This window comes from Carya illinoinensis, chromosome 4 (assembly GCF_018687715.1).
Source record: "Carya illinoinensis cultivar Pawnee chromosome 4, C.illinoinensisPawnee_v1, whole genome shotgun sequence".
NCBI classification, from domain to species: Eukaryota; Viridiplantae; Streptophyta; class Magnoliopsida; order Fagales; family Juglandaceae; genus Carya; species Carya illinoinensis.
Window position 1 is genome coordinate 940,465 of NC_056755.1, and position 58,163 is coordinate 998,627.

The window sequence follows — 58,163 nt, forward strand, 5'->3', positions numbered from 1 at the left end:
CCGTGATAAAGATGTTTTGAGGGGCTAATTGGCGGGTTAGGTAGTTTGCCTCACTACCGATACTTGGATTTCTATCCAAAATATGAATTACATGTCGTTGACTGTGCATTTTGTTGATGCTGATTGGGTTTTGCATAAAAAGATTATTAAATTTTGTCAAATAACTGATCATAAGGGTGAGATGATTGGGAAGGCTTTGGAGGCGGCAATAAAGGAATGGGGGTTGGAAAAGGTTTTGTCTGTGTCAGTTGATAATGCGTCTTCTAATGATGTCGGATTGGGATATCTAAAGAATTATCTTAAAGATGCACATATTTTGAATTTAATTGTGACTGAGGAGTTGAAAGACCAAATTATTTGTGCCTTCCTCTTTTGAGATGCTCTATCTTTTGTATCAATAAGTCTCACATTCTTTTAGACATGTCTTTAGACTGCTGAATTTCTTAATTGTCCTACAGGGACTTCAATCCTCGCTGGAATTTTAGTAGCTAGAATATGAGACATTTTTATCTTATTGCATCCAAAATTTAATTATCATCTGAACTTCTGGTTCACATATGATAATCAAGATAACGTCGAATAATTTCATCTTATTTGCTTCAAGCAAATTTTTCTTTCCACTTCTGGTGGTAAGACTTTATAGTAAAAGAATCTTCTGGTTCTTTTATGGACGTCCATATGAAAATTATTCGACTTATCATAATTGATTTTGGATGATCAAGATAACCATAAATGATACAAATATTTTGAATCATATCACCTTTTTGATGCATCATAATTTTTTATTCAATAATTGTATAATATCATCTCAAAGAGAAAGTTTATAACTTTTCCAATACGAGCTTCTGGCCCGAAATCATATCACGTCTAATCTCTTAGTTTCTTTGAATAAAACGCATCATTCTTTTTACTTCAGAGAATAGAATGATATAAATTCATTATCATTCACTTCAGGGAATGATGTAGATCTAGTAAGACGTGAATAATGATTCTTATCAAAAGCTCATTATTTTTCTCGGTCACTGAAAGACCAAATATAAATTTAGAATATATTGTGAACATTTGTATTTCATATTGCTACTTCAGGAGCATACTCGATATTGCTACTTCAGGAGCACATTCGAGACGTTCATTCAAATATATATTCTTTCCACAATTTCAATTATGCAACTTCAGGTGCATAAATCATAATGAGCTTTTGGTACAAGTATCAATCATTTAAACTATGAGATACTCAAAAACTATTATTGATTTAGGGCGATCTTTCAGGGATGCTCCATTTCCATTCTCAGATAAATCATATCATCAATAATTTTTAACAAGTATAAATAAAACTTGTATCTAAATTGAAATTGAAGAGTACTAACTTTAAAATCATCAGAAATTTGAGGTAGAAGATCATTTAATCTTATCGTGATACCTGTGATCTCGGTCTTCAAATCTCGTCTCGCATAGCTGTTGACTTTAATCCTCCCACCTGCTTTCTATTCCTCGCAAGTTGTTTGAATAAAAACAAAAAACAAAAATAGTAAGGGTCCCATGTGTTTCTAAAAGTAAATTCGTCCAAAATGAAAAAGGGGAAGAAAACTTTACTTTTTGATTTGGAAAAAGCTCCAAACATTTTTCCCAAGAGTCATGTGAATGTGTCTCCATTTCATTTTGAAAAGAAGCCAAAAACCTGCTGCCCCACTTTTGTTTCAACCCGTATTTTCTTGACATATGTGGTCATGTTGTGAATTTTGTCAATTACTGAGACTTTGTTGTCAGGACATAATAATCACTGAGACTTCCAATCGCGACTACTATGCCAACTTGCATAGTTGGACCCACAAAACTAGCCGTCACCCCACTTGCAGCCCATTAAAGCTGACCACTAGGGAGCACTCAATTTTATTCTCTAGGAAGACCGGCTGTCCACTGCCCGTTCTCTGCACCGTCTCATCCACCGAAGATGAGAAGATCCCTGGTGTCGGCGTTTCACGATCTGCATGGTCTGCAACACTTAGTTTGCAGATCTAAGCCGTGGTTGATGATCTAGTCCAAGACCCGGAGTGGGTGAAACGGCATGGGAGGTCAGAACTGTGGAGATCAGCGATGCACAAATCGAACGGACGGTGTGGACCCAGTTTCTTATTCCGTCGCCTCACCAGTTCGGCTCGTAGCTCCTGAGAGAACTGTCATAACTTTCTCTAAGATCTCCTTCTGATCGAGACAGACCTCGAGGCCGGAGCGGAAGCCGACATCGCTGCACCTGCAGGAGTTCGAACTCCATCATCAATATTAATAACGGTGGTGGGTTCAACGCTCCGAAGCACAATCGTATTATCATCTAGAAAATCGGAGCTCATGTCTTGGTCTGCCAAGGCTTCACCGATGTCGCCGATTTTCGCGTCGGTTTCCAAAAAGTCCTTGGATCCAAACTCGCCAAGGACTCGTCTTGCTCTCTCAACGCCGTTGGGCCTTCGATACCGTTCCCAACATAACTGCTGTGAGCTCTGAATCCTCTTCGGCTGGAACCGATTACAGTTCCTGCTCTGATCGTCGAAACTGGAACAACCTGGTCCGCCGTTAAGCCATAGAACCACCCAGTTGGATCTAGTGAACGGATTAATCCATGATAACGAGGACAAGTGTCAGATAAATGGAGAGATTTAGAGTCATGAACGAGACAGATCTGGTTCACACTCGCACGTGATTGGCAAAGCAGATATGGGAGACGAGTATTGGGCAAGCTCAACGGAGGGCAAGGTCACGCCAGCCGAGCTTAGCCGCACGAATTGCTCCATGGTTGCATCTTCCTTTCTCTCAGGCGGCAGATGCATCTGGGAAAACGAGAGCAAAGAGGAGAGATATCTCCGGCTTCTTCGTTGCCAGAACTGGTTGTTGAATTGACTACTGATTCCGGCGAGTCCCAACCAGAACAGCGACGCCGTGCTCTGGGCCATGCGGCTAAGCGCCAACTCGTCTCCCATATCTGCTGGGAGGAGATTCTCTTATTGATTTGTATATCATATAACATCAATATACCCATATATATAGGGTTACAAAAGAGACTATACTTTTAACGACTAGCACTATGCGTTTGACGACTAACTAAATGTGGTCATACAATTCAATATAGTTTATAACATATAGGAAATTGTTGAAATATGACCAAGTAATTTTTTTTGTATGGTAGTATAGATGGTGTGTACTCCTTGTGTTTTAATTGGAGTCTCGCTTTCTTATATTCGAAATAGGTTCCTGCATGATAAGGTTAAGCCACATGTTGTGCATCGAGATATCCGTGCCAGTAATGTACTACTTGATGAAGAGTTTGGAGCACATTTAATGGGGGTTGGCCTTTCAAAGTTTGTTCCATATGAAGTGATGCAGGAGCGGACTGTGATGGCTGGTGGCACATATGGATACCTAGCACCAGAATTTGTGTACAGAAATGAGCTTACAACAAAGAGTGATGTTTATAGCTTTGGTGTGCTGCTGCTTGAAATTGTGAGTGGCCGTAGGCCTACACAGGCCGTTGATTCAGTTGGTTGGCAAAGCATATTTGAATGGGCCACACCACTGGTTCAGGCTCATCGCTACCCTGATCTCTTGGATCCTCACATATCTTCTTCCTTTGATATTCCGGAGGCTGGTGTCATTCAGAAGGTGGTGGATCTTGTCTATGCTTGCACACTACATGTCCCATCTATGCTCCCCAGAATGTCTCATGTTGTTCATAAGCTCCAACAGTTGGCCCTGCCAGCTATTATAAAGTAAGTTCAACGTATCTTTTGCATTCCATGGGAAACCATGAATTAGGGATTATTTTTCCCCCAATTTTTGTGTTCCCAAGTAATTTTTGTAGAACTATATTAGCACCAGTGTAGTTATGAAAGACATCCTTGCTGCAGTGTCTTCGGTAACGTAATTGTGACCGTTACGTATTTCATCTAATTAACGGGTATGTCTGTTCCAGTGAAATTGCATTTAATTAGAAAGAATCCGGGTGGATAGCTGAGTACTGAAACAAACTGCCCAAATGTTAGTCCCTCTTTGCCCCCACGGTGCCGGTGTTCCTATAATTCTGAATCACTGCTACGATAGACAGAGGAGTTCTTACTTTATTTATGCTAGCCAGTTGGACTTGAGGGTCTGAGGCCGAGTACGGAATTTAATATTTCAATAGAGTTAAATAAGCTTAAGTATTCGGATATATAGATGTGCTTAACAATACAGCGTAGGTCTCGGCTCCTGGCTGCGGAGCTTGCTCTCTCTCTCTAAACTTCCCAACCCCGTTCTCTCTCAAAACTCCCCAACCCCCTAAGCGATCGACGGGGGTGGGAGCTTCGGCTCTCTCCCCCCCCCCCTCCTTTTCTTCTTTCTGTGTTTCCATTTTTTTTTCGTGTGTTTTTGTGTTCCCAGGCAAATAAAGGGCATCTCCGATGGGGTCGAATCCAGTCGCCGTTCTTCAACAAGCGCTCCACCAAGACGTTGGCCAGCCGCCGATCTTCAGGACCACCGAACGCGGTGCCAAACGGAGGGGCGCGCAGCCCGAATGCGCGGGATGGTGTCTCGGCCTGCTTCAGCGCGTGGATGTCACGAGCCACTGTGGAGCCACCTGCCGGTTCAAACATGGCTTTTCTGGGTCCTTCGTCTCCGGGTGTTCATCGACTGCCCGTCGGACCTCCACTTAGTGTGGTTTGCTCTGCCCGTGGTGTTTTTTGATCGTCTGTTTTCTGTCTTGTTTGTGGTCTTGTTCTGTTATCCTTGTTTAAACCGAGCGGAGTGTTGAGTTTTTGATTGGACACAACCGGGGGTTTGTGCGAGTGGGGTATGGCGGACGATGCTACGGCTGGTGTACGTACGGCCGACCTCTGCGGTGGAGGTTTTGTGGTCCGTACGCGAGCTGGGTGCTCGTACTGTTCTTGGACTCCGGATGCCGTCGCCTGGGGTGGTGTTTCCGTCAAGCTCTTGCTGGTGCTTGGTTTGCTGTCTGTTTGTGGGTTGTATAGTTCGTTGTTGTTTTTATTGTGGTTTTTTGGTTTTGTGTCGTTTTTGCTTTGGTCTGTCTGTTAGTGGATGTTGTCTCCCGTAATCCACCTTCCTGGAGGTTGGAGGGGTCATTCTAGCTCTGGTATTTGTGAGCATTTTAGAAGTTTAGACGATGTCTGTCATGTGCGGGGAAGCTCCTGAGCATATGCATTAGTTGACTTATATAGTCTAATTTTCTGTACTGATAAATTACAACTGTAATTTCGTTATTGAATAAATGAATGCATGAAGCATATTTTCATCCAAAAAAAAAAAAGTATTCGGATATATATAGAAATAACTCCACTGAATATCTGATTAAGAGGAGACAAAATAAAGAGGGCTATTAAATGCCTGCCCAACGCTACATTCAACCATTTGCATGCTTTTTAATTTTTAATTTTTTTAAATGATCTTGAGGTTGGAAATTAGAAAGTGTAACGATACCTTACACCTCATTTATTATTATTTTATCATCTTAGTTTTTTTTTTCTTTTACTATTTGAATTTGGATCAAAAAATTTCAGAATATGCCCTTCTTGCATAATTTAAAAAAAAAAAAAATTAATCAATCAACATAATCACATAAATTAATTAAAAATAAATTCATTTTTTTTAAAAAGGGACTCAAAATTAATAAAATTTATTTTCTTCTAGATTATGGAAGAATGTTATATTCTGAAATTTTTAATCCAGATTGAAAGAAAGGAAAAAAAATAATTAGATGGTAAAATAATAGCAGAAGAAGTGGAAGTGTGTCATTACCCAATTAAGAACTCTACCCACTCGTGTGAGTATGTATGTGTGCGCGCTATTTGGTTTTATGCGACCAACGTTCTGACCCAGGTGGCAGATGAAAGAACTCTTCCAATGCAGCTAAACACCCATGTGGCAACCTTCTCCCGACTTTAATTTTATTCTCATCCTGCTTGATTCATTTTATCCTTTTCTCTACCAGATAAAACATAACTGGAAGTTACGTATAAGACAGGATCCTTTCTGCCTAAACAAAGGAATCGACAAAGATAGAAAACTTGTGAGGGCCTTTTTTTTTTTTTTTTTTTTCCTTTATTGTATTGTAAGTCTCATTCGAGATAAATGACAATATTCTGAGTTAGATATTGGCATATAACTCTAAACAAGCCACTGACAACATCTTACAAAAGATTTGGATGAAAATTTGAGTATCATGAAAAAGGGTAACGAAACATACGTGCACCAAAGAAGTAATAGTAGCTTGCACTTGTACTCGAATTGATGCAGGAATGTCTAAATAACTTCAGGGATATTACATAAAAGGAAGGTGGATTCACATTGTTTCATACATACCAATATATAAATCTTATATATCATCATGGTCGATGTTGGGTTCTTTTCCTGTCTATTTTACAAGAGTTCATCTCAAACTCATCACAGGCCAAGGAGTCACGCCACCGGCTGGCAGCGACGGTCGTATAATGGGGACCCGCCTCACCACTGAAAAGGCTTCATTAAGACGTGACGCACGGCTCATGAACTGCGACACTTTCTGCAAAGATTATTACAGTAAAATATGCAAGTTTGACTATCTACATTCCATCAAATCTCATAAAATTATCTTGAACAGAAGTTCATTGTTGAAAAAAAATAATCACATTTGCTATATAAGCAGATGCAGCAACATCCACTCAATACAACTAATTCACTAAAGCAAATTAAAATGCACTTATCTTGCCAACTGGCTTTGCTTCAAGTCCCCAATTCAAGATATATTATATATCTCCCTTCAGTGATGTTTATTTTAAGGGAAATACTCTAACCACAAAGGAATTATACAAAAGTAATCTCACAAACTGACGTGACTTGATGTGGTTGGTCAGATTATCAAATTTTATTGTAAAGTAGATCTAACACATCAGATGAAGCTATGTTAATTGGTGAGATTGTTTTAGTGTAATTATTTTGTAAATGTAGCAGTACTCTTATTTTAATATAGTTATCAATATATCACAAGATAACCACAAGGGACCTACTCTTTTGGATTTCCACCACTCAAAGCTTCCACTACTCATAATTTCTTATTTATAAATGTAAAGAGGAAGATGAGTCTTCGGAAACATAGAAAATAAGATTTAAGGCATACTTCAGGCATCAGGCATCAAATAGCCAAAATGAGTCAAGTCTGAAGTATTCTGGCTGAAAACTCATTCCGACACAACTATCTTTTTTTCCCAAACTAAGTTGGTATATTTTACCTTCCTATTCATGTTAACAAGTTCTCGTACCAAAAAAATAACAAAGTAATTTTGTGCACCTTCATCTATCAGCCTAGATTCCATGGACCTTGAATTCCAAAAATATTGTATTGTTCTTTATTATTGGTTGAAACTCGTATCATTCGGCATTATCGATCTGATAACCATCTTATAAAACTTCACTCTTGAATTGCTATAATTCGTTAAATATCCCAATCCCTTTATGCAAACAGTCATGTACCTGAAACCTGACCTACAACTCTGAGCAGGCTTCTCAACTAGCATGTCTCACCAACAGCACAATCAACTTCTCATGAGAAAATAACACATGGTGTTTTGCAACATGCTAGCATGCTATCTAGATTTCCTCAAGAGCAGAATGTGATATAGTAAACGACTAATATGCCACGAAATCATCCATATATTCCCTCAATCTTGTCAGCCAGGATGGTGCAAAAATTTCTGCCCAAAATACTTCAGTCTTGGCTTCACTACAGGATTTGCGAATGAATGCTGGGTTGGGCCACCTCGAATGGCATGAGCAGCATATGGGGAGACTGCATGCATAGTTTGTAGAGGGATCTGGACAAAAGACCAGCCAGTGTCCACCCAACTAGAGGGAATGAGAAATTAATAGGCTACGAAACTTATCTTTAAGGTTTTTACTTTATTCTGATCATTCAGAGGGTGATTCGGAGTCACTAAATGAAGTCGTCCATTTCTTTTGGAGGTGCTGACATACGTTACGCTCCAAACTATACAGTCCGAGTGCAAGTGAGCCCAATATATTTGTTCAAAAACTAAAGAGTTTTGCTACATACAAGTAAAATCGTGCACTAATCTGCGTACCAATACCGATTCCTTCATACTTAAAATTTAAATTAGCACTGTTTCAATAAAATCTACTTTTTGACCAATCACAATATATTGGTGCACATATTAGTGCACAATTGTGCTTGCAACTATATTTTTTTCAAAACTAAAACCATCCTTTTTTTTTTTTTTTTATGTTGGGGAACTTCTCCAAGGCAGGGCCCTTTGGACCTACCCCTGCAGAATAAACCCCGGTCCCGTGCACCGCACCCTCGGAAGTTTCCCTACACGGAATTGGTTAAACCGTCCTTTTTTTTCTTTCTACGCAAAAAGGGCAATGGAGGAGGTGAAAGGGTCCTAGAAAGTGGGAACCGCCCTTAAGTGGCCAAAGTCAAACCCAAACCCCATAAAGGACATAGTGGCACACAGTCAGCGAACAAGGATCGTGGATACAAGTCTCATCGTCTCAAGTGACCATATTTTGAAAACCTATCTCTACACATCTGAATAGGAACTAAATCCTATCCGTAAAACAACATCAAGAGCCCCGCTATATCTGTACACAAACTAAGCTTTAACATATCCTTAAAACAACACGAATGCTTGTTTGATCCACAACTTCAACTCAACTTTTTCCTATTTCTCACCCCAGACTACAAGTCGATCATGGCCAATAAATATTCTCCCAGAGCTCGACATTGAGAACCAGAGGTTTAAGATGTCTAACTACACGAGAACTCTCAGTGGCAAGAAAATTAACCAACCAAAAGATGCTTGAATAGTTTCCAATGATTTCGAAACGTTGGCACTTCAATTTCTTGTGCCGATAAAAAGTCACCACAATAACAATAAAAAAGAGTCAAATATATGCAAAAACTGACCTTATCATCAACAGTGACCTTCAGCTGCAAGGTCTGGCTCTTCCTCTTCATCTTATACAGTCTCCGTCCCAAGAACATGAACCCCATCACTGCTGCCGCCACGGAGAAGGACCAGAAGGGGCTAACTCTAAAAGCATAATACTTCATGATCTCAAGAGGAACCTTCCACCAAGCTATCGTCCTCCTCTCTCCCTCACCGCTCAATTTCGCGTCCGATTTTATTTCTGCAACCGCATCATCTTTGTTCTCGATCGAGCTATGTCCACCGCCCAGATCACCTGAAATCTCCGACTCGTCTCGTTTATTCTCACCATCATCCCCGAATTTTATCGACGCCAAAGCGTCTCCGGCAGAATCCGACCAGAAGTTGCTTGAATACTTATCCTGGGTTTGAATTTCTCCGAATTCTTCAAAACCCAGTTGGGGTTTGATGTTTTCCGCGGAACCCAATTCATGTTTCACATCAAAGTTAATAAATTTACTCTCATCGGAGCCCAACTTACCCAAGTTTTCATTATTGGCTTTCATTTCTTCAATTCCTTCAAAACCCACTTGGCTTTTCGCAGTTTCTGCGAAGCCCAGTTCATGTTTAGCTTCGAAATCACCAAGCTTACGTTCATCGGAACGATCGCTGCTCGAATCAGACCAGAACTCGCCAGAGTTTTTAATCGCGTATCGTGTCTCAGACCCGGGATCAATCCAACTCGGATTGTCCGACTCAACCTCGCTCGAATCAACCTCTGAAGCGTTCTTGGCATACCTCTCCTGATTCTCAAGGGAGAAGTAATCGGACCTGATCATGCCCTCCGAGTCACCCTCGATTCCCTCAAAATTCCTCAGAATCTCATCCGACTCCGTTGAATCAATCAGACCGGCCCCATCCGGGTTAACGAGTACAGTCCCCGAGTTGTGGAGCACCTCCCAGTCTTGAAACTCGCCAGCCTCGCCTTCCATCTTGTTTGTTCGTTTGTTTAAGAGGATCAACCTGGGGAAACCAAAAAAAAATCGCTAACCCTTAACCCTAACAATGGGAAGCCGACTCCACTTTCTCTCTAGATTTTACACCATAGGATCTGAACCTATAGCAAGGAGTAATAACAAGAGATCCGCAGCAGGATTTCCCAACTATAATACAGTTTAGAGAAAGTCGGACATAAATTCGCCGATGTAATTAGATGGAGCCCAATCAACTGGAGACATGCGATGTGGAAGAGTGAGGTCGGCAGTGGTTGAGATTTACCCGGGAAGGACTGGGATATCCCTTTCTTTGACGGAGAGTCGAGGAGGCATCGAAGGGCATGCGGAACAAAGGGATAAAGCACAAAGGTTTTGATAAGATTACAATGGTTATTCGGAAATTGCGGAGACTGCCCAATTGAAAATATTTTTGCACCTGACGTGGCCCACCACCGTTACACAAAGTACCAAACTCTTGAACCTTGTCGACCTTCTTCGCCTTTGTTCTTCACCCAACTCAACGGCAAGTGTCGGGTATATGCTTCTGTACAAAGAAGTTGGCGAAACTGGCCATTAAAGTAGTACACAAAACTTAAAAAGTTCGGTTTTTCTGCACCATTAAACCCAACAAAGCTTGTTTTATGGAATCAATTCTTCACAATTAATATGCCGTTTTGTTTGATGGCAGTTGTAATCAGTTCTTTACTATTAATATGCTGTTTTGTTAGAAATCAGTTTTCTCTTCGGTTTGGTTGGTTGCTACTTCCCTCAATCCGTTGTTAAAAATCAACAAAATCTACTAATATAATGACATGTTTTGAGGGATGTTAGAGAATGTCGAAACTCTCCTCATCCAACTTATTGCATACCTTCCCCTCTCCCACAAAAAAGTATCGAGGGCAGTTCAACTTTAGCAAGCCAATTAATTGAGGGCAGTTCCATCTTCCTTGGCAGGCATGGGACCTTCCACATGTGAGGGCTTTTAATATGATCGTACACATGTGAGGGCTTTTAATATGATCGTGCGCCGTGTGGTGGATACTGAAGCCTCCAATCTTCTTATTAAACAGTGTAATGCTATATATAAATTTTAAATAGACAATCGTGCAAATCTTTTACACAAAAAAGTAGTTTCTATTTATAAAAAATATTTTTTATAATTTGTTTTGGATAGAATATACTTTTTTTTATAAATATTTGTACTAGACTTGTCTATTTAAAACATATACAAATAATTTATCCATTAATTATTATTCTTCTTCCCCATGACATGAAATGACTAGAATAACTGCTACTTTCTAACCGGATGAAGACATTGAAGAGATCCAATTACCATAAGGTTATAAGAGAAACAATATTTCAAGGCAAGAAATCTAATTTACTTTAATTTATCTAATTTTTTTCTCATTTTAAATAAAGTTATGTTATATTATACGCTCTTATTTTATTTTTGATATATTGTATAAACGTAGTCTTCACTCCAAAACTTGACGTAGACTCGGATTCTTTTTTGTTTTTATTAATGACGTGTTTCACACCATCAATATTTGTTTAACTGGTGCTAATTGTCTTAAAAACACTCCGATACTAAAATTATAATAATACGAGAATAAATGTATGTAAAAAATAAAATAAATCAAGTCAAGAATTTGTTATCTCTTGTATTCTATTTATAGAGGTTATTTTCTTGAAGTAATAGAAATCTAATTAGCCTTATATAATATTTTCCTTTTAAGGGCTTGAGTCTCTCTAAGTATTTTTCCTTTTAAGAGTTTGGAACAACCTATTTTATTTTTTCTTAATTTGTTCTCTTAGCTAAATTATAAATTGTGGGTATAAATATCCCTCCAAGTTTGTATGAAGTTGTATAGAGTCAATTAAAAAAATTGGCCAAACGTATAGCAGCAGCAAATTGATTGGAGAGCATGCACTATAAATGCTGCTATTTAAGCTTTATTTGAACAGTGAAGTCTCTTAAATGATGTATGAATAGTAATAAAAAAAATAATAAAAATTATTTAATAATAATAAATAATAAAATATTAAATAATAATAGAGTCATTAGAGTAGTGGACGTAATTGATAACATTTAGTTCGAATGTGTACTTGTTCTTATTTCCAGTCAAATAATGTTAACTAATCCAACGACTTTTCTTAAAACTTAATAAATTGAAGTTTCGCGAGTTACGATATCTTAAACAAAATTGGAAAATTCAAATGGTTGTTAAAGCTTATTTAGGTTGAAAAATAGTTTCATTTCATTTTAATTTATTATATCTCAATATTTAAAGATCATAAAATTAAATATTTTTTAATTTTTTTTATCTAATTATTATAATTTTATCAAACTTTCAAATAAAATATAAAAAACAATTCAACTTTTCAAATCTTCAAACAAAAATAATATTAAAAATTTATATTCTAATAACATTTTAATTTTATAATAAAATTTTCTATCTATTTTTTAAAATTCTATAAAATATCTTAACTCAAATAATTTTATTAATTTATAAATTATTTTATTATTATTTTTCAATTTTTCAATTTATTTCAACATCCAAATATTACTTGTATACCCTCTTTAAAAAACAGCCTCGAGCATGGCTCTAGTATGATAATCAATATCACTCTTGAAAATTATGTTGAGAACGACAACACTCTCTCGACAAAGAGGCTTTTACAAGTACTCCTCGATTAATGTAATGGGAAATATTTTCAATACGATGGTTTAGGACGTGGATACTGAATTCCAAATCTAAAATATTTCGTTTAGATTATGGTTCATAAATAATGTGGGGGTGTACATGCCTTATGCCCATTGAATTCCATAGCCGCTACGCCACTCCGAACTAACCCACAAACTTAGGCCCATTAAGCAAAGGGTCGGGGTACAATGACGCCCAGGCCTTTTTTTTCATATTTTAAAAAATAAAAAATACATCAATACATTTAAAATTATTTTTTTAATTATAAAATACAAATAATAATAATTTATCCAACAGTACAAGTTGGGAGGCACAATAGCATTTTTCTTAAAGTAGTGCTATATCTTTCGAATGATGTAATCTAAATACCCATTGAAGAAGGCTTTTTTTTTCTTTTTTTTTTATATTCTTAAATATTTTTTTAAAAAATTCATAACATTATTAAAAAAATATTTTTTTAATTACTAAATAAAAAATAAATAAATAAATTCGGGACACACCGAAAGCATTTCTCTTTTCCTTAAGCAAAACCTTCGAATAGTTGCTCTGCCATCCACGTAACAAAAACGTGCAGCCTTTACCTCAATTGATTCCTGTTGGACCCATATTTGGAAGATTTTCGAAATCTATCCTAGGCAAGCTAGCCAAACCCTTTTTCAAGCACGGAATGCAAGGGCACGTGGTCGAATGCAAGGAAATGACGTGTCCTCATAAAAAACAATACCGAATAGGAAGAAAAATGGAAAAAGGTTTTGAACTCCTTTTAAAAAAAAAAAAAATTGAAAATTATTATCAAAATTTTAATTTTTTAATATAAATTTTATATTTATTTATCTTTTTAAAATAATGAATTATGTCTATGCATTCTATAATTATAAATATTATTTATTTTATAAAATAAAAGAGTGTAATCACAAATATATCTTATAAAAATAAATATATAAACTAATATAATTTTATATAATATATTAGATTTAATTTATAATAAAAATAATTTTACAACCTAACATACAATATCAAGCTGTGTGTCAGACTATAAATTCACTTTTATAAAAAAATTTCATGACTACATCATTTGTTATAAAAGAAAAATAAAGTGTATGTATATGATATTTTTATTTTATTATAGAATATCATGCCAAACAAAATTAATATTATATAAATAATTTTAATTAATAGCATATGTCATTTGATGATGGGATATAAGTATTGCTTCATTCATAATTCAAAAAATATTTAATAATTTTCTCCATTTCGTATGCATCCTAGAAAAAAAAAATACCTATTTTCATACTCAAGAGCACTGCGTCCATATGCTAACTTAGGTGACAAAGTGATTATTAATCCGACAAGTTTAGGGTGTTAAGCGTTATAATATATATATATATATATATATATATATATATATATATATATATATATTTTATGCAAGTGTTGAGTGTTACTTATTTACATCGAGTGACGTGATATTATTTTATGAGTAATAATACATACAGTCATTTTTGCACACTCTCTGCACACTCCACTGATATAATTGGCTGGATTAATTTTTTTTAATACACAACTAATCATATCACTGAAAAACACAAAAAAATTTATAAAAATAATTACACATAAAATTTTTGTTATTTTATACGACACTCAATCGTATGAATTCATAAAATGTATTTGTCTCTACTTAACACCTTAACCGAAAAATTTGTTAATCTCTCTCTGTTTTTTTTTAAGTCGGTGTTTTTTAAATTATTGATAAATGGAAGGAAAGTTTCGAATTTAATTTTTTATTTGAAAAATTGAAACATATGCATCACTCTTAATTTTTTTAAATCGATCTTAACTTGTTTTACTTATTAAAAAAATTATAAATCATATATATATTTAAAAAAAAAAAAGTGGGGTTCAATCATTCACTCACAAGTCAGTACTCACGAGTCACAACCATCAACATTGTCATAACCAAAGGCTGCCAGACACAGACTCAAGTTACTCACCAGCAGACAAAGCCCCTCCCTCTCTCTCTCTCACAACGCAGCCATGGCTTCGATCTCAGCTGCGAATTTTCACACTCCGAGAATTCTCTCTCCGAACTCATTGCCCCACGACGCGAATCAGAAGAAGATCTGTCAATCGCAATGCCGCACATTCCCCCTTCTTCGCCGCTCTGCTATTTGCCGGTATACTCACTTTTCTTTTACCTTCATTTATCATTTTCCAGCTTTATATTCTGTTTGTTTCGCGTGAAAGTGAAGGAACGAATGAACGGATAGTTCAAAATAGTCCCGTCTATCGTTTTTCTGTTCCTTATGGCAATTAGTTCTTTTTTGTTAGCCTCTGTAGTACTTGTGCTCGCATGCCGAGGAAATAAATGTTTTCAGAGAACTAGTTTTTTAAAACTCGTTTCCAAAAAGTTTCAGGAAATGAGAAAGAAAACTGAAAAATGTTGAAATGTCTATAAGATCTCGAGTTTCGGTATGGTTTCCTTCCCGGCATTTTCTCCGAGACCAAACGGTATTGAAGTTTTGTTGGTTATTTGATTCAACTTTGACTATAAGCATTGGCATTGGATGCATTGGCTGTGGTTCTTCATTGTGATTTTACTGTGCCTCATCCAATCACTTTATCAAAGTATGTAATCGGACCCTAGCTAGGGACGAACTAATGATGCCAGGGTGTGATTCTTTTTCTGTGAAGGGCAAGTCCACAAGGAGTGAAAAGAGAGACATCAAATACCCGCATCTTTGCTTCAGTTACAGGTTCAATATTTGCCTCCTGTTACACTATGTCTGAACACATGCCTATGATTTTGTAGAACGTAATCCTATTTTTTTTTTTCTATTTATCGGCAGATCTATTACTGGATGAAACAGAGGAAAAATTTCGGCTTCCCAAAGGTGACACATGGTCTGTTCATAAATTTGGTGGTACCTGTGTTGGAAGCTCAGAAAGAATTAAGAATGTTGCGGATATTATTGTTAAGGACAATTCAGAAAGGAAGTTGGTGGTTGTCTCTGCAATGTCAAAGGTCACAGATATGATGTATGACCTCATTGAAAAAGCTCAATCAAGAGATGATTCCTTTGTGTCTGCATTGGATGCTGTTTTAGAAAAGCATAGATCAACTGCTTTTGACCTACTAGATGGGGATGATCTTAGTAGTTTCTTGTCACGGTTGCATAATGACATCAGTAACCTGAAAGCGATGCTTCGTGCAATATATATAGGTATCAGAATATTCGCTATCTATCTCTCTCTTGCTATATAACTGCACACATGCGCTATGCCCACACATATCTGTGCTTGCGTTTCCATGTGTGGCTGAAAAAGTTTAATTGTGGTGCTGGGCCTGCCGGCCCATAATTGTTTTAGTAATTTACTATATTTGAAATCTATGCGGGATATTTTTTTTTCTTTGGCTTAAAGAAAATAACAACCATAGCCTGTTTCATGATCTCTAGTCTGGCTGTACATGGGATGTTTCTTGATATTCCTAAAGTGCTTTGTTTATTTTTTATTTCTTATCTATGGTCTGGAGGTATTGAAATTGGTGGCTTAAAGAACCACTTGATAACACTAGTTTGCTTGCGACCTTTTCTGCTTGTGATTCATTCCTTTTATATCCTTATCTGATTTCTTTTTTTGACCGTTGTGCATACTCATACTGAATTCACTGATTTTTCTGTTGATTTTGGGTAAATTAGTGTTTACTCAAATGAGATTTACTCACAAGCTTCATGCCTTACAGCCGGTCATGCAACCGAATCTTTTAAGGATTTTGTTGTTGGGCATGGAGAGCTATGGTCTGCTCAGATATTGTCGTCGGTTGTTAGAAAGGTCTGGAGATAGTTTGCTCACTATTTGAACAATCTGCTAAATGTCACTCGTTTAACTATCTTCTTTATACCTGTTGTATTTTGTGTTGGCTACTGCAGAAGGGAATGAACAGAAAATGGATGGATACCAGGGAAGTCCTTATTGTAAATCCCAGTGGTTCTGATCAAGTTGATCCTGATTATGTGGAATCTGAGAAAAGACTTGAGAAATGGTATTCCCAAAATCCATCTGAGATTATCATTGCGACTGGTTTCATTGCAAGCACACCGCAAAATATCCCTACTACCTTGAAGAGGGATGGAAGTGACTTCTCTGCAGCTATCATGGGTGCTCTATTTAGGGCTTGTCAAGTCACAATTTGGACAGATGTTGATGGTGTGTACACTGCAGATCCCAGAAAAGGTTTGTACTGGCCCTCATTTGATGCCTGCACACTATATTACCCATCACCTTTATATTTGAATATATGCTTGAAGACTTTATTTGTTGTAAAAACTAGTTCAAGGGATCTACCTCAATGTGCACTGGTTGGAAAACTATTCTAATAATGGGATCATGCCTTTTTGGGATGTTCTGAAGCAATATTAATGTGGGTTTGATTCAATGCCGATGATCATCTCTTTCTGCAGTTAGTGAGGCAGTGATTCTGCAGACGCTGTCTTATCAAGAGGCCTGGGAAATGGTGAGCTTGACCATGTGTCTCAAAAAGTTTTCCATGCACATTTTTAACGTAAACTTTAAAAAATGTGCAGTCATATTTTGGAGCGAATGTATTACACCCCCGTACCATAATTCCAGTGATGCAATATAGCATTCCAATTGTAATAAGGAATATTTTCAACCTCTCTGCTCCCGGAACAAGGATTTGCCACTCTTTAGTCAATGACAAAGAAGAGGGCCAAAGTTTGGAGCCTCTTGTCAGAGGATTTGCAACGATTGACAACTTGGCCCTTGTAAATGTTGAGGGGTGAGCCATGGATTCCAGTGATTGTAAATGTTGCTGCCCCTTTCTCTGTATATATGAATTTATTGTATTTACACTTAAGAAAAGTCTTGCATTTGTTTGTTACCTCGATCTGTAACATTCCTTCTATGTTTCTAACTCTTCATTTTTTCTTTTTCCAGAACTGGAATGGCCGGTGTTCCAGGTACAGCAGATGCTATTTTTGGTGCTGTAAAAGATGTGGGAGCTAATGTTATTATGATATCTCAGGTTCCTTAATCTTCACTTTTAATTTTATGTTTTTTATTTTTTATGGTACAACATTGATGATGCTCATCAATTTGGTTCCTAGGCTAGTAGTGAGCATTCTGTGTGTTTTGCTGTGCCCGAGAAGGAAGTAAAAGCAGTTGCTGAGGCATTGAAGTCTAGATTTCATCAAGCTTTGGATAGTGGGCGTCTTTCTCAGGTGCTTTTTTCATAACTAAAATAAGTTTTATTATTGATCAGGAAAAGAACAAAGGCATTATTGAGGTACGTAAGGAGTATGCCTCAAAAACAAGAGACTTATTGAACTTCTTGACTTAATTACAAGAGATTTAACTTAATAAACATGCTATTTCAATTTACTGGAAGCAACATCATTATCTTGATTATGATATCGTGATTGGCTCTCTCGTGCTTGTTGGACTCACTATCATAGGATAATTCTTTCTCAGATACAAGCTCCTTTTAGAATTGAGTCTGAAAGCCATGTTTTTTACGTTTTCTAAATTTCTTTGATATAATATGCATGCTTATATTTTTTTTTATTGTGTTTGTTTCTAATTTTTTGTGTTCCCATTTCTCTTCTTCATTTTCATTGCTCAGATTGCAGTTATTCCAAACTGTAGCATTTTGGCAGCTGTTGGCCAGAAAATGGCAAGTACTCCTGGTGTTAGCGCCAGCCTTTTCAATGCACTGGCAAAGGTTAGGATATTATCTATGTTTGCATTAGTCAATCATCTTGATCAACAACTTTTGTTTTAAAATTTTAATTTGATTATTTTTGTCATTTAACTTGAGCCTTATTTGATCTGTGCATGCCCAACAAACTGATTTCCAATAAATTATTGACGTAATGGACACTCCAATGTTCGGATTTTCTCTTTTTCATTTCTTGTTTACTTGCTCTCATCAGTGGCAAGGCATAGTCATTATTTCAATTTTATTATTCTTGCCATTTTCCATCTATTTCTATAATGTAAAAATGCAGGCATTTATTAATGTTCGTACTATAGCTGATTATTTCTATTCTCTTACTATTCTTGCCGCTATCCATTTATTTTCTTAATCCATTTACTTATACAAAAATGCATGTACTTTCTTAATGTAAAAAAAATGCAGGCAAATATTAATGTTCGTGCTATAGCTCAAGGTTGTTCTGAGTACAATATTACTGTAGTAATCAAGCAAGAAGATTGTATAAAGGCCCTAAGAGCTGTCCACTCTAGATTTTATCTTTCAAGAACCACCATAGCGATGGGAGTTATTGGAGCTGGATTGATTGGTCACACATTACTTGGGCAGCTAAGGGATCAGGTGCTTTTTTTGGGTGAAATTTCTTTCATTTTTCCTACTATATTTCACTTATATGTTAGCATGCCTCAATGTCTTATTTTGGACATCGAGTTACTTGATTCTTCAGAATTATTCCACCAGAAACATCTGACACCACTAATTAGGGGTCAATTACTGGCATAATAATGCTCTCTCTTTTCTCTATTGATCTCTTGGCTAGTAACTTAAGGTATATGTTGTTGACATGTCTTAACTGGTTTGGATTTTAAAGTTTTAAATATTTATTTATTCAGTTATTTATTTTATTCTTTTAATGCAGGCTGCCGTCCTCAAGGAAAAATTTAATATTGATCTGCGTGTCATGGGAATCACCAGCTCAAGCACAATGCTTTTGAGTGATGTGTAAGTTAAAAGCTTTCAATTAAATTAAATGTTCTTATCTTTAAAATCTTGGTATCATTTAAATTTGAAAATTGGAATGGTTGTTAGAACAGAGCATGGCCTTTTTGCTTTTCCAGTTCTTAAAAAATGTCATCCATTTTGAAAAGTTAATCCCAAGCAGCTTATAATATGAAAAATCACACCATGTATTTTCCTTGGCCTTGCTCTCTCTTGAAATCCCTATTCTTTTCACCTACAATCTGATGGCATTACCCTGATACAAAGACTGAAGGAAACAACTTTCAAGTTAAACTAATAATACATTAGTTGTTCAATCGGACATAGTATATCGTGTTGGATGGCCTATATTGGTCCAAAGCAATCATGACTTGGTAATCGACCAGATTCTTATACTTGTTCCATTAATCAGAGTGATTCAGCAATTTCTCATCCTAAGACGATTAATGTTGAATCTTCATCACTATGGTTGTAGGGGTATTGACTTGTCGAGATGGAGGGACCTTCAAATAGAGAATGGAGAAGTGGCTAATTTGGAAAATTTTGTTCAACATGTCCATGGAAATCACTTGCTTCCAAATACTGTTTTGGTAGACTGCACGGCTGACTCTGGTGTTGCAAGCCATTATTATGATTGGTTGCAGAAAGGAATTCACGTAATCACCCCCAACAAAAAGGCAAATTCAGGACCACTTGATCAGGTAATATTGGTACCTGATGTCAGACTTTCAAGATTAGCAGGCTCATAATTCCAAACTACTATTTGATTCCCCCTGGGATCAAACTGTGATTTAAGTGGGAGGCTATGGTGATAGGTTGCTGTGCTAGTCTCCCAAACCAAGGGTGATTCCTAAAGGCTCTGCCGTGGGGTGGTTCCCCCGTCATCAATAAAAAGAAAAATTGCAAACTATGAGTTGTATGCGTTAGGGAATCAACCATAAATGCTCAGCACATATCCTCATACATGGTAAAGAACCATTTCCAATTTATATGAAACCACAAGGCTAAAAGTGACTAATGGGGATTTTTAATACTACAAAAGAGAAGATGATAATTACTGGAATTACAATGTTATCTATTTACTTACAATTTTTCATGTTGGGTATTATTACATCTTTGCTTTCCCATTCCAGTACTTGAAGTTGAGATCTCTTCAACGCCAATCCTATACACATTACTTCTATGAAGCTACTGTTGGAGCAGGTCTTCCAATCATTAGCACTTTACGAGGTCTCCTCGAAACGGGTGACAAAATACTGAAAGTAGAAGGCATCTTCAGGTTTTGTTATGCAGAACCCATTTTTCTCCCCTCTATTTTTTTTTTTTTTTCGTTTTAGTATTTTAAGGGTGGTGATTCAATACAAACAAGATCGAGCATACCCCACCCTTTGGCCCAAGGAAAAGACAAGTGAAACCAAAATCTAATGCATTTTTAAGAGACAGTTTTCATCTTTACATGTGTACCATATACTTATCTTTTATTTTTATTGCAGTGGGACTTTGAGTTACATCTTCAACAACTTTATAGGTAAACGAGCTTTCAGTGAGGTGGTGGCTGAAGCAAAACAGGCCGGTTACACCGAACCAGATCCTAGAGATGATCTATCAGGAACAGATGTTGCTAGAAAGGTATTCACGTGCTGAATTTGTTGCCAGCTGCAATTGAGTGGAATGGAATGATATAATATTATGTCTGTCTGCCACTGCTCATTACTAAATTTAAAAAAGGGGCTTATCTCACTACAATCTCTTGAAGCCCATTTGAAAAGAGTGATTATTATGTGTTGAGATACCTAAGAAAATTGATTTTTTTTTGTTTTTAACTTAAATAAAAAAAAAAAATTGACTTTGTTCCTGGTGGAGCCACTTGGCTTACATAACAATTCAAAATTAACATGTTTCTTTTTTGTGACAAACGGTTTCACTTGTGTTTTCATCTGTATGCTGCTATTATTTCAATCTGTTTCCATGGGTAAGCTCTAGCCAGGTGGCTGGAATGTCACCATTGTAGTGAATTTGAAGTTATGGCTGTTGATTGGATAAGCTGGGTTGTTAACCAGTGACTACATTTTGGCTGCTTGATAATGTTCACTAAAAACCCACACAAAACCCTTAAATATCTCATTTCTTTTCATGTTGAAGGTGATAATCCTCGCTCGGGAGTCTGGTTTAAAGCTAGAACTATCGGATATTCCCATTGATAACCTTGTGCCTGAACCATTAAGAGTAAGAGCTCATTTTGCTGATCATAGAGTTGATTTACTGATAGCATAAATACACCTTCGATATCAATATATCTATGCTTGCTGCAGGATAGTGCTTCACCTGAGGAATTTATGCAACAACTGCCACAATTCGATCAGGATATGACTAACAACCGACAGGATGCTGAGGATGCAGGGGAAGTGAGTATATCTAAGACATTATGCTTGTTTGAACCTATTTGAAATTATAGTGTAACTTTGCTAATTTAACCAGCCATTTTAAATGATAAATTGACAGCACGATTTATAGCTGTAATTAGCCTCTCAAAATGGGTAATGGTGCCATATGTGATGTGGGGTTGGTGAGTATGTATTTGCGTTAGTGGGATGTGGGGAAGCATATGGAAGTATGCCAGGGATATTTAAATTTACCATGATTAGTTGTGCGAATTTTTCTTCAAGTTTCCAGAGTTCTTTGGGTAGGTTTTATTCCGCAATTTGCTATAGTGGCCATAGTCATTTATAGGACATGGGACTCTTTATTTTGATGTGTTTTTATTTTTTTTCACCAAATTGGCAAATTCTGGTTTGGTATTTTCTCTGTTTCTGAAAGGCTTGTGATGTATGAAGGTCTTGAGATATGTGGGGATTGTGGATGTGGCTAATAAGAAAGGTGTAGTGGAGCTACGAAGATACAAGAAAGATCATCCCTTTGCACAACTCTCTGGATCAGATAACATCATCGCTTTCACAACTACGAGATACAAAAACCAGCCATTGATAGTCCGAGGACCGGGTGCCGGGGCCCAAGTCACCGCTGGTGGAGTATTTAGTGATATATTGAGGCTTGCCTCTTACCTTGGTGCCCCATCATAGTACCATCATTTACAAGCCATGTTCCATCTGTAGCATCTCTGTCCTTCCGGTCTTAATTTGTGTTTTTGTCTGTTGGGTTTCTTGTGGTAGTTAGTCGTTATTTTGTATGGTTCTGCTATTATTGTAGGTTCATCTACCAAGCGGCTTTAAGACAAGAGAGGTTGTAACCGTATGATGCATTTTCCCAATTGGAAAGTGTAGTTTCTACTTTCTAAGAAAATAGTTTCAGCTGTTTTATCTTATTTTTTATGCCCTTATTATATATATATATATATATATATATTTTCTGCTGATATGTCATGTTAATCGGACGTTTTTCAATTTTTTAAATGTGAACTTGGTTTTTCTGGCACGTGACAAGTGAGTAATTTCCATTAATTAATTAACAAAAATTAGACAATGGATCACTTGATATATGATTACTCAAAATCCTTATGAAACTATCAATTTGAATATGTAAATCCCAATGACCGCTATTGTAATTTTTCTAATTCAACAAGACTTTGATTTGTATGAATCTGTTATGAAATTATACAAAAGGGAGAGTCATAACGTATTATAAAACTTTTAAAATGAGAGAGAAAGAGATAGAGCTCAGAAAGGTTATGAAACTTATGAATTTCTTAAAGAATTCAACGATATATATAGGCGTACAAAGGGGACGATGCTAGCTTACTATGCAGTACTATGTTGGCACTATGCACTGTGCATATATTGACTATTCACTATGCAAGTTACTATGCAATACTATGCTGGCACTATACACTGTGCATATGTCGACCATTCACTATGTCAGTTACTATGCTGGTACTATGTACTGTGCATATGTCGACCATTCACTATGCCAGTTACTATGTAGTACTATGCTGGCACTATACACTATGCATTTGACGACTAGATAAATGTGGTCATACAATTCAAGATAGTTTATAACACTTTCCATTTGGATGACCATATTTAAAGAATATGCCTCGTTAAAACCTTGTCAAGGAAAAACCCTGTGGAAAAAAACCAATGGCGAAGGAAAAAGAGTACAGTATTCATGTGTATCGCCGAGTGCTTTAGGATTGCCTCATTAAAACCTTGCAAAGGAAAACCCAATGGGATAAAACCTTAACGAAGGAAAAAGAGTACAATCAGCACAAGTCTTCAAGACATTACTTCTCCTGAAAATTACATGATAACAGGTCTTCAAACCTCCGCATTCCAATGTTCTGCATAATCTTCTTAAATGTTGCAGTTGGTAATGCTTAAGTGAATAAATCTGCCAAATTTTTACTTGACCGTACCTTCTTGATATCAATTTCAACTTTCTTCTCATGAATTGCAATGATCTTCTTGTGTGTATCTGAAAGATAACTCGCATCTGTACATCCAACTAACTGTGGATTTGATCCATGTTGATAAAATAATCACAACTGGATCTTTCAACTCATCACTACTCTTCTGGAGTTGTACTCTTCTGGAGTTCTTGTAAATAACACAGTTAGTGAAGAATTCATCAACATTAAACCGCTAACCTCATTTTTTAATAAAAACGGTGGCCAGCCTTTTAAGATCAGACAAGCACCGCGGATTTTCAACTCCTTTGTAGGTGTCAGGCGTGCTGTCAGACACCGCAGCTGTCAGGCGTGCTGTCAGGCGCCGCAAAGCTATGAAACTATATTTCGTCTCTTTTCTCTTGCTTCACGAGAGATGTTGTATCATAATTTTCTCTATAAAAGAGATATTCAGCTCATCTTCATTCGCATCTCATCTTCTTCACTTTTCTGTAATCATACTGCATTTTTACTCTGCAGTCTCTTTCTGCATTCTTATCCTGCAATCTCTCTCTGCAATGGTTCAGCAATCTTCTCAAGGTCAATATATCAGGTATTCTGCACCTCGTTCATCAGCTGTTCCTGCTTCTACCACAGGTGCTATCATGCAATATAATGATCTGACTCGTAAGTCAGATAATGAAGCTATCTATGAGCTTGTGAGTCTCGGTACCTGATACTCATCATCCATTGTCGCATTTTTCTCAACGACTACAATCCAGAACTTGTGGAGTTGACAATCTCCACGAGAATATTGCTATACTTCAGCGACTTCTTCTGGAGTCCAACATGAAGATAGAATCAATAAAGAAAGAGAATAGGAATTTAAAATCCTTGCTTAAATCTTCTTTTCGATTGCCCACCCCTTTAGATAGGGATGTTATGCAGATTCTTGAAGAACAAGAGCGTTTGAAGAATAAGGCAAAGTGTCTCAAATCTTTGTAATTCTTGCTTCAAGATAATAAAATAATATTTCACAAATATTCATATTTGTGTTTCTATCTTTTGGTAGATGTTCTGTGTGCTCTATTTTATTTCTTCTTTAATAATGCACACTTCATATCAAACCCATAATATGAATCTGAAATACTAATTGTATTAAAAGATGGTATTTCATGACTAATAACATCATCTATCTTCCCCTTGAAGCCGCAAGGGTTTCAGATTTATATTTCAAATATGTGCAGTTTTTAGGAGCTCTTCTGGAGCCTCAATCATATATATAAACTGCAATAATAGCTTGTTTTCATTTGCGTTTGGATTGCTTTAGATCATATAAGGATCTTTGAAACTTGATAGAATACATATTTCCAGATGTATTCATATTAGAAGTTTCAGACATTTTCTATCTTTCAAGGATTTTCATATATATATCATGATCCAATGATCCATATAAATATGCAGTTAATCATGCATATCCAAACTCTTGGTAACTTTCAAGCTAATAAAAATCTCAATATGATTTCAACCACTTTAAAATCATATCAATATTGTTTCTTCGAGAAACTAACTTGTGATTTCTATATCACATTTTCATATTAAAAGTTTCAGACTTTTTATATCATATATATAAATATCCACTGATATTTAACAAAAATCACCTCTTTAGGTGTTTGGACTTCAAGTCCATATTTATCACATTTTACTTGGTGATATCAATTCTGCAGAAATTGAGAAACTGACTCGTGATTTATATATCACATTTTTATTTCATTTCCATAAATACCCACTGACATTCAACAAGCATCACCAATTTAGGTATTTGGACTATAAGTCCCGATGCATCATATTTTACTAGTGAATCAATTCTGCAGGAATTGTTTCTTTCAAATTTGGCCAATATTTTACGTCGTATTCTTCGACGATTCTTGATTCACTTTCATCATTACTTCTGGTGATGTCAATTGCCATCTCATATGAAAATACATTGTCGACAACAATTTTATTTCTATTCATAATTTCTCCATTATTCATGAAATGTAACGAGATCTCGTTATTTTCAAGTACCTGTCCCTCTTCAAGGGAAGACATTTTCATGAAAAACCTCTTCAGGAGGTACTCTTCAAGAGTTTATATAGGAGAATTTTATACAGAGAATTTGGATGGACTTTATTGCTTGTTTTGTGGGTATGGCCTCTTCAGGAGCACCAAATTATTTATGTCTTTCTCTTTTGAGATACTCTATCTTTTGTATCGATAAGTCTCACATGCCTTTATACATGTCTTTAGACTGCTGAATTTCTTAATTGTTCTACAGTGACTTCAATTCTCGCTGGGATTTTAGCAGCTAGAATATGAGACATTTTTATCTTATTGTATATAAAATTTAATTATCATCTGAACTTCTGGTTCACATATGATAATCAAGATAACGTCGAATAATTTGATCTTATTTGCTTCAAGCAAATTTTTCTTTTCATTTCTGGTGGTAAAACTTTATAGTAGAAGAATCTTCTGGTTCTTTTATGGACGTCTATATGAAAATCATTCGACTTATCATAATTGATTTTGGATGATCAAGATAACTATGAAAAGATACAAATATTTTGAATCATATCACCTTTTGATGCATCATAATATTTAATTCAATAATTTGTATAATATCATCTCAAAGAGAAAGCTTACAGCTTTTCCAATACGAGCTTCTGGCCCAAAAATATATTCATTATCACGTCCAATCTCTTAGTTTCTTTGAATGAAACGCATCATTCTTTTCACTTCAGGGAATAGAATGATATAAATTCATTATCATTCACTTCAAGGAATGATGTAGATCTAGTAAGACGTGAATAATGATTCTTATCAAAAGCTCATTATTTTACTCAGTCACTGATACAGATTTAGAATATATTGTGAACGTTTGCATTTCATATTGCTACTTTAGGAGCATACTCGATATTGCTACTTCAAGAGTACATTCGAGACGTTCATTCAAATATATATTCTTTCCACAATTTCAATTATGCAATTTCATGTGCATAAATCATAATGAATTTTTGGTACAAGTATCACTCATATGAGATACTCAATAAAATTATTGATTTAAGGCGATCCTTCAGGGATGCTCCATTTCCATTCTCAGATAAATCATATCATCAATAATTTATAACAAGTATAAAAGAATAAATAAAACTTTCATTACTACAAAATATTACAGAATATAAAAATATTTTATAATAAGATAAAGGAAATACATTAATTAAAAAGAAACACTTTCATGATCAACTCTACCACTAGAATCCTCAAAGAAATCAGAAACATCAAGACTTTTAATATCTTCTCCATCTATAGAATCTAAAGCATATGATGGTTCAGTAAAATTTGTTTTAAATTTCTTTGTTTTTTCTTTTATAGAAGATTGATATAAGTCAACCAAGTGCTTATCTGTACGACAAATACGAGCCCAATGTCCAATCATACCACATCTATGACATCCACCTTCATCTTTCTTTAAAAATTTGTTTTGGGGACCTTTGCCCTTTTCTGAGTTGAACCATTTCTGGTGGTATGGTGTATATCTATTATTGTCCCTTTTAATGTGGTCACTTCTAGAACCTCCACTTCCATAGTTTTTCCTACCACGTCCACACCCTCGTTTTCTTTGAAAAGATGCACCATTCGCTTCTGGGAATGATGTAAATCTAGTACCATTCATTTCCGGGAATGATATAGAACCAGTAGGACGTGATTGGTAATTTCTTAACAAAAGCTCATTATTTTGCTCAGCTAATAGAAGACAAGATATAAGTTCAAAATATTTTTTGAACTTTCGCTCTCGATACTGCTGCTGCAGGAGCACATTCAAGGCATGAAAAGTAGTATATGTCTTCTCTAACAAGTCATCATCAATGACTTTTTCACCACATAATTTCAATAGCGAGCTAATTTTAAAGAGTGCAGAGTTATACTCACTAACACTCTTGAAGTCTTGCAACCTCAGGTGCATCCAATCATGACGAACTTTTGGGAGGATTACAGTTTTCTGGTGTTCATATCTCTCCCTTAAATCATTCCACAAAATAAGTGGATTTTTCACCGTTTGATACTCAGTTTTCAATTCTTCATGAAGATGGTGCCGAAGGAAAATCATTGCCTTAGCACGGTCCTGCAGGAACCCTTGATTTCCTTCTTTAATTGTATCTCCCAAGTTCATCGCATCCAGATGGATCTCAGCATCAAGGATCCAAGATAAATAATTTTTTTCAGAAATGTTAAGAGCAACGAATTCCAATTTTGTAAGATTTGACATTTTTTACATATATAAATCAGGAATATAAAAATATATTGAAAAACTTACTTGAAGTTGAGAACTACTAGCTTCAAAATCGTCAGAACTTTCGTACTGATAACGTGTTATGAAATTATAGAAAAGAGAGAGACATAACGTATTATAAAACTTTTAAAATGAGAGAGAAAGAGATAGAGTTCAGAAAGGTTATGAAACTTATGAATTTTTTAAAGAATTCAACAATATATATAGGTGTACAAAGGGGACTATGCTAGCTTACTATACAGTACTATGCTGGCACTATACACTATGCATATGTCGATCATTCACTATGCCAGTTACTATGCAGTACTATGCTGGCACTATACACTGTGCATATGTCGACCATTCACTATGCCAGTTACTATGCTAGCACTATAAACTGTGCATATGTCGACCATTCACTATGTCAGTTACTATGCAGTACTATGCTAGCACTATGCACTATGCATTTGACGACTAGATAAATGTAGTCATACAATTCAAGATAGTTTATAACAGAATCTTATTTATCCCCTTTCAATTTTCCCAATTTATTTTGGAAGCTAAAAAATTGAGTTTTGAGAGAAATGGAAGGAATGAATATTCTCTTCTACCTGTTTCGTGAGAGAGAGAGAGAGAAGCGTTCTTTTAACATCATGATAGAAGGAAAAGGTGAAAATATCCTACCAAGAGCGTTTTTTAGCAATGAAATCTTGGTACATGGAACTGTAGTAGGTGTCTCTGATCAAACTTATCCTGACATTCAATGGTTTTTGTACTCACTAGAATTTCAGCCTGGAAAGGCTTTTATAACACACCTTAGTGTGCAATGCTTGGTTAAAGGATATCACCTCGGGTCTGCTTAACAAAATATTTCAGGATTTCATTTAAATCAACTGTTTCTCTGATCTATTGATCTTGGGACCAAGGTAAAACTTCGGATCCCTGAAAAACCTAGAAATTATTTCTGCCTTGTCAGCTGAAAGGTCTGTGTTTTCCAGAATGTACTCCTTCGATGCCTTGGCTATTGCTTCAACCGAGCCAATTGCTTGATTAAGCTGAAGAGAAAATTCGGAATATAAAAAAATGTTTTAAACGCCTCAACGATTGCATCATGACCAAATCAAAGCAATGTGTAAGAAATGAGCAGAAAGGTGGGCCTTAGTTTTCTCGAGCTACATTACTTTAAAACCCCGGTGAAAAATCTGGAACCATTAGGTTAGAAAAGGTCTATATTAAAAACGACTCGATAAAAACTTGAGTGCCAGTGCTTACGATAAGCAATTAGCAAGAATGTGTAATTAGAGGATCAAATCTTGCCTACCCTCACCCACCTGGCAACAATATAGACTAGTGGGGAAATTGCAAGTACGAGGGTATAAAATTGACAGGATTGAGCAGGCTCAGTTTCAATATATTGGTTAGTGGGTTAAATTACCGCATTTGCATCATGATTGTCAAGGCCTGGTATGGATGTGACCACTTTCAGAAATAAGTCCATCCGCTGCACAGAATGTTTCTTCTTTGCAAACAATAGAAGTGAATGCACATGTTAGGTGCATCTTGAAAAACAATTATTTCAAACAATATTGTTAATATTCATACTTAATTTTAAGCACAAAATTGAAGCAAGAGAATAGTTCTAATCAACTGACCTCAACTTTTAATTTTGTTACGGCATCCTGCCGTTTGCATACTGCAATTTACATGTTTATATAAGGGAATTACTTGGAAGAGTCCTTTGGAGTGAACTTCAGAGAATAAGCACTTTTTTCTTTTTTGGAAAAACTCATGAAACTTTTAAGAGAATAAGCACTTACCCCCACGTGAGTGAGCTATCTTGACAATCTTCTCAAAGCCCATCTCTAGGTCTTGTACTGGCACAAAGGTTGGCTTACCAAGCTCCATCCCATATCTTTTAGAGCGCCAGGCAATCCCAAGTTCTTCAAAATCAGTTACATGCTCGAAAAATATTTAGGATGCAAAGTTTCACATGACTCACTTGAAGTAAGAGCGAGCAAACAAATCATTTTGTTCCTTGGTTGGGAGGATGATAACAACATAGAGATTTGCAAATTGCCCCTTCAGTTTCTGAACTCTGTAGAGAACCGTTCAGATTAAGCATTATGCTAAGTTAGAAGGTCAAAAAGGACAGCAGGCTGGTTACCTGCTGAACATTGGTGAAAGGTATTTGGAATCCAAGTTCGTGAGAAATATGAATGCCACGGAAACGCCTCCACAATTGAAAATAAAGTCCTAGCAATAAAACCCCCCAATTGAGTGAGAAGCCTATTATACATAGAAGACAAGCAAATCAATTCATATATACCGGGGCAATTGGGACGAAGTTAAGACGGATAGAGTTAGCACTGAGGAAGGAAGAGATAAAATCGATAAAAGATGGGTGTTGTTCATCTCTCCATGTGGTTCTCATCATACACACTCCACCCCCTGCATAAAGAAAACGTGATATGATTACAACTTCAGAAGGATATGTAAGTGAATGCTGCCTCAAGTGTTAACGCACAGTGATTGGCATCAAATCCACAGAGCCTCCACTAGTACGTACAACTATAGATGAAATTCACTCTAAAAGTTAGTCGTCCAGATTCCAGTGAGACTTTAATGGCGAGGACAATAAGCTTAAGAGATTTACCTAACCCCACCTTGGAGAAGTCAGTGAACAACTAGCATGAGGTGAATATAATGATTTTGAACACGGACGAAATTAAGTAAAAAAAACTGAACACGGAGGAGTTGAGGTTTCTTCAACTCAGCTAAAATTGTAAGATTCAAATTAAATTATAAGATACTATAATCAGGTGATCACTAGGTAATCAGGTGGAAAACAAAAATCACATTTCTGGCAAAAGGTCATTGGTGAGGGATTTTGAGCCATGGAATGTAATGAACCTGGATTCCCCAGAGTCGAGGGAAATGAAACCGAATTCGCCAATTAGAATGGAATGAGGCAAAACGAAAATACAAGTAACAACTGTGAGGGAACGGACCTGAATTCGTAAGAGTTGAGTGATTTTGAGCGGTCGAATCTATATAGGTTGCTTCCAAATTCGCCATTGGTGAAGCTGATGAGAAGTTTCAAGAAAGAGAGATGGAGCCGGGGGGTCTGGCAGATTTTGAGTGAAGCGGGAAAATGTGTGTGGCTCTCTTCGGACTTTCAGTTTGATTTCTTTTTTAATATACTCATTTAAATAAATTATTTATTATTTATTTAAATATAGAATTTGTATGTATTTGATTTTTTTTTTTTTTAAAGACAAGGATACTTGGTGAAAAAGGGCCGACTGAAAAAGCCCAATGAACGTCAAGCTCAGTCTCAGCTAGAAAAGAGAAGAAAGCGCACTTCCTGAGGTTATCTTTCCACTGGTGCCGTGACTGTGAGAGAGCAGGGAAACCTCCTAAAGATAATAATAGATTCCAAATTTTCCATGGCAGACTCCTCAAAGCAACTCTCGAAGCGCCTTCTTTTCGACCGTCGTTACGGCTGGATGTAAATCTCTTTGTCCCTCTGTTTCTCTGTCTCTATACAATATCACATATATGTATATTTATGTCATTTAGATTATAACATAACATGATGAATTTCCACTTTGCAGAATTGATGAATGGAAAGACCCATCAGAAGAAGCTCTATCCGGAGGCCGGGGAATGTGAGTTTTTATTCTTTAGTTATCTTTTCGTTCATAACAATCCCTTTGGTTACTAAGAAAACAAAGGAAAATGGAAAAGGAAACGGGATAAATTTTTCGAATTTTAAGCTTTATGTAGTTTGATTTCTGAAATGGGGAAAAAAAAAAAAAATCCTCGACTACGCCTAATAATTTTATTGGGCTTAGTGAACTGGGGATTTCCATTTCTTGTCACTTTTATGCAATTTCTCAGCAACCAAACGGAGAATTATATGTTTGCTCTTTTTTTTTTTTTTTCCTTTCTTCCTTTCTTTTTCTCCATCCCTCGAAGGTTTTGCGTAGTGCCCCTGACAAAAGCTTTGACGAAGACGATTTCTCAGTCGGTATGATGATTTTCCCGTTATTTCTTTACCGTCAGTCGGTATGATGAATTTACCGTCTATCCACTTTCCCCAATTTCTATATTCGTATTTTTATTCATTATTGTATTTGATTGTGAACCGATGTACTTTTTCCATTTGTGAGTGGAGTTTTAATCATTGCATATGTTGAAAGCTTAAAGATTCAGTTGCTTTGCAAACGTGCGCTTCTATATTTCTGATTTGATTTTCGCTCAAATCTGCTTCTATAGCATTGTATTAAATGTGTGAATGCTGTGTTTCTATTCAAATACTACATGCAATTCAGCATTTAGATTATGATTTTAATGAAATCAATAAGAGTGAAAATTCATATTAGCAGCAATTTTCAATCATCGAGTGCAATACATGAAATGCATGCATGCCATGCAGACCACAAAGCATGGCCTCTACCCAACCCAGAATACGATCTTTGGATCCAACAAGATCAACTGGTTATGTCCACCCTTATTTCATCCTTATCTGAGACACTTATTCCCAAGTAGTAGTTGGTTGTGAAAACTTTCCTTGTATTATATTTTGGCTCTGTTTTTACAATGAGGCACTGCCTCTATATATAGGCATACAAAAAAGGTATAAAAGAAGTTATTTCTCTATCACAATTTACAGCTAATGAACAAGGACCATAGTGGATGATTGGATGAGGACGGACTGCAGGATGGAATTCTGCTGGAGGAGTTTGTCGTGGAGCGCTGCTGCATGTATCAGCGGCTGAGTCCTTTTTAGGTGGTGGCAGCACACCCTGTGTTGGTTGTCCTGCATGTGATACGTGAGGAGTTTTGGACTGATCTGCGTTGGGTGGAGGCCATGCTTTGTGGCCTGCATGGCGTGCATGCATTTCATGTATTGCACTCAATGCTTGAACAAGCAATCATAGTCGTTCTTTGTCTCCCCATCAGAAAACGGAGTGGAGCATATTCTATTTTGATATTGTCTAGACAACATTCGTATTTGCGAGCTATTGAGGGGGAAGTTTCCTTCTCTTAAAGACATGCATTGGAATTTTGGACACCTCTTCCATTTGTCCATTCCCCTATTCTTCTATTATTTATTTATTCCAAGGAGATACGTTGTCGATCAAAGAAAAAGGACAGATATTTCAGAATAGAAGATGTCCTAAAGTAGGAAGCAGCATGAATAGAAGCAGCAAAAATTCTAAACCTCTTGAAGAAGACTTGAAATATTTTGAAATAGATTTCCCCTAGTAGCACTTAGTTTCTCCTTTTTGTTGACATATCAGCGAGAGGCCAAAGGTTTTGGTTTTGTCAGTTTTACTTATGAAAAAAATGAAAGAACATGAAATTCCATATGAGTGCAGCTTTGAGTATGACAAGTGGCATCTAGAGCTAGAAGGGCAGAATCTCGCAGAAGTTAGGAGACTGAAAATTAGAAAATATGAAAAAACTAACTAGGAATGTTGCCAGTATGGTATAAAAATGTAAGAAATATGCAAAAGATATGATGTTTGTACTGGCATCTGCTTTACCTTAAATTAAATTCATCTATAACATTTTTGTTCCCGGACACCTGGTGCCAATAAAATAAAAAAAAATAAAAAAACATTTCATCCATGTTTCAGAATCATAGTTGCTAATTAACTGGGGCCATATCATATTCCAACTGTATAACTCTAATCAAGATGTAGTCGCAATTGTTCAAATCCTGGTAGAGAACTGTCATCACCTTTTCTGGAGCTGCTCGCTGATGGATAACTTTTGAACGTGTACTAACAAGGTCAAAGAACTAACTTTTTTGTTTTTCAGTGTTATACTGTTGCACTTTGTTAGTATTGGTTTTCATAAATAACTACCAGTAGCTTATAATATCCACCACCCCCCCCACCCCCCAAAAACAACATTCCAGTGTTTTTTGCCTTGTTTTCCTTCCCCCTTTTTACCCCTTTCATAGGATGTATAGAATCTCTAATTCCTTCGTTATAAGGAACAAAGCATATGTTACAGAAAAAGGTAGTTAATGCAGTAAGAAGGCATACAATGCACATCATGGATAAAAGATCTGAGGGTTCTTTGATGCGGCAGAAGAATAAACTTTTCAGTTTACTCATGTTTCCTGCTTTTTTCTCACAGATTAGTCTTGCAGCAAGCTCTGCGGTGAAAGCTCTTGAGAGGACAGAGCAGATATTGCCTCACGTAGTGCAAGATGGTCTAAATGATCATCTTCACAAGTTCACGTCTTCTTTGCAGAGTCTGGAACTCAACTCTTTCTTCCTAAAAGGAAATCTGCAATCACATGCTACCGGTTGTTCATCCCATCCAGATACGGAAAGCATTGAATCACAAACGGGTTGAAGGAATTAAATTTGACCATCCCCTTTCACATTAACATCCATCCTTCCTTACCTTAGGCCAATGTAGATGGACTTTGAGGTTCCCGCAAATGAATTTTACAGCAAATTAGACGACCTCCTCAATTTATGATTGCAATGAATTATCAATTATATTATTTACTGTTTTGAATTGATCTATGTACTAATAATGTTATACACCACACCACCATTCCATTTACATCTCATTATATATGATGTGGCTTATTTATCAATATTTGATGATAAAAAAACATATAATAAAGAATCATTCAATGTTAGTAAATGCCGGTTTGGATAATGAGCTGAGTTAAGATGAAAGTTGAATAAAATATTATTAGAATATTATTTTTTAATATTATTATTATTTTAAAATTTGAAAAAATTGAATTATTTATTATATTTTATATTGAAAGTTGAAAAATTCGTAATGATTAGATGAGATAGGCTTAGATGAGTTTGGTGACCAAATGCAGCTTAGTGTGATATAAGTATAATAGTAGCATGGTGTATAAAATTTTTTTACTAAATAATATCTTCAAAAGTCAAATATGTAGAATTGCTATTGAGCAGTCTAGCCGCTTTGTGAAATTCAAATGGCCAATTCATTAATTGTAAAATATCATATAAAAGTAATATTTGAAAAATATTATGAAGAGTGTCGTGTGTATCAATACTTTAATTCTATAAGGGTGACTGGATTGCAGCCCGAGGGGGTCTCTCTTGTGTTTTGACTTTTGATACTTGCATATGCACAATCGGGTTCTTATGACTTGGAGTTTGCGCCTGCGATTTATGCATTTATCTCAACACCATACGGTGCTTATGACCAGGATATCATGAACAGTCAAACATTCGCTTCTCAATTTAACAACTTCAAGATCTTCTGAACTTTGGAAATGGCATTTTTACAGAGCCATTATTGAGCGTTGAATTTTTCAGTTTTGCCCCATTTTGTATTGAGAAATGATTTGTGCGGTTGGTAAATACAGTCGGCGTGCAATCACTTTAAAAAAAATGAATTAATATGGAACCATAAAAAAAAATTATTTTTATAACTTTTTTTATTCATTCTGTACAATCATAAAAAAAAAATTTATATTTTATTTATTTATTCCATATAACCGACTGCATTTGCCGACTGCTTTGCTGCCTTTTGTATTACGGTTCCCCGTGGTCCTAAACGCTGCAAAAACCATGAAAATCCAATGCATTCTACAGTAATTGAAACATTTTATTGCTCAACAGAAGTAAGAAGTTCTGGTTGCGCACCCTCCAAATCTAAAGATTCTCACCAACCAAAAGAGGTAAAGCAAGGAGACATTTTCGATCATGGCACTGCTTCCTCAATTCCCAGTACAAAGAGAAAGCCTTTATACCACAACCACCTCTCTCCTTGGAATGCGCACCCTCCTCACTCTCAGGCCACCACCACCGCCAGGCCCCTTCAGCCTCTATCCTCATCCTGCTTCTTATAATTCTTCCTCATTCCTCTCCAGCTTCAGACCCGACAAGCGCTTTCACTTCCTCGCTCCGTGCTGTTCTTTGAAACAGACCAAGAAGCAGAGAAGTGGTCGTGCTCCCCGCACTGCCCCACAGAGCATCAGGTGGCTCTTTAGCAATCCAAAGAGCGATGAGGAAGGCGGTGGCGGTGATAAGCGAGGAAGAGATGACGAGGAGGGTGGATTGGAATTGGAGGACGACACTGAGTTTAAGGGTACCCTTTTGGCTGGTGTATTGCTGGTGGGATTGGTTGGCGGGTTTGCCACTGCTGGTTATGTCTATAAGGACCAGATCAATGCGTTCTTGAGTCGGTTCTCTACTTTTATTGACGGTAGTTCCGCGAAAAACATTTACCTTTTTTGGTTTTACTGTAATTTATTTTGGATTTTGTTCGTTTCTGTTCGAGTCATGGGTATCGGTTTCTCTGGATCTTGCCAAGATCCTCTTTTGAGGTTTTGTGAGTCTGGTGTGGATTCTGCTGATTGGTTAGAAATTCTTTGCTTTGCTCAGGCTTATGTGAAAATTGGGATGAATTTTGTTGTGTTTTTATACGTATATATTTTATTAAAATATGGATTTTGTTGTAGGTGGTTTTGTCTAAATTCAAGACCTATTTGAGGACTCTAGTAGGTCAAAGCAGTATCTAATCCCGCTGATCATGATAGCTACCTCCTTATTATGTATCAAAGTGCAGTCTATCGAGATTGTTGGCATGCATGAAGCACAGAATTTCAAAGGATCCATATCTATGGAGATCGCTTGAATGTGTCCGTCTACATTTGCCTTCAGCTATATCCCTCTGTTAAGGACGCGTTTCACAGTTTTTCACTCACGATCACCTACAACCAAAAAGGAAAGAGGCTTGGGGGTTCGAGGGAATGCCTCCGATGCCTAAGTTAGCAATAATAACCAAGAGTATCTCTATAGCCAAAGAATAATATGGGTTCATAATCATTCCTGGATGATATATATATATATATATAAAGCTCACGATGTTTCTTGTTAATATGTGATAACTATCTCACCCATCATTCGAAATTTAAGACTTCAGGATATGGGGGCTTAGCTTATCTTTGAATGAACCGATAGCTCTTTTATCCCAAAGTTATTAGGCGGTTACTCCTTTGGCACTAGCTAGAATACACTTGGATTGGGTTAGGCCTTGGATCAACTTGATTAGCAGGCCGTGCTATAGCCCAAGCCCATGATACGACCCAGTAGGCCTTAGGGAAAGGATTAGGCCCCTTCCACCCCCCTTCCCTAGATAGGTAGAGTACATAGAAAGAGATAGAAAGAGGATTAAAATTGGGAGTTTGCACACGTAATTGCTTTCCCTTGCCAATACATTATGGCTCAAAGGATGCCTCCTTCTTGTATAAGAATTTAGTTGAAAAGTGAGGTCATGAGTTGAAGACCATTTGGTTTATGCACAAATTATCTTAGCAGGAAAAAGAAAAAAAGAAAAGGAAAATGAATTTTGCATTCCCTTGAAAAGTTTCCCTTGACGTTGGTTCAAGTGGTAAAGGTTTTGGGCTTGGGGGTATGCTCCCCTCATGTATAAAGTTCAAATTTCCTTGGATGTAAACAATCTCTAGGGGCCATCGAACTGAGGGATATTCCTCTTGAATTAGCCGAGATGCACTTGCGGGAAACTCCTTGCCGGGGGCCTGTGCACCCCCGGGATTAGTCTGGACGTTGTTCTCAGACACCCGGTGCCAATCAAAAAGTTGCCCTTGCTGGTGCGTTAAGACTGAAACTTATCGTACCAAAAATATCTCTACATTCTTTTAGACATCTCTTTCCCATACATTTTGTAACTTATCTGTTGACTTTGATAACCCGCTCTCGCCTGATTGTATGCTTTCCCTCCAATTTTCTTTGAAGTGGTGAGACACTTGATTCCAGACTAGTATTGCTGATGCTTCCCATTACCAGCCATATTCACCTGATCACCTTGTTCCATGTGTCTATCTTGATAATATTGCAGAATGCAATCTAATTTGGAGTTCATGTAGTCGTACGATGTGTAAATTGGGTATAATTTTCCATTTATGGTGTTTGTTTTGTTTTATTGTTTCCAACATATCTCAAAATGAAGATGCTTGCTTTGTATTGATATAAATAGATCTTCTCTACGCATTAGAGCTACGCTCTTCTTCACATGATTCCATTGAACTCCTAAGCTGTGTTTTTCCTTAGCATTTTCAGCTAGTATCTGGGAAGGAATCTAACTATTTGCTCATCTTTATAAAAGAATGCGCTCCTTATTTGAATCTTATGAAGTTCTTTTGCTGAACAGGTTATGGCCCAGCTGGATATGCTTTATTTGTAGCAGCTTATGCAGGATTGGAAGTATGCAATTGAAACTCTTTCTTGAGTATAATACCCAATACTGACACCAGACATAGATTTGACACTATATGGATACAGTGATGATAATTCTTGAAAAACAAAAATTTTCTAATTGATGGACACATATCGTACATGTATTCAAAGGATTTGCATTAACACTAACAATGTCCAACAATTTCCATTGCCACACATACACGCAAACATGCACCTGTTATTCTCTAAACTGACTTTGAATGTTTTATGTTCCTAGATACTTGCGATTCCAGCTATTCCTTTGACCATGTCCGCTGGTCTTCTTTTTGGCTCTCTTATTGGCACTATCCTTGTCTCTATCAGTGGCACAGTGAGTTGGTTTCTTTTGTAAGTTACCAAAAAAAAAAAAAAAAGTATAACCATGTCTACAAAATAAATTTTTTCCTAATATCTTGAACTTGTTTCAGGTGGCAGCAAGTGTAGCATTTTTAATTGCTAGATATTTTGCTCGTGACCGCATTCTTAAACTTGTTGAAGGAAATAAAAAGTTTCTAGCAATTGACAAAGCAATTGGGGAAAATGGTTTCAGAGTCGTTACCCTCCTTCGTTTGAGCCCTTTACTTCCATTTTCATTGGGGAATTATTTATATGGATTAACATCTGTGAAGTTTGTACCATATGTGTTGGGAAGGTCTGCCTCTTTTTGACCCAATTATAATGCTTTTTTTGATATCCTTGGGTGTCCAGGCCAGCTTACGCGCACCTCGACTAATCCCAATTATAATGCTTCTGACTACCTTTTGTTTAGGACGCCGGGGGGGGGGGGGGGGGGGGGGGGGGGCGGGGGCGGGGGTTACTCTAAATGTTGTCGTTGGATTTTCTCATGACTGAATTTGAATGCCATGCTAATGGACATATGAATTCCTCAATGATTTCACTTTAGAACCTAGAAATAATTTCTCCTCTAGCTTGAAATCTGTAGAGATGTTATTTTTCCAATTTGTGCTAGCAAATAAAGATTTAAAATGTCACTATTTATGCATGGGCTAGCTGATTATTGTTTGCTGAATCATGCCGCCAGTTGTCAATTTAGTTGCCACTTCTTTTTCTTTCAAGTAATAATGAGTACATATGGGGTGAGTTTGTGTATTTATTAAACTCTGCCTATTAAATTAGAATGAGCTTCAGACTTGTGAGATTGTGATTCTGTCATAAAGTTGAAATTAGGTTTGTGACATATCCAAAACTGTTTTTTGATAAGTAACCTAGTCATAACTGGAGGGATTGTGCACTGTAGTAAGAAATCTATTGACTTGCTAGTTACTTCCTGCCAAAAGAAATGGCATAAATTTCTAAATAATGGAAAACTTGAAATCTTGGAAGATCTGGGGTGAAGAGAAAAGAAAGAAATAATATCAAATAAAAAGCTAACATTGTAATGGCATTCAGGAACTTACTGTCAGAAAACATAATTAGTTATGATTCTATAAGTTTCATATGAGTTTGTAAAGCCCTTGTCATCTTCTGCTTTCTAATAAAAATTTGAACAATAATTTTTGTGTAGTTGGTTGGGGATGCTTCCAGGAACATGGGCTTATGTGAGTGCTGGTGCACTTGGGCGAGCCATTTTTGTGAGTTTTTAACTGTTTTTGTTCCGTCTGAAAGTCATATATTTATTTATCTTAGTTGTAGCAATATTGTGTATACTGTATCCTAATTAAAAATTAAAGCAATAAAAACAAGCAAGCACACAATAATGATGCAATGGGGCAAACATCTCCTAGATTATGCTACTTAATCTGATCGCCTGCCTTCTCATGTTCTTTCTTTTTTGGGTGATCTTTCAGCAAGAAGAATCTGGTGTGAGTTTACCCGGAAGAAATGGTCAGATATTAACCCTTGGGCTGGGACTATTGGCCACAGCACTGGCTGCCGCTTATGTGGCACGGCTTACCAAGGTAATTCCCCCCATTGGATAGTGTTTTCTGTTTCCCGAGCACAACATTTGTGGTTTGCTCCCAAAAAAAAAAAAAAAGTGTTTGTGGTTCTAGTTCTGATTGCTCATTGCCAACTGGGTTAATATCAGTGAAGAATCTAATCAAGTTTATCAACAAACAAATTGGCAAATTCCATGCCTTTCTAATTATTAGTGAATTTTTTGTGTACCCAAGTCTCCATGCTAGTGACCATCCTTATCTCGTGGCTAATATTCTTATTTTCATGACCTGTTAATTGAGCAGTCCCGACACCAAATTCTTATTGAACCTATGTTTGAGGGGATATTGGGTGGTACACTCTTTCTTCATGTTGCTGACCCTGAAAAGTTTTGGTCTAAATGGGGTGGGAGAAGTAAAATGAGTTTCCTTAATAGTGATATTTTGATTCCAAAGCTATTGAATTTCTGTGGTACTTAAAAATCAGTTTTCCACCATGCTGACTCGTTTCATGTTGGTGCTTATAATGCAGGATGCTGTGAAAGACATAGAGTAGACTCAAATATTGCAATTAGACATTAACAACTTAAATTGTAGTAATCGATGCATCATTCGTGTAAATTGTAGTAGGTTAATCAAATCGAACTGAAACCTTCGATTTTTTTGAGTGTATCGTCTATGATATGCTACATATAATAAGCAAGTCTAATAATGCTTATTATGTTTCTCATCCATTACATTTCTTCGCATTCTCTTTCGCATTGGATTTAATTTGCACTTATTTCATTTGAAAGATCGAACATTTGTGAGAAAACCGAGTACAGCTTCCTTTAAATTTAAGATATGCTTATATGATCGTTAGAGATACCATATAAAACCCAGCCCGCTGAGAGAATCTTTTAGAAGACAGAAGTGTTACAACTTACAGCTACAAAAAGATATTATAAAAATAAACTCATAAATTGACATAGTTTTATATAATACGTTAAATTTATTTTATATGAATTATTATATCAAATCATGTTAATTTGTGAAATTACTTTATAAGATTTTTTTGTGGTTAAAATATTTTTTTCTAAAAAATTCTCTTTGTGAGCGATAATATTGAGAGGAAAACAGTTATGGGAATAAGAAATTTAAGGGAATAGGTTAGTGGCAATGAGGAACTCAACCAGAAATGCAGAGCCGCTATGACTCTTGTGGAATCAGATCAAAAGCTTGCCATGGCTTTGCATGAACATATAGGAGGAGGAACAAGTTTGCAACATGCAGAAACCGTGACAAAAACCCCTTCAAAGTCTGCCTAGAGACCAACGGGTAGTTTCGTTCAGTTCTCCAGGCCTTTTTGCTGGTTTTCTTACTTTAGAAGAATTTCAATAAATTTTTCAAAATTTTCGAAAGACTAACATATTTCTTTAATTTTTATTTGGATTATTAGTTTTTTAGGCTGCAGGGGTTTCCACTCAGGATGTAGTAATGACATTTATTTGATGAAAAATTATATTCATAAGTCTTATACATCACATATAATTTTTTTTATTATTTTTATTATTTTTTTATCTTACCAAATATATGGTATATGGATGATAAGTAGAAAAATTTAATTATTTTAATAATAATAAAATTATAAAAAATTTTAAAAAATAAAAAATTATGTAGTGCGTAGTGTATGAGGTTTATAAATAGTAAAATTCTAATATAATAACTCTATTATATACAAAAATAATTTTATAATTTAATGTATCATATTAAATCATGTCATGTTGTGAGTTTATTTTTATTATATCTCTAATTAAAGTATATCTCTGTTAGAAAGGACATCTTAAGAATTGTAGGTTTTTATTTATTTATTATTATTATTATTATATAAATCAAGCTTAAAAATAGAAAAGGAAGAGTCTGCTCAGAACGGATCCAAGAGCCCAACCTTCAGGCCCATTTTCCTCTTTACAAAAGCCTTGAACCTCTCCATCCTCTTAGCCACGAGCCACCACACCCTTTCCCTGCTTGTATCTCAAGTGATCTCACTAGCACGAACTACAGAACCCCCGTTCTCGATTTGGTGATAGTTCGGAGCTTCCGTGAACTCTATGGCCGAGGAAGAGGTTGTAGCAGCTGAGGTGAGCCCCGCTGCGCCGTCGGATCACAAGCGCAAGCTCGAGGATTCGGAGCCCCAAGCCCCTGAACCCACCAAGCCGAGCGCCGACCACGTAACGGATCTGAATGCGGACCCTGATGATGATGCACCGGCCGAAGAAGTTGACGTCTCGGACCCCTTAGATGGACCCGAGGTGAAGCGAGCCCGCGTCGATGACAAACCCGACGACTCAGGTATCTTCAAAGGAGCTTGTTTTATTTTCAAACTAGGGTTTCTTGTGCCTATATAAATGAGCGTATATGTGTTTCTGTGCACACGCACGTATACATTTGTGTGTCGTCCATCCGCTGAAAGAATAATAAAATGGGCAATTGAATGAGCGTATATGTGTGTACACACGTATACATTTGTGTGTCCTCCGTCCAATGAAAGAATAATAAAATGGGAAATTGAAGCCTCTGAATATTCAGTTGGATGAAAGTGAAAGAATTCATTCTTTACTAAAGTTGTGTAAGTTACTTTTCTTGACGAAACAAACGGGGTCTATAGGTGCTTGTTTTCATGGCCACTGACTCACTGCGTTTAATTTGGTTAGAACTTGTTTTTGGTGAAAAACGAAAACCAGATTTGTTGTAACGTTCTTGATGATGAAGAACCACCCAGAACCTTGAGGCGTCATTAAAGCTTGTTATCAACAACTCAAAACACCGAGCAAGAATGACACCAAGAGAAATATGCAACTCACAGATTGATTAAACTCCAGATTCCATGATGAACCTGAACTGGGAATTTTCGAGGAATTCTCCCAACCTCCAAGACTTCAAGGAAAATTGCGTTGTGAGGTAACAATGGAGTTGTGGGATGAGCAAAGCATCAATTACATGAGTAATCTCATTAGAAAGAGAATAACTTCGTTTCAAATCATCTAACCACAGAGGTGTAGGAAAGGAAATCAAAGCTAATGTAGCTGATTCTTTCTCCATTTTTCTTGAAAGGGCATCAACCACTTGTTATCTCTGCCCCTCTTGCATTCTATGCGAAAGTCATAACCCATAAGCTTTGAAATACACTTCTGCTGAGCCTCAGTAGCTACTTTCTGTTCTAATACAAATTTCAAGGCTTGTTGATATGTCTTGAACTTAAAAGGCTGGCCAAGCAAGTAAGGTCTCCACTTGCCAACTGCACTCACCAAGGCCAGAAATTCTTTTTCATACGTGGACAGAAGTAGTGTTTTACCCTTCAAAGCCTTGCTAAAGAAGGCTATTGGATGTCCCTCTTGCATCAAGACAGCAACTCCTGAAGCATCACACTCAATGGTAAATTCTTTATTAAAATCTGGCAGCTTCAAAACTGGAGGTTTAGCTACTGCATTCTTCAAACTGTGAAATGCCTCTTCAACTTCCTTAGTCCACACAAATGAGTTCTTTTTCAACAAAAGGGTTAAAGGAGCAGCTGTAGATCCATAGCCTTTTATGAACTTTCTGTAATACCCAGTCAAACCCAAAAAACCTCTCAATGCCTTCATATTTCTAGGAGCTGGCCACTCTATCATAGCAGCTATTTTTGTAGGATCAGCTTTAACCCCTTCCACAGAGATAATATGACCAAGATAATCCACCTCAGTGACCCCAAAATGACACTTTGACATCTTAGCAAAGAGAGTATGTTGCTCCAAAACAGATAAAACTGTTTTCAAGTGTGCAAGGTGCTCATTCAAGTTTCTACCATAAACCAGAATATCATCAAAGAAAACTAAAACGAATTTTCTAAGGTATGGCTTAAAAACATAGTTCATCAAACCTTGAAAGGTGGCAGGGGCATTGGTAAGCCCTAATGGCATTACCAAGAACTCATAGTGGCCCTCATGAGTTCTAAATGCTGTTGTAGGGATGTCATCTTCTCTCACCCTAATTTGATGATAGCCCGACCTTAAATCAAGCTTAGAAAAATATTGTGCTCCATACAACTCATCAAGAAGTTCATCAATGACAAGAATTGGGAATTGGTCCTTGATGGTTTCTTGATTAAGAGCTCTATATTCCATAGACATTCTTCATGAACCATCAACTTTCTTAACAAGGAGAACGGGTGAGGAAAATGGACTTTGGCTTGGTCTAATCACTCCACTCTTCAGTAGGTATTGTACAATCTTTTCAATCTCTTATTACTGATAATGAGGGAATCTATAAGCCCTCACAGAAACTGGTGTAGAACTATTCTTCAAAACAGTCTGATGGTCAAACATCAGAGGTGGAGGTAAGCCAACTAGTTCTTCAAAAACAGATTTAAACTGTTGCAAAATCTTCTCTACTTCTGGTTATATCTCCTTTTTTTTCTCTTCCTTGGACTGCCACTAATTGCAAAAGCCATCCTTGTTTCCTCACAAAAGTGGACTTAAACAGATTCCCTCCACTAACCCCTTCAACATTGCCAGAAACAAGGCCTTGTAATATCAACTTTTTTCCACCTACCATAAATTCCATAGACATGTTGGTAAAATCCCATTGAATGGACACTAATGTCTTAAGCCATTGGACTCCAAGAACAATGTCACATCATCCCAATGTTAAAACATCTGAGGAAGAGGTAAACCAACTGGTTCTTCAAAAACAGATTTAAACTGTTGAAATCTTCTCTACTTCTGGTTGTATCTCCTTTTTTTTTTCCTCCTTTTTGGACTTCCACTAATTGCAAAAGCCATCCTTGTTTCCTCACAAAAGAGGACTTCAACAGATTCCCTCCACTAACCCCTTCAACATTGCCAAAAACAAGGCCTTGTAAGATCAACTTTTTTCCACCTACCATAAATTCCATAGACATGTTGGTAAAATCCCATTGAATGGACCCTAATATCTTAAGCCATTGGACTCCAAGAACAATGTCACATCCTCCCAATGTTAAAACATGAAATGGAACAAGGAACTTGGAACCTTGAATGTTAACAGCTTCTACACATCTTCCTTGGCTCACTATCTTTGCTTCATTTGCAACCTGACTTGCAATCCCACATACTTCTCAACCTTTAAATTAGCTGCCTCAACTACCAATGGATCCAGGAAGTTATGAGTGCTTCCTGAATCCACTAAAATTTCCACAGCAAAAGAGCTAATTCTGCCCAACAACTTCATTGCATTGCTATTAATACCACCCGAAATGGCATGTATGGATACCTCAAGAACTTTATAACTCAGCCCCACAACTACTTTAGAATCTGGCAAAGTTTGTGCATCAACTTCTTCCAAACTGTTAACTTCTCATCATTTTTCCCGTGCAAAAAATACACACGAGGATTCTTGCAGACATGAGATGGATTCTACTTTTCTTCACAATGGAAACACAATCCTTTTTTTCTTTTTTCATCCATTTGAGAAGAATTAACCCTCCTCAAAGGAAACATACTTCTTGGCCACTTATTAACTAAATCAACAGGCCCCTCAACATGGGCTTTATCAATATTCTGCACATTTTGCCTCCAAAGCCTTCTTGAAGACAAAATATATTCTTCTTGCAACTTTGCTAAACCAAAGGCAGCACCAAGGTTCAGTGGATTAAACATCTTCACAGGTATTCTAACCTTATCTTTTAATCCACTAACATAGCAACTAAGCTTATGCCTTTCAGACAACCCTTTTAGCCTATTTGCCAAAGCCTCAAATTGTGATGTATATAGACTAATGGAACTAGTCTGTTTCCATCTGGTCAAAGCCTCCATTGGGTCATCAAATGTTGATGGCCCAAACCTCACTTGTAATGCAACCTCTAAGGATTCCCAAGAATTGGATGGCTCCGAGTCCAAGGCATTTTGGTACCATATGGTGTGAGGCCACCATCAACTTCTGATGGAAAGGTACTTCGAAACAATCAAAATGTTGATTGGCTTTAACAATCCAACCAGATGGGTCATTGCCACTAAAATGTGAAAAATCCAATCGAAAACTTCTTTGAAAAACAGCCCTCTCCTCCTGAATTCTTGGTTCAATAGAGACCTCTCTATCTCTATCTCAATCTCTTTATGACAGATTACACTAAAAGTTTCAACTAAACCACGCAACATGTCAGAGACTTGATCTAACCTTTCAGTCACGCCATTAATAGCTTGCTGATGATGGTCCAATTGCTTCTGAACCACATCTTGCTGATTCTTGCTGATTACAATTCATTCTTGCTGATTTTTCAACACAGCACGAGTACCTTCTGCCATCCCAGTCTCCAAAATCGACTTCACTGATACCACTGGTAACGTTCTTGATGATCAAGAACCACCTAGAACCTTGCGGCTTCACTAAAGCTTGTTATCAACAACTCAAAACACCAAGAACAAGAATGACACCAAGAGAAATTAGCAACCCACAGATTGATTAAACTCCAGATTCCATGATGAACCTGAACTGGGAATTTTCGAGGAATTCCCCAACCTCCAAGACTTTAATATTCTTATTCATCAAAAAGTACATACATGCATGAACTCTGCTGCTCTTATACTCGCAGAGTGAATTCAGTGAAACAAAACGCAACTAATACAACACAAAACGCATTCTACTTCTAATTATCAAAACTCACCATTTCACTAAACCAAAACACACCGTTTAACTAAACACCAACAGATACCATTTAATACAAAAAGCCCCATATCGTTTACTTCTACATTTCCTACCATTAATCTTGTTACTCCCCTTCCAGCCTTCACACTTCTTCTTCTACAATACAGCAACCCTCTTCAAGACCATTGCCCCCAGCACACCTGTGACATTTGTATTGGAAAAAATGCCTGACGAAAGTTGAGCGTACCTTCTGAGCTCTTCAGAACTAGCTACAGAGGTGGAAAAGGTTGTCCTTTTTTTGGTTTCATGGATAGGATTGCAGGGTGAAAGAGTTTGATTCAGAAGGGAATGACAATTTGTATATAGCATTTTTCTCTGTCATTGTAGACTGTTCATAGATTTGGTCCCGCACTTGATGATAACTTGTAGAATTTATCCTGGTTGTGTGCCTCAGATGGATTGAAATGCTTTTATTCTGTATTAGTGAAAGAAAGTTTGTCGTAATGCAACATACTTGTTTTTTATACACGTTTTAATTAGTAATCTGTATTTCTTTTCCACTTCTGCTGTTACAGCTAATGAAAATGGGCACCAAGAGAAAGAAGAGAAAGATGGTGGGCCCATTGGAGAGAACAATGAACAACTTACTGTGGAGGGTTTCCAGTTAGGAGAGGCTCAAACTCCCGTGGAAGAAGTCCCACAGACAGTGAACGACGGCAATGAAGGATCCTCAGTGGAAAAACCTGTGACAGGTGACATGCAACAGCCATCTGTTGAGGATTCTTTGATAGATACTGCTCAGGAACCAACTAAAGAGGAAAATCAGCCACCCTCTACAGAGTTTTCATCTAAAGAGGAAAATCAGCAGCCCTCTACAGAAGTTTCTCAACAAGAAGATGTTTCTCAAACTATGACGCGGAAAATGGAGGTGCCTAACAACAAGGTGGGTTCATTAATTTCTTTTAGCTCTGTTGTTGTGGCTTAAGTCCCTGAAGATGAGATAGCCTGATGGAGGTTGGCTGGGTGGGAAAAGATAGAGCTGCCATTCATCAACATGTCTTGAAGATGAGATGACCACTTTAGGAAACTGGTTACATCTTACTGTGTGTTGCCAAATCTAACCAAGCAAGCAACTGCACAAGGTTGAAAAAGGAGGACTATCCTATCCTAAGCTGCCCATGCATTTTTGTTTACCCATTTTTAAGAGCTTTATCAAAATTAGGAGTCCTTATTGTATTTCACCCAAGGGGTTGGCCCAAGTGGTGAAGGCCTTGGTCTTAGGGTCTCACTCCCTTCAAGGTCCAAGGTTCAACACTTCATGGGTGCAAACAATCCTTTGGGGCCACACTCCCTGGTGAAAAGCCAGTGATTTAACCAGTTCCGTGTAGGGAAACTTCTAAGGGTGCGGTGCACGGGACTGGGGTTTACTCTGCAGGGGTGGGTCCAAAGGGCCCTGCCTTGGAGAGGTTCCCTGACATCAAAAAATAAAAAATAAAAAAAAATAAAGTCGAATGGGTTTCTGACACATACATTTGCATAAATTCTGGTGCAGGTTGGCGTTCTTATTGGCAAGGCTGGGGATACCATTCGCTACTTACAGTACAATTCAGGAGCAAAGATTCAAATCACAAGGGATGCTGATGCTGAGCCTTATTCTGCAACAAGGCCTGTGGAAATAATAGGAAGCTTGGAGAATATAAATAAGGCTGAGAAGCTTATAAGTGCTGTCATTGCAGAGGTTTCATTCTGACTGAGCCTAGTTTTACTTTCCAACCACTATGCTTATGACAACGTGCATTCCTGACAAATATGAAACTGCTTGTCTGGTTTTTGCTTCACTTTGATGTATTTTTCTGCAGGCTGATGCCGGGGGCTCTCCATCCCTTATAGCCAAGGGTCTCACTACAGCACAGGCTGCTGCAGCTTCTGAACAAATCCAGATACAAGTTCCAAATGAGAAGGTTAATAGTTTCTTTGTATTTTGCTGACCAATATGTATCAATGATTTGAACTATTATTTACGTATATAAGCTTTTTTGATACAGGTTGGTTTAATAATAGGCAAGGGTGGGGAGACCATTAAAGGTCTGCAGACCAGGACAGGAGCACGAATCCAGGTAGTTGATATCTTACCCCTTGCCTTGAGGGTCGTGGATTTTTTTTTTCTTTGTTTAGTTATAATGTTGCATCATATGTGCTTACTTTCTCTCTTTTCTCCCCTTTAGTTGATACCGCAACACCTTCCAGAAGAAGATGAATCTAAAGAGAGGACTGTACGAGTGACTGGTGACAAGAAGCAAATTGAAATGGCCAGAGAGTTGATAAAGGAAGTCATGAGTCAGGTTTGTTTTCCACCTAATGCTTTTTTCTATGATAAAAAATTAAGCTAAATTCTTGAATGATTTATTTATTATATGTTTGCAATGATTTTATTTTAATAGTCTTCTTTTACCAAAAGCTCTTGCCATGTTGACAACTTTGCATGCACTGAGGGGGGAGTGTGCTTGTAAATGCCTGTTGATCAGTATTACAATCTATCTATTGTAAGGCTACTCACAAGACTGTCTAGTGTAGCTAGGATTACTCGACCTTCTATACTGAAGGGTGCCATATGTTAGATCTGTGCAGTTTTAGATATAAAATAGGTTAGATGTTAGCCGGAGACGTATGAATTGGATGGAAATCCTTTTTGAGAATAATTCTACACATTAATTTGAGTTCTGTGAATGCTTCGGTTTATTTGTATTATTTTTAAGCAGTTGAAGATGGGGAGAATTGAACGAGTATGCTTAATATGTTGGTGTTATTATTATCTTTTCACTGAGTAGGATTATATCGATATTCCCATTATACTTGTTGATGTCTTGCTTGAGCTAGTGTGGAACTGTTCTTCTTACTGGACTGGTCGAGCAGCATTTCGGCATCATCTCATCTGGAAAAGCAACATATGGTCTGGTCATGACATGATTATATATCCAAACAACTGAATTTGTATGTCCAATTATTAAGTTAGAAATGTCTGATTTTTTTGATATGGGAGTGTGAGAGTGGCCACTGTTCATAAGAGTATGTGATTTGATGAATGATCCATTCCAAGGTCCACTTGAATGCTGTTAGGAAGATCATGTATTCAATCCAAGATGTCGGTTGCCATGATTTATTTATCTTGAAGGTGCCGATTTCGAATTGGTTCGCTTTAAAAATGCAGATTTCGCTATTGCCTTTTCCCTGGGGTCAGCATTGCTTTCTTCTTGTGGCAATAGACAACCATTCTTCACTCTCATCCACGAAAGAGAGGTATCAGGCTTTAAATCTTGCGATTGCTGGATTTTAATAGTTGGTAAGATTGCTTTGAGACTTGAAAGTTAAAAGAAAATCATAATGTTGTAAAACTACTTTATATTAACCTTAGTGCTCATTAGTGCCACCCATATTTGGTGAAGCCATAATATTTAGATCCGTGGGGATTACTTCAAAAATTGTGTCCAACTCTATGTATGAAGAATGCCGCCATACATGTCATCTGATGTATATTAAGGTCTAGCATAGACCCTATAGCATGGCTACTTGAGATCTAGGCGAGACTGTTTGATTGCGTTATGCAATCTAGCATATAAGCTATGCCACCCTCAATGGTCTAAGCTCTTATGCAATGTTGAAGCATGTAGCATGAGACATATGATTGTTATTTAGTCATTATGCAGGTGTCTAAAACATTTGTATCGATAAACTGGGAATTTGAAAGATGCGTTAAATGCAAATGCCTTTCTTTCGTGATTAACATTTTAATGACTGTTCTGTATTAGTTCCATCATTTTAGGTCATTTGAATGACTAGCAGTTCCCCTGAATGAATTGATGCATAGTTATGACGGGTGAGGTGTACCCAAGGTTAACTCCCCAGAGGTGGTTCCAAAGGGGCCTATCTAGGTGTGGTTCCATGCCATTAAAAGATATATATTATTTCCTATACGTATTTATCAGGATATTATGAAAGTGAATCAAGAAATGATATTTTCTTTTTTTCATTTTTTGTTGTAGAACAACTTGAAGTACGTAACATAAAGAAGTCTTTCATTTGCATTAATTGAAAGCATCATAGGGCACCTAAAACATGGGAAGTCTAATTAGATATCTTGACTGACCATGCACTTGAATGCATTTAGGTATATAGTACATATGACTTTCTTTTTTGTGAAACCTACTTTCTTTTTTCTTATAAACTTGACATTCACGTCCCAATGAACCATTGACATGGTATCGTCCTCAGTCACTCTTCAGATGAAGGTAAATATATTTGCACTTCTATTTTATCATATACATCTATGCTTGACTACTGGATTTTTAACTTACTCTTAATTAAAAATGACTTGAATTGAATAAAAGAGATGATCAAATGAAGAAAAAGACTGAAATGTTTCAAGAATTTGAAATTTTGAGGTCATTATCATGGGATTTGTTTAGAAGCATGATACTTGGGCTATACCTAATTATGTGGTTTGATCAAATTTCTTTTTACCTATAAAAAAAAATAGAAGCATGATGGTCCGTTTAGCACCAAGCTGAGTGGTGGCTATTGTTGTATGCACGTTTGCATGTTTGAAGAAATGTAGCATGGTTTTGCTTTTCTAAGTATGGGACCAGAACCAGCTAGTTTGGTGCTAGAAACATAGTCTCAAATTCCTCTAGATGAATTGGTGTTGAAAAATCTAAAATGTGTTGTGTTCTTTCATGATTTGTAACTTGATCGTCTACTGTATCTCAGGTTTTTTTTTTTTTTCCTACTATCATTGACATTGTTGTGCTTGTTATTCTTCATGTTTTCATAAACCTAAACTGCTATTATAGTATCATTACAAGTACGATCTCTCTCTCTTCACTTTGTTGTGATCTCAGCTTTCTTTTTTTATCCTGATTTTGCCAACATTTGTTCCTTATATTTGTTCTTCACATTAGATCAAAATGATGCCCTGTAGCCCCTCAAAAGATTTGAACTGGATATGTGGTTACCAAGCTCCAGTAGCAATTTCTGGTCCTCTCTACATTACTAATGTTTTTAATTTAATTGTGAATGGATCTGCTTCTGATTCTAACTTCTTTTTTCTATGTGTAATTGCTTGGAATAGCCTGTGAGGCCTTCATCTTTCTCTGGTGGTTTTAACCAGCAGGCCTATCGACCCCGTGGATCTGCTGGTCCAACTCAGTGGGGTCCTCGCCCTTCAGCATATGATTATCAGCATCGTGGATCATATCCACCACATAATTCACATTATCCACCTCCAGCATATGGGAATTATCCTCAACAAATGGGTCCAAGAGGTGGCTATGTTGCCGGTTGGGAGCAAAGGCATCCTAGCATGCGGGGTCCACCCCAACATAATGGCAGTTACGATTACTATGGTGGACAAGGAGGGCATTTATCTGATGCCCCAGTCGCTGCCCAACTTTCAACTTCCATTCCTTCACATGCTTCTGGCCCTTCTGCTGCTCCGTCCCATGCAAATTATAACTATGGACAGCCACAGGGTCCAGATTATGGACATTCTGGGCATGGATACGATGATCCAAGATATGAAAATCATGCTCCAACACAGCATCCCTATGGAGGACATGGAAGTTCTCAGCCAGTTTACCCACAGGTAGGCACTCAACCAGGTTATGCTGCACAACAGCAGTATGTTAAACCACAATCATATGGAGTGCAATCGCAGGGACCTACTCCCCAGCCATATGGCCCTCCCAGGGCTGCTCAACCAGGGGACATGCCTTATCAAGGTTCTGCTCCTGCCCAATTATATGGATCAAATGCACCCCCTCAACAGCCCTATCCTTATGCATCCGGCGCTCAGGTGCAGCAGACATATCCTCCATATGGTTCCACACCAGCTGCTGATGGGTATAGTCAGCTGCCACCGGCATCCGGTCCCGTTTATCCACAGCAGGGAGTGCAGCAAGGTTATGGTCAGCCTGCTGCACAGCAAGTACCAGGCTACGCACAGGTGGCTCCTGGTGGGGGTTATGGATCATATGCACCCTCACAACAAGGTTACCCTGAACAGCCAGCTGCTAACAACGTAGCTTATGGTTACCAAGGGCCTCAAGATCCTGCTGCATACAGTGGTGGTCCTGCAGCAGCATATGGTGGGCAGCCTGGCTATACTCAATCGGCACCAACCCAACCAAGTTATGATCAGTCTATCCCACAATCAGGTGGTTATGGAGTTGTACCGTCAAGTGCTCCGGCGGCAGCTGCTTATGGGAAAACTTTGTCACCCCAGCCCGGCTATGCTCAGTATGACTCAACGCAAGCATACGGTGCACCTCGCTGATCAAGGTAGTGTTTCATTGAGTTTGGATACCGCATATTGTATTAGATCTCATAAAGTATTAGTTTGTTCATTTAGGCCTTTCTGACCTTTCTGACTATTGATGGAAACTTCGGGCACTGTTTTTCTGATGTAATCGTAATATTTGCTTGAACTGTGAACTTAACGAAGAATTGTTAGAATCTCGTGTGATTTGGCATTTGCTATGGTACCCAAGAAAATATGGAGTTGCAGCAATGGGACCAAAGCATTGTTAATTTTTATTGTAATATATAAGGGTCCCTCTACAGGAACCGACGGTTTTGATGGAAAAAATGCACCGTCGTCGCCTTAGCATTTTCCAAATAAAAAGTAAGAGAGAGATCCTCTCCCTGTGCTGCCTGCCACACACTAGGAGGGGAGTCCCAACCCTCGAGCTGGCGGCAGTGCGGTTTGTGTGCCAACCTGTTGGCCGAGGGGAACAACGTCCATTAGAAGATGGCCGTGAGTCGCATCACAAGGGATCAATCCATGATCTACTACAACACACGGCCACCTAGCAGACGATTCCCTCTTGTGGACGGGAAATATTTCACTCATGGGAGGGAAACTCATTTAAATTAAATAAATAAATAAATATTCTATATACCAAACTACTATCTTACTTTTATCTTACCATGTAAGATATGTTATATTCATTACTATTAAATGATTCTTTATTAGATAATTCTTTATCATCCAATAATGATAAATATGTTACATCTTATAAAATAGGATAAGAATATGATAGGATTATAGAGTACAGTATTACACAAATAAATGCTACCCATATTGTCCCCAACGGGGGGTAATGTCCCATACTCTACCTGTACGACTGAGAAGTACTCCACCCCCCGTTGTTCATTCTTCTCAGTAGGTAGCCAAACCTATTGTGAAACATGCGGGGACATTATCCTTAAGAAACCAATCAAAATTATCATTAGAAGCAAAATGCTTCTCCATCCAAATATTCATGATATTGTCACGAACGGTTAATTGAATTGCTGTTGCATTTGCAAAATTACGGCAACCTCTTGAGATGCAATGATCAATTAACAAAAGACCATTGCAGACCTAGTTGGTCTAATTTATTGGTAAAAAAATAGTACTTCATCCGCATTGTGTGAAACAATCTCCAACAACTGCAAAATGGATCTGTCCAACTAAAGTCGGGGAAGTATTTAGGATGCAGTTGATGCCTTCAAATATGAAATGAGGTCTGCACGTTCCTGTGGCTTCTTCAGTCCGGGGAATACCATCTTAGTCCCAGGAATGTACTGCACAAGAAATAGCCCCAACAATCAGTAGTGAAACCTAAAAAATTTTATCTAAAATCCTATCTTGCAAATTGTCCAAACTAATGACTACCTGAACCTTTATAACATTTGAATGAAATACAAAACATCATTCTCTGTGTGTGCTTGTATAACCATATGGAATAATTGTTTTTCGTTAAAGACTGCAAATGCAGACAATGCTACATCAAAAACTTCATAGTACCCCCATCCCACATTGTTTTTCATGATTTCAAGAATCCATAAAAAACGTATCCAATTGACTGATTTCTTTGGCTTTTCAAAGTGACCAATAACATCATATGCACATGAGATCATCGCATTTTGGTCCATGATGGTAGTTAACTTTTATTTCATGATTCATACCTTCTTGGGGTTCAGCAAGTAATCATATAAAGTCTTTTCCTCCCAAATCACAGCCATGTTCTTGTTGGCAGTAGAGTAAGAGTACCCAGCAGTTGTACCAGACTGCCGTCCAAACAGGCCATTCAGATTGGGCCCTGGAAATTCAAGAAGCAATGATACCAAATCTTAGAAAAAACAAAAATTGTGTAAAATCTGAACTTGAAAAACTGGAAGAAAACACTGAAGCGTAACATCCCAATTTGATAAAGAAACTGCAAAGTCCATCTACAAGAGATCTCACGATCATAACAAAATGACAAAAATTGAGAGGGCAGTATACTTTAAACAGTAAACTTTAGTGAAACAAAGAATCCATTTCATCAGATACACAACATCATGTAAATGAGCGAATAGATCTTGCAATTATAAGACTATGACCGATCAACGGACCAAAAAGTGAAAGGGTAATTTATTGCTTCAGACTTTAAATCCCTATCAACCAAAATTGAAATAAAATTTAAGGTACCTTATTCAATTACACAAACAACATGGAAAATGTCAAAATATATATATACACGTTTTGAATGTGTGAATCAATCATCAAAAGGACACGAAGCTTATGCCACATGACAGTAAATATAGAAAAGGAATTTATAACCTACACACACACACACAAATGCATAAAAACAGAGGAGAGCTGTGATGGGCGTTAGTAAAAAGTAACTGGATTCCAAAATCTCTTACGTCTTGAAACACATGGTTTTGTAAAACCAGAAACACATTGATTTCAATTTCCAAGGCGTCTAGCTCAATTGGTCAGGCCTTGGGTTTGCTCTCCAATGGTCACTAGTTCGAGTCTCCTCAGGGCCACTGGAGGTTTACCTGGCCGTTAACTTCAGGGTCTTGTGGGATTAGTCGAGGTGCGCGTAAGCTGGCCCGGACACCCAAGGATATAAAAAAAAAATTCCAAGGCGTCTCATATACGATAAATCATAATCCAGGGGAAAAAAATAAACGGGACGGACTTGTAAATGTAGAATCCTTTCATAAGATCAAATAAGTATAAAAGAGAAACAATATTTACATTCTAGAATCCACTAAACCTAATTCAGTATACTTCAAATTTTTTGTAAGTCTAATTCAGCGTATTTAAGAATAAATTCTTTTTTAGTTTCTTTTAAGTTCAGAACTAAGACTTCTCATTTTCACATTTCTTTCCGTCGAGCATATTAGACCTTAAGAATCAGTCGGATCTGAGCACATTCTATCACCTAAACCCTCGAAACAAAATACAGGATATTGAAACTAACCCTAAGAAACATCGGATCAAACGGGACACAACTACCGTTGAAGAAATAGAAGATTGTATGAAAAGCTAATAGAAGGTAATAGTGACCGAATCCATTAGATCCAAACACATCCCAACCAAATCAAACGCGGTTCATATATCTTAATAAAGTCACAGAATATATAAAATAAACACGCGGCCGCGCGCAAACACACAGATGAAAGAGTTACCTTGCTTGTGGCCGGCGCCTTTCTCGACGGTGTGGCACTGAGCGCACTTGGTCTTGAAGATCTTCTCCCCTACCTTAGGATCCCCTGGCGGAGCTTGATCGAACGACGCCATATCTCAACCGATTAGCTTTTAGCCTTTGTACTCAATTTTCTTTCCGAGGCGTAGAAAGTTGAAGAGAAAAAATATAGGGGGAGGGAGGGAGGAGGGGAGGTGTTTGGCTCAAAGCGTGTGTTCAAAGGCGAGACGGCGAAGTTTCTAGGCGGCTACTATGTGGAAGAATATTCGAGAAAAATAAGGGGCGTTGGAGTGCCACAGGCCACTATTTCTGTCCCCTCTTTTGAATAATAAATTTGAAGAGGCTCACTTTATTGCACGTGGCGTCTTCTTATTGGCCTCTTACGTTTTCAGTTTCTAAGGTAGAGGCACATAACAATACAACGTTGTGAAATAATAAAAATTATATTTAGTGTTATAAACTCAATGAAAAATAAGAGAATTTCAAGAGATTGAGAGAGAGCGAGAGAGGAAATTCTTATTGATCTATATATCAAACTTATATCTTTCTTAAAGAATTTAACGATATATATCGGCGTACAAAGGGAGACTATGCTAGCTCACTATGCTAGCACTATGCATTTGACGACTAGATAAATGTGGTCATACAATTCAACATGGTTTACAACACTTCCCCTTTGGATGACCATATTTAAAGAATCTGCCTCGTTAAAACCTTGCCAAGGAAAAACCCTGTGGGAAAAAAAACCAATGGCGAAGGAAAAAGAGTACAGTATTCATGTGTATCGCCGAGTGCTTTAGGATTGCCTCATTAAAACCTTGCAAAGGAAAACCCAGTGGGATAAAACCTTAGCGAAGGAAAAAGAGTACAATCAGCACAAGTCTTCAAGACATTACTTCCCCTGAAAAGTGCATGATAACAGGTCTTCAAACCTCCGCATTCCAATGTTCTGCATAATCTTCTTAAATGTTGCAGTTGGTAATGCTTTAGTGAATAAATCTATCAGATTTTTACTTGACCGTACCTTCTTGATATCAATTTCAACTTTCTTCTCATGAATTTCAATGATCTTCTTGTGTGTATCTGAAAGATAACTCGCATCTGTACATCCAACTAACTGTGGACTTGATCCATGTTGGTAAATTAATCACAACTGGATCTTTCTGCTCATCACTACTCTTCTGGAGTTGTACTCTTCTGGAGTTCTTGTAAATAATACAGTTAGTGGAGAATTCATCAACATTAAACCACTAACCTCATAAAAACGGTGGCCAGCCTTTTTAGATCAGACAAGCATCGCAGGCTTTTTCAACTCTTCTGTAGGTGTCAGGCGTGTTGTCAGGGGCCGCAGCTGTCAGACGTGCTATCAGGCGTGCTGTCAGGTGCCTCAGCTATCAGGCGTGCTGTCAGGCGCCGCAGAGCTATGAAGCTATATTTCGTCTCTTTTCTCTTGCTTCACGAGAGATAATTTTCTCTATAAAAGAGATATTCAGCTCATCTTCATTCGCATCTCATCTTCTTCACTTTTCTGTAATCATACTGCATTTTACTCTGCAATTTCTTTCTGCATTTTTATTCTGCAATGGCTCAGCAATCTTCTCGTGGCCAATATATGAGGTACTCTGCACCTAGTTCATCAGCTGTACCTGCTACTACCACAGGTGCTATTATGCAATGTAATGATCTGACTCATAGGGCAGATAATGAAGCTATCTATGAGCTTGTGAGTCTCGGTACCCGATACTCATCATCCATTGTTGCATTTTCTCAGCGACTGCAATCCAGAACTTGTGGAGTTGACTATCTCCACGAGAATATTGCTATACTTTAGCGACTTCTTCTGGAGTCCAACATGAAGATAGAATCAA

The 58,163-nt window shown here is 37.2% G+C and overlaps 7 protein-coding genes across 18 annotated transcripts; 4 read left to right on the forward strand and 3 right to left on the reverse strand.

Moving 5' to 3' along the window:
• Positions 1–6,243: 6,243 nt before the first annotated feature.
• On the reverse strand, positions 6,244–10,488 carry LOC122307256. 2 transcript variants are annotated; one of them, XM_043120015.1, is made up of 2 exons: positions 8,945–10,488; positions 6,244–6,532 (listed from the first exon to the last, which is right to left on the reverse strand). In XM_043120015.1, the coding sequence occupies exons 1-2, from the start codon at positions 9,896–9,898 to the stop codon at positions 6,413–6,415; spliced, it is 1,074 nt and encodes a 357-aa protein (XP_042975949.1). In that variant the 5' UTR covers positions 9,899–10,488; the 3' UTR covers positions 6,244–6,412. The 2 variants fall into 2 exon arrangements, with proteins under 2 accessions (XP_042975949.1, XP_042975948.1); XM_043120014.1 differs by having other exon boundaries at positions 6,244–6,544; positions 8,945–10,480.
• Positions 10,489–14,528: 4,040 nt separating this feature from the next.
• LOC122307790 (bifunctional aspartokinase/homoserine dehydrogenase, chloroplastic-like) lies at positions 14,529–22,658 on the forward strand. 2 transcript variants are annotated; one of them, XM_043120883.1, is made up of 18 exons: positions 14,529–14,780; positions 15,298–15,359; positions 15,453–15,827; positions 16,349–16,437; positions 16,536–16,839; positions 17,067–17,119; positions 17,190–17,404; positions 17,563–17,650; positions 17,733–17,846; positions 18,248–18,346; positions 18,764–18,958; positions 19,257–19,339; positions 19,812–20,037; positions 20,470–20,615; positions 20,830–20,965; positions 21,479–21,562; positions 21,649–21,741; positions 22,171–22,658. In XM_043120883.1, the coding sequence occupies exons 1-18, from the start codon at positions 14,641–14,643 to the stop codon at positions 22,414–22,416; spliced, it is 2,748 nt and encodes a 915-aa protein (XP_042976817.1). In that variant the 5' UTR covers positions 14,529–14,640; the 3' UTR covers positions 22,417–22,658. The 2 variants fall into 2 exon arrangements, with proteins under 2 accessions (XP_042976817.1, XP_042976818.1); XM_043120884.1 differs by lacking the exons at positions 14,529–14,780; positions 15,298–15,359; positions 15,453–15,827 and adding an exon at positions 16,033–16,138.
• Positions 22,659–28,644: 5,986 nt separating this feature from the next.
• Positions 28,645–31,175, reverse strand: LOC122308240 (protein PARTING DANCERS). Of its 3 annotated transcripts, none has more exons than XM_043121451.1 (8): positions 30,996–31,174; positions 30,314–30,435; positions 30,152–30,240; positions 29,987–30,082; positions 29,805–29,899; positions 29,640–29,680; positions 29,423–29,503; positions 28,645–29,042 (listed from the first exon to the last, which is right to left on the reverse strand). In XM_043121451.1, exons 1-8 carry the CDS (start codon positions 31,060–31,062, stop codon positions 28,872–28,874), a joined length of 762 nt encoding a protein of 253 aa, XP_042977385.1. In that variant the 5' UTR covers positions 31,063–31,174; the 3' UTR covers positions 28,645–28,871. The 3 variants fall into 3 exon arrangements, with proteins under 3 accessions (XP_042977385.1, XP_042977384.1, XP_042977386.1); XM_043121450.1 differs by having other exon boundaries at positions 29,423–29,506; XM_043121452.1 differs by having other exon boundaries at positions 28,899–29,042; positions 29,423–29,546; positions 30,996–31,175.
• A 139-nt stretch (positions 31,176–31,314) lies between these two features.
• Positions 31,315–34,578, forward strand: LOC122308241. Its single transcript, XM_043121453.1, has 4 exons — positions 31,315–31,495; positions 31,602–31,655; positions 31,966–32,017; positions 34,141–34,578. Exons 1-4 carry the CDS (start codon positions 31,434–31,436, stop codon positions 34,360–34,362), a joined length of 390 nt encoding a protein of 129 aa, XP_042977387.1. The 5' UTR covers positions 31,315–31,433; the 3' UTR covers positions 34,363–34,578.
• Positions 34,579–35,538: 960 nt separating this feature from the next.
• On the forward strand, positions 35,539–40,872 carry LOC122307770 (TVP38/TMEM64 family membrane protein slr0305-like). 3 transcript variants are annotated; one of them, XM_043120858.1, is made up of 7 exons: positions 35,540–36,210; positions 38,179–38,231; positions 38,482–38,574; positions 38,672–38,895; positions 39,769–39,835; positions 40,052–40,162; positions 40,671–40,872. In XM_043120858.1, exons 1-7 carry the CDS (start codon positions 35,709–35,711, stop codon positions 40,692–40,694), a joined length of 1,074 nt encoding a protein of 357 aa, XP_042976792.1. In that variant the 5' UTR covers positions 35,540–35,708; the 3' UTR covers positions 40,695–40,872. The 3 variants fall into 3 exon arrangements, with proteins under 3 accessions (XP_042976794.1, XP_042976793.1, XP_042976792.1); XM_043120860.1 differs by lacking the exon at positions 38,672–38,895 and having other exon boundaries at positions 35,539–36,210; positions 38,482–38,591; XM_043120859.1 differs by lacking the exon at positions 38,672–38,895 and having other exon boundaries at positions 35,539–36,210.
• A 1,233-nt stretch (positions 40,873–42,105) lies between these two features.
• On the forward strand, positions 42,106–53,287 carry LOC122307628 (far upstream element-binding protein 1-like). Of its 6 annotated transcripts, none has more exons than XM_043120622.1 (7): positions 42,106–42,469; positions 47,353–47,720; positions 48,330–48,515; positions 48,637–48,738; positions 48,823–48,897; positions 49,003–49,119; positions 51,903–53,287. In XM_043120622.1, the coding sequence occupies exons 1-7, from the start codon at positions 42,229–42,231 to the stop codon at positions 53,103–53,105; spliced, it is 2,292 nt and encodes a 763-aa protein (XP_042976556.1). In that variant the 5' UTR covers positions 42,106–42,228; the 3' UTR covers positions 53,106–53,287. The 6 variants fall into 6 exon arrangements, with proteins under 6 accessions (XP_042976556.1, XP_042976558.1, XP_042976560.1 ...); XM_043120624.1 differs by having other exon boundaries at positions 51,942–53,287; XM_043120626.1 differs by having other exon boundaries at positions 51,945–53,287.
• A 749-nt stretch (positions 53,288–54,036) lies between these two features.
• LOC122307629 (cytochrome c-like) lies at positions 54,037–56,579 on the reverse strand. The gene is made up of 3 exons (XM_043120628.1): positions 56,279–56,579; positions 54,782–54,915; positions 54,037–54,397 (listed from the first exon to the last, which is right to left on the reverse strand). Exons 1-3 carry the CDS (start codon positions 56,388–56,390, stop codon positions 54,302–54,304), a joined length of 342 nt encoding a protein of 113 aa, XP_042976562.1. The 5' UTR covers positions 56,391–56,579; the 3' UTR covers positions 54,037–54,301.
• Positions 56,580–58,163: the final 1,584 nt, after the last annotated feature.

Excerpts from the sequence above, each read along its gene's own strand:
- LOC122307629 (XM_043120628.1), bottom strand. The coding sequence starts at position 56,390 with ATGGCGTCGTTCGATCAAGCTCCGCCAGGGGATCCTAAGGTAGGGGAG. Across the intron at positions 54,916-56,278 it reads AGGCGCCGGCCACAAGCAAG|GGCCCAATCTGAATGGCCTG; the intron begins GTAACTCTTTCA and ends TTGAATTTCCAG. Across the intron at positions 54,398-54,781 it reads ACTTGCTGAACCCCAAGAAG|TACATTCCTGGGACTAAGAT; the intron begins GTATGAATCATG and ends TTTCTTGTGCAG.
- LOC122308241 (XM_043121453.1), top strand. The coding sequence starts at position 31,434 with ATGGCAGACTCCTCAAAGCAACTCTCGAAGCGCCTTCTTTTCGACCGT. Across the intron at positions 31,496-31,601 it reads GACCGTCGTTACGGCTGGAT|AATTGATGAATGGAAAGACC; the intron begins GTAAATCTCTTT and ends TCCACTTTGCAG. Across the intron at positions 32,018-34,140 it reads CGAAGACGATTTCTCAGTCG|ATTAGTCTTGCAGCAAGCTC; the intron begins GTATGATGATTT and ends TTTTTCTCACAG.
- LOC122308240 (XM_043121450.1), bottom strand. The coding sequence starts at position 31,062 with ATGGCGAATTTGGAAGCAACCTATATAGATTCGACCGCTCAAAATCAC. Across the intron at positions 30,083-30,151 it reads CTTTCACCAATGTTCAGCAG|AGTTCAGAAACTGAAGGGGC; the intron begins GTAACCAGCCTG and ends GGTTCTCTACAG. Across the intron at positions 29,507-29,639 it reads TAACAAAATTAAAAGTTGAG|AAGAAACATTCTGTGCAGCG; the intron begins GTCAGTTGATTA and ends TTGTTTGCAAAG.
- LOC122307790 (XM_043120883.1), top strand. The coding sequence starts at position 14,641 with ATGGCTTCGATCTCAGCTGCGAATTTTCACACTCCGAGAATTCTCTCT. Across the intron at positions 15,360-15,452 it reads CATCTTTGCTTCAGTTACAG|ATCTATTACTGGATGAAACA; the intron begins GTTCAATATTTG and ends ATTTATCGGCAG. Across the intron at positions 20,616-20,829 it reads AAAGTAGAAGGCATCTTCAG|TGGGACTTTGAGTTACATCT; the intron begins GTTTTGTTATGC and ends TTTTTATTGCAG.
- LOC122307628 (XM_043120622.1), top strand. The coding sequence starts at position 42,229 with ATGGCCGAGGAAGAGGTTGTAGCAGCTGAGGTGAGCCCCGCTGCGCCG. Across the intron at positions 48,516-48,636 it reads TAAGTGCTGTCATTGCAGAG|GCTGATGCCGGGGGCTCTCC; the intron begins GTTTCATTCTGA and ends ATTTTTCTGCAG. Across the intron at positions 49,120-51,902 it reads TAAAGGAAGTCATGAGTCAG|CCTGTGAGGCCTTCATCTTT; the intron begins GTTTGTTTTCCA and ends TGCTTGGAATAG.
- LOC122307770 (XM_043120858.1), top strand. The coding sequence starts at position 35,709 with ATGGCACTGCTTCCTCAATTCCCAGTACAAAGAGAAAGCCTTTATACC. Across the intron at positions 38,232-38,481 it reads CAGCTTATGCAGGATTGGAA|ATACTTGCGATTCCAGCTAT; the intron begins GTATGCAATTGA and ends TTATGTTCCTAG. Across the intron at positions 39,836-40,051 it reads CACTTGGGCGAGCCATTTTT|CAAGAAGAATCTGGTGTGAG; the intron begins GTGAGTTTTTAA and ends GTGATCTTTCAG.
- LOC122307256 (XM_043120014.1), bottom strand. The coding sequence starts at position 9,898 with ATGGAAGGCGAGGCTGGCGAGTTTCAAGACTGGGAGGTGCTCCACAAC. Across the intron at positions 6,545-8,944 it reads AGGTCACTGTTGATGATAAG|AAAGTGTCGCAGTTCATGAG; the intron begins GTCAGTTTTTGC and ends TAATCTTTGCAG.